Source organism: Leuresthes tenuis, unplaced genomic scaffold, assembly GCF_036924035.1.
Source record: "Leuresthes tenuis unplaced genomic scaffold, fLeuTen1.0.hap1 SCAF_23, whole genome shotgun sequence".
Lineage (NCBI taxonomy): Eukaryota > Metazoa > Chordata > Actinopteri > Atheriniformes > Atherinopsidae > Leuresthes > Leuresthes tenuis.
This window is the reverse complement of record NW_027325377.1, coordinates 27202046-27274134: the sequence shown is the minus strand read 5'-3', so window position 1 is coordinate 27274134 and position 72089 is coordinate 27202046.

Below are 72089 nucleotides of genomic sequence, written 5' to 3'. Positions count from 1 at the left end.
ATGGACCAGAAACGGAACATTACCGTGAAACAGAAACAGAACATTATCGTGGACTAGAAACGGAACATTACCGTGAAACCGAAACAGAACATTATCGTGGACCAGAGATCGAACATTATCGTGGACCAGAGACGGAACATTATCGTGGACCAGAGACAGAACATTACCGTGGACCAGAAATGGAACATTACCGTGAAACCGAACATTATCGTGGACCAGAGACGGAACATTACCGTGAAACCGAACATTATCGTCGACCAGAGACAGAACATTACCGTGGACCAGAAACGGAACATTACCCTGAAACCGAAACAGAACATTATCGTGGACCAGAGAAGGAACATTACCGTGAAACCGAACATTATCGTGGACCAGAGATCGAACATTACCGTGGACCAGAGACAGAACATTACCGCGGACCAGAGACAGAACATTACTGTGGACCAGAGACCGAACTTTACCTTGAAACCGAACATTACCGTGGACCAGAAACAAAACATTACCATGGACCAGAGACAGAACATTACCGTGAAACAGAACATTATCATGGACCAGAAACGGAACATTACCGTGAAACAGAAACAGAACATTATCGTGGACCAGAAACGGAACATTACCGTGAAACTGAAACAGAACATTATCGTGAACCAGAAACGGAATATTATCATGGACCAGAGACAGAACATTACCGTGAAACCGAAACAGAACATTATCTTGGACCAGAAACGGAACATTATCGTGGACCAGAGACAGAACATTATCGTGGACCAGAGACGGAACATTATCGTGGACCAGAGACGGAACATTATCGTGGACCAGAGACAGAACATTACCGTGAAACCTAAACAGAACATTATCGTGGACCAGAAACGGAACATTATCGTGGACCAGAAACAAAACATTATCGTGGACCAGAGACAGAACATTATCGTGGACCAGAGACGGAACATTATCGTGGACCAGAGACAGAACATTATCGTGGACCAGAGACAGAACATTACCGTGAAACCTAAACAGAACATTATCGTGGACCAGAAACTGAACATTATCGTGGACCAGAAACAAAACATTATCGTGGACCAGAAACGGAACATTACCGTGAAACAGAAACACAACATTATCGTGGACCAGAGACGGAACATTACCGTGGACCAGAGACGGAACATTACCGTGAAACCGAAACAGAACATTATCGTGGAACAGAAACGGAACATTACCGTGAAACCGAAACAGAACATTATCGTGGAACAGAGATCGAACATTATCGTGGACCAGAGACGGAACATTATCGTGGACCAGAGACAGAACATTACCGTGGACCAGAAATGGAACATTACCGTGAAACCGAACATTATCGTGGACCAGAGACGGAACATTACCGTGAAACCGAACATTATCGTCGACCAGAGACAGAACATTACCGTGGACCAGAAACGGAACATTACCGTGAAACCGAAACAGAACATTATCGTGGACCAGAGAAGGAACATTACTGTAAAACCGAACATTATCGTGGACCAGAGATCGAACATTACCGTGGACCAGAGACAGAACATTACCGCGGACCATAGACAGAACATTACTGTGGACCAGAGACCGAACTTTACCTTGAAACCGAACATTACCGTGGACCAGAGACAAAACATTACCATGGACCAGAGACAGAACATTACCGTGAAACAGAACATTATCATGGACCAGAAACGGAACATTACCGTGAAACAGAAACAGAACATTATCGTGGACCAGAAACGGAACATTACGGTGAAACTGAAACAGAACATTATCGTGGACCAGAAACGGAATATTATCGTGGACCAGAGACGGAACATTACCGTGAAACCGAATATTATCGTGGACCAGAGATCGAACATTACCGTGGACCAGAGACAGAACATTACCGTGGACCAGAGACAGAACATTACCGTGGACCAGAGAAAGAACATTACCGTGGACCAGAGACTGAACATTACCGTGGACCAGAAATGGAACATTACCGTGAAACCGAACATTATCGTGGACCAGAGACGGAACATTACCGTGAAACCGAACATTATCGTCGACCAGAGACAGAACATTACCGTGGACCAGAAACGGAACATTACCCTGAAACCGAAACAGAACATTATCGTGGACCAGAGAAGGAACATTACCGTGAAACCGAACATTATCGTGGACCAGAGATCGAACATTACCGTGGACCAGAGACAGAACATTACCGCGGACCAGAGACAGAACATTACTGTGGACCAGAGACCGAACTTTACCTTGAAACCGAACATTACCGTGGACCAGAAACAAAACATTACCATGGACCAGAGACAGAACATTACCGTGAAACAGAACATTATCATGGACCAGAAACGGAACATTACCGTGAAACAGAAACAGAACATTATCGTGGACCAGAAACGGAACATTACCGTGAAACTGAAACAGAACATTATCGAGAACCAGAAACGGAATATTATCATGGACCAGAGACAGAACATTACCGTGAAACTGAAACAGAACATTATCTTGGACCAGAAACGGAACATTATCGTGGACCAGAGACAGAACATTATCGTGGACCAGAGACGGAACATTATCGTGGACCAGAGACGGAACATTATCGTGGACCAGAGACAGAACATTACCGTGAAACCTAAACAGAACATTATCGTGGACCAGAAACGGAACATTATCGTGGACCAGAAACAAAACATTATCGTGGACCAGAGACAGAACATTATCGTGGACCAGAGACGGAACATTATCGTGGACCAGAGACAGAACATTATCGTGGACCAGAGACAGAACATTACCGTGAAACCTAAACAGAACATTATCGTGGACCAGAAACTGAACATTATCGTGGACCAGAAACAAAACATTATCGTGGACCAGAAACGGAACATTACCGTGAAACAGAAACACAACATTATCGTGGACCAGAGACGGAACATTACCGTGAAACCGAACATTATCGTGGACCAGAGACGGAACATTACCGTGGACCAGAGACGGAACATAACCGTGAAACCGAAACAGAACATTATCGTGGACCAGAAACGGAACATTACCGTGAAACCGAAACAGAACATTATCGTGGAACAGAGATCGAACATTATCGTGGACCAGAGACGGAACATTATCGTGGACCAGAGACAGAACATTACCGTGGACCAAAAATGGAACATTACCGTGAAACCGAACATTATCGTGGACCAGAGACGGAACATTACCGTGAAACCGAACATTATCGTCGACCAGAGACAGAACATTACCGTGGACCAGAAACGGAACATTACCGTGAAACCGAAACAGAACATTATCGTGGACCAGAGAAGGAACATTACTGTGAAACCGAACATTATCGTGGACCAGAGATCGAACATTACCGTGGACCAGAGACAGAACATTACCGCGGACCATAGACAGAACATTACTGTGGACCAGAGACCGAACTTTACCTTGAAACCGAACATTACCGTGGACCAGAGACAAAACATTACCATGGACCAGAGACAGAACATTACCGTGAAACAGAACATTATCATGGACCAGAAACGGAACATTACCGTGAAACAGAAACAGAACATTATCGTGGACCAGAAATGGAACATTACGGTGAAACTGAAACAGAACATTATCGTGGACCAGAAACGGAATATTATCGTGGACCAGAGACGGAACATTACCGTGAAACCGAATATTATCGTGGACCAGAGATCGAACATTACCGTGGACCAGAGACAGAACATTACCGTGGACCAGAGACAGAACATTACCGTGGACCAGAGAAAGAACATTACCGTGGACCAGAGACTGAACATTACCGTGGACCAGAGACCGAACTTTACCTTGAAACCGAACATTATCTTGGACCAGAAACGGAACATTACCATGAAACAGAAACACAAAATTATCGTGGACCACAAACGGAACATTACCGTGATACAGAAAAAGAACATTATCGTGGACCAGAGACGGAACATTACCGTGAAACCAAACATTATCGTGGACCAGAGATCGAACATTACCGTGGACCAGAGACAGAACATTACCGTGGACCAGAGACGGAACATTACCGTGGACCAGAGACAGAACATTACCATGGACCAGAGACAGAACATTACCGTGAAACAGAACATTATCATGGACCAGAAACGGAAAATTACCGTGAAACAGAAAGACAACATTATCGTGGACCAGAGACGGAACATTACCGTGGACCAGAGACGGAACATTACCGTGAAACCGAAACAGAACATTATCATGGACCAGAAACGGAACATTACCGTGAAACAGAAACACAACATTATCGTGGACCAGAGATCGAACATTATCGTGGACCAGAGACAGAATATTACCGTGAAACCGAACATTATCGTCGACCAGAAATCGAACATTATCGTGGACCAGAGACAGAACATCACCGTGTACCAGAAATGGAACATTATCGTGGACCAGAGACAGAACATTACCGTGGACCAGAAATGGAAAATTTACCGTGAAACCGAACATTACCATGGACCAGATACGGAACATTACTGTGGACCAGAGACGGAACATTACCATGGACCAGAACATTACCGTGGACCAGAACATTATCGTGAAACCGAACATTATCGTGAAACCGAACATTATCGTGGACCAGAGACCAAACATTACCGTGAAACCGAACATTATCGTGAAACCGAACATTATCGTGGACCAGAGACCAAACATTACCGTGAAACCGAACATTACCGTGGACCAGAGACCGAACATTACCGTGAAACCGAACATTACCGTGGACCAGAGACCAAACTTTACCTTGAAACCGAACATTACCGTTTACCAGAGACAGAACATTACCGTGGACCAGAGACGGAACATTATCAGGGACCAGAGACAGAACATTACAGTGAAACCGAAAAAGAACATTATCGTGGACCAGAAACGGAACATTACCGTGAAACAGAAACAGAACATTATCGTGGACCAAAGACGGAACATTATCGTGGACCAGACACAGAACATTACTGTGGACCAGAGACAGAACATTACCGTGAAACCGAACATTATCATGGACCAGAAACGGAGCATTACCGTGAAACCGAACATTATCGTGGACCAGAGACGGAGCATTACCGTGAAACCGAACATTATCGTGGACCAGAGATCGAACATTACCGTGGACCAGAGACAGAACATTACCGTGGACCAGAGACAGAACATTACCGTGGACCAGAGACAGAACATTACCGTGGACCAGAGATCGAACATTACCGTGGACCAGAGACAGAACATTACCGTGGACCAGAGACAGAACATTACCGTGGACCAGAGACAGAACATTACCGTGGACCAGAGACAGAACATTACCGTGGACCAGAGACAGAACATTACCGTGGACCAGAGACAAAACATTACTGTGGACCAGAGACCGAACTTTACCTTGAAACCGAACATTACCGTGGACCAGAGACAGAACATTACCATGGACCAGAGACAGAACATTACCGTGAAAAAGAACATTATCATGGACCAGAAACGGAACATTACCGTGGACCAGAGACGGAACATTACCGTGAAACCGAAACAGAACATTATCGTGGAACAGAGACGGAACATTACCGTGAAACCGAACATTATCGTGGACCAGAGATCGAACATTACCGTGGACCAGAGACAGAACATTACCGTGGACCAGAGATAGAACATTACCGTGGACCAGAGACAGAACATTACCGTGGACCAGAGACAGAACATTACCGTGGACCAGAGACAGAACATTACTGTGGACCAGATACCGAACTTTACCTTGAAACCGAACATTACCGTGGACCAGAGACAGAACATTACCATGGACCAGGGACAGAACATTACCGTGAAACAGAACATTATCATGGACCAGAAACGGAACATTACCGTGAAACACAAACAGAACATTATCGTGGACTAGAAACGGAACATTACCGTGAAACCGAAACAGAACATTATCGTGGACCAGAAACGGAACATTACCGTGGACCCGAGACAGAACATTATCGTGGACCAGAAAGGGAACATTATCGTGGACCAGAGATAGAACATTACCGTGAAACCGAAACAGAACATTATCGTGGACCAGAAACGGAACATTATCGTGGACCAGAGACAGAACATTATCGTGGACCAGAGACGGAACATTATCGTGGACCATAGACAGAACATTACCGTGAAACCTAAACAGAACATTATCGTGGACCAGAAACGGAACATTATCGTGGACCAGAAAAAAAAACATAATCATGGACCAGAAACGGAACATTACCGTGAAACAGAAACACAACATTATCGTGGAGCAGAGACGGAACATTACCGTGAAACCGAACATTATCGTGGACCAGACACGGAACATTACCGTGAAACAGAAACAAAACATTACCGTGGACCAGAGACAGAACATTACCGTGAAACGGAAACAGAACATTACCGTGAAACTGAAACAGAACATTATCGTGGACCAGAAACGGAACATTATCATGGACCAGAGACAGAACATTACAGTGAAACCGAAACAGAACATTATCGTGGACCAGAAACGGAACTTTACCGTGAAACAGAAACAGAACATTATCGTGGACCAAAGACGGAACATTATCGTGGACCAGACACAGAACATTACCGTGGACCAGAGACGGAACATTACCGTGAAACCGAATATTATCGTGGACCAGAGATCGAACATTACCGTGGACCAGAGACAGAACATTACCGTGGACCAGAGACAGAACATTACCGTGGACCAGAGAAAGAACATTACCGTGGACCAGAGACTGAACATTACCGTGGACCAGAGACCGAACTTTACCTTGAAACCGAACATTATCGTTGACCAGAAACGGAACATTACCATGAAACAGAAACACAAAATTATCGTGAACCAGAAACGGAACATTACCGTGATACAGAAAAAGAACATTATCGTGGACCAGAGACGGAACATTACCGTGACACCAAACATTATCGTGGACCAGAGATCGAACATTACCTTGGACCAGAGACAGAACATTACCGTGGACCAGAGACAGAACATTACCATGGACCAGAGACAGAACATTACCGTGAAACAGAACATTATCATGGACCAGAAACGGAACATTACCGTGAAACAGAAACACAACATTATCGTGGACCAGAGACGGAACATTACCGTGGACCAGAGACGGAACATTACCGTGAAACCGAAACAGAACATTATCATGGACCAGAAACGGAACATTACCGTGAAACAGAAACACAACATTATCGTGGACCAGAGACGGAACATTACCGTGAAACCGAACATTATCGTGGACCAGAGATCGAACATTATCGTGGACCAGAGACAGAACATTACCGTGAAACCGAACATTATCGTGTACCAGAGACGGAACATTACCGTGAAACAGAAACAGAACATTATCGTGGACCAGAAATGGAACATTACGGTGAAACTGAAACAGAACATTATCGTGGACCAGAAACGGAATATTATCGTGGACCAGAGACGGAACATTACCGTGAAACCGAATATTATCGTGGACCAGAGATCGAACATTACCGTGGACCAGAGACAGAACATTACCGTGGACCAGAGACAGAACATTACCGTGGACCAGAGAAAGAACATTACCGTGGACCAGAGACTGAACATTACCGTGGACCAGAGACCGAACTTTACCTTGAAACCGAACATTATCTTGGACCAGAAACGGAACATTACCATGAAACAGAAACACAAAATTATCGTGGACCACAAACGGAACATTACCGTGATACAGAAAAAGAACATTACCGTGGACCAGAGATAGAACATTACCGTGGACCAGAGACAGAACATTACCGTGGACCAGAGACAGAACATTACCGTGGACCAGAGACAGAACATTACTGTGGACCAGATACCGAACTTTACCTTGAAACCGAACATTACCGTGGACCAGAGACAGAACATTACCATGGACCAGGGACAGAACATTACCGTGAAACAGAACATTATCATGGACCAGAAACGGAACATTACCGTGAAACACAAACAGAACATTATCGTGGACTAGAAACGGAACATTACCGTGAAACCGAAACAGAACATTATCGTGGACCAGAAACGGAACATTACCGTGGACCCGAGACAGAACATTATCGTGGACCAGAAAGGGAACATTATCGTGGACCAGAGATAGAACATTACCGTGAAACCGAAACAGAACATTATCGTGGACCAGAAACGGAACATTATCGTGGACCAGAGACAGAACATTATCGTGGACCAGAGACGGAACATTATCGTGGACCATAGACAGAACATTACCGTGAAACCTAAACAGAACATTATCGTGGACCAGAAACGGAACATTATCGTGGACCAGAAAAAAAAACATAATCATGGACCAGAAACGGAACATTACCGTGAAACAGAAACACAACATTATCGTGGAGCAGAGACGGAACATTACCGTGAAACCGAACATTATCGTGGACCAGACACGGAACATTACCGTGAAACAGAAACAAAACATTACCGTGGACCAGAGACAGAACATTACCGTGAAACGGAAACAGAACATTACCGTGAAACTGAAACAGAACATTATCGTGGACCAGAAACGGAACATTATCATGGACCAGAGACAGAACATTACAGTGAAACCGAAACAGAACATTATCGTGGACCAGAAACGGAACTTTACCGTGAAACAGAAACAGAACATTATCGTGGACCAAAGACGGAACATTATCGTGGACCAGACACAGAACATTACCGTGGACCAGAGACGGAACATTACCGTGAAACCGAATATTATCGTGGACCAGAGATCGAACATTACCGTGGACCAGAGACAGAACATTACCGTGGACCAGAGACAGAACATTACCGTGGACCAGAGAAAGAACATTACCGTGGACCAGAGACTGAACATTACCGTGGACCAGAGACCGAACTTTACCTTGAAACCGAACATTATCGTTGACCAGAAACGGAACATTACCATGAAACAGAAACACAAAATTATCGTGAACCAGAAACGGAACATTACCGTGATACAGAAAAAGAACATTATCGTGGACCAGAGACGGAACATTACCGTGACACCAAACATTATCGTGGACCAGAGATCGAACATTACCTTGGACCAGAGACAGAACATTACCGTGGACCAGAGACAGAACATTACCATGGACCAGAGACAGAACATTACCGTGAAACAGAACATTATCATGGACCAGAAACGGAACATTACCGTGAAACAGAAACACAACATTATCGTGGACCAGAGACGGAACATTACCGTGGACCAGAGACGGAACATTACCGTGAAACCGAAACAGAACATTATCATGGACCAGAAACGGAACATTACCGTGAAACAGAAACACAACATTATCGTGGACCAGAGACGGAACATTACCGTGAAACCGAACATTATCGTGGACCAGAGATCGAACATTATCGTGGACCAGAGACAGAACATTACCGTGAAACCGAACATTATCGTGTACCAGAGACGGAACATTACCGTGAAACCGAACATTATCGTCGACCAGAAATCGAACATTATCGTGGACCAGAGACAGAACATTACCGTGGACCAGAAATGGAACATTATCGTGGACCAGAGACAGAACATTACAGTGAAACCGAAACAGAACATTATCGTGGACCAGAAACGGAACATTACCGTGAAACAGAAACAGAACATTATCGTGGACCAAAGACGGAACATTATCGTGGACCAGACACAGAACATTACTGTGGACCAGAGACAGAACATTACCGTGAAACCGAACATTATCATGGACCAGAAACGGAACATTACTGTGGACCAGAGACGGAACATTACCATGGACCAGAACATTACCGTGGACCAGAACATTATCGTGAAACCGAACATTATCGTGAAACCGAACATTATCGTGGACCAGAGACCAAACATTACCGTGAAACCGAACATTACCGTGGATCAGAGACCGAACATTACCGTGAAACCGAACATTATCATGGACCAGAAACGGAACATTACCGTGAAACAGAAACACAACATTATCGTGGACCAGAGACGGAACATTACCGTGAAACCGAACATTATCGTGGACCAGAGATCGAACATTATCGTGGACCAGAGACAGAATATTACCGTGAAACCGAACATTATCATGTACCAGAGACGGAACATTACCGTGAAACCGAACATTATCGTCGACCAAAAATCGAACATTATCGTGGACCAGAGACAGAACATCACCGTGTACCAGAAATGGAACATTATCGTGGACCAGAGACAGAACATTACCGTGGACCAGAAATGGAAAATCTACAGTGAAACCGAACATTACCATGGACCAGATACGGAACATTACTGTGGACCAGAGACGGAACATTACCATGGACCAGAACATTACCGTGGACCAGAACATTATCGTGAAACCGAACATTATCGTGAAACCGAACATTATCGTGGACCAGAGACCAAACATTACCGTGAAACCGAACATTACCGTGGACCAGAGACCGAACATTACCGTGAAACCGAACATTACCGTGGACCAGAGACCAAACTTTACCTTGAAACCGAACATTACCGTTTACCAGAGACAGAACATTACCGTGGACCAGAGACGGAACATTATCAGGGACCAGAGACAGAACATTACAGTGAAACCGAAACAGAACATTATCGTGGACCAGAAACGGAACATTACCGTGAAACAGAAACAGAACATTATCGTGGACCAAAGACGGAACATTACCGTGGACCAGACACAGAACATTACTGTGTACCAGAGACAGAACATTACCGTGAAACCGAACATTATCATGGACCAGAAACGGAACATTACCGTGAAACAGAAACACAAAATTATCGTGGACCAGAGACGGAGCATTACCGTGAAACCGAACATTATCGTGGACCAGAGATCGAACATTACCGTGGACCAGAGACAGAACATTACCGTGGACCAGAGACAGAACATTACTGTGGACCAGAGATCGAACATTACCGTGGACCAGAGACAGAACATTACCGTGGACCAGAGACAGAACATTACCGTGGACCAGAGACAGAACATTACCGTGGACCAGAGACAGAACATTACCGTGGACCAGAGACAGAACATTACCGTGGACCAGAGACAAAACATTACCATGGACCAGAGACAGAACATTACCGTGAAAAAGAACATTATCATGGACCAGAGACCGAACTTTACCTTGAAACCGAACATTACCGTGGACCAGAGACAGAACATTACCATGGACCAGAGACAGAACATTACCGTGAAAAAGAACATTATCATGGACCAGAAACGGAACATTACCGTGGACCAGAGACGGAACATTACCGTGAAACCGAAACAGAACATTATCGTGGAACAGAGACGGAACATTACCGTGAAACCGAACATTATCGTGGACCAGAGATCGAACATTACCGTGGACCAGAGACAGAACATTACCGTGGACCAGAGATAGAACATTACCGTGGACCAGAGACAGAACATTACCGTGGACCAGAGACAGAACATTACCGTGGACCAGAGACAGAACATTACTGTGGACCAGAGACCGAACTTTACCTTGAAACCGAACATTACCGTGGACCAGAGACAGAACATTACCATGGACCAGGGACAGAACATTACCGTGAAACAGAACATTATCATGGACCAGAAACGGAACATTACCGTGAAACACAAACAGAACATTATCGTGGACTAGAAACGGAACATTACCGTGAAACCGAAACAGAACATTATCGTGGACCAGAAACGGAACATTACCGTGGACCCGAGACAGAACATTATCGTGGACCAGAAAGGGAACATTATCGTGGACCAGAGATAGAACATTACCGTGAAACCGAAACAGAACATTATCGTGGACCAGAAATGGAACATTATCGTGGACCAGAGACAGAACATTATCGTGGACCAGAGACGGAACATTATCGTGGACCAGAGACGGAACATTATCGTGGACCAGAGACAGAACATTACCGTGAAACCTAAACAGAACATTATCGTGGACCAGAAACGGAATATTATCGTGGACCAGAAAAAAAAACATTATCATGGACCAGAAACGGAACATTACCGTGAAACAGAAACACAACATTATCGTGGAGCAGAGACGGAACATTACCGTGAAACCGAACATTATCGTGGACCAGAGACGGAATATTACCGTGAAACAGAAACAAAACATTACCGTGGACCAGAGACAGAACATTACCGTGAAACGGAAACAGAACATTACCGTGAAACTGAAACAGAACATTATCGTGGACCAGAAACGGAACATTATCATGGACCAGAGACAGAACATTACAGTGAAACCGAAACAGAACATTATCGTGGACCAAAGACGGAACATTATCGTGGACCAGACACAGAACATTACCGTGGACCAGAGACGGAACATTACCGTGAAACCGAACATTATCGTGGACCAGAGACGGAACATTACCGTGAAACAGAAACAAAACATTATCATGGACCAGAAACGGAACATTACCGTGAAACAGAAACACAAAATTATCGTGGACCAGAAACGGAACATTACCGTGATACAGAAACAGAACATTATCGTGGACCAGAGACGGAACATTACCGTGAAACCGAATATTATCGTGGACCAGAGATCGAACATTACCGTGGACCAGAGACAGAACATTACCGTGGACCAGAGACAGAACATTACCGTGGACCAGAGAAAGAACATTACCGTGGACCAGAGACTGAACATTACCGTGGACCAGAGACCGAACTTTACCTTGAAACCGAACATTATCGTTGACCAGAAACGGAACATTACCATGAAACAGAAACACAAAATTATCGTGAACCAGAAACGGAACATTACCGTGATACAGAAAAAGAACATTATCGTGGACCAGAGACGGAACATTACCGTGACACCAAACATTATCGTGGACCAGAGATCGAACATTACCGTGGACCAGAGACAAAACATTACCGTGGACCAGAGACAGAACATTACCATGGACCAGAGACAGAACATTACCGTGAAACAGAACATTATCATGGACCAGAAACGGAACATTACCGTGAAACAGAAACACAACATTATCGTGGACCAGAGACGGAACATTACCGTGGACCAGAGACGGAACATTACCGTGAAACCGAAACAGAACATTATCATGGACCAGAAACGGAACATTACCGTGAAACAGAAACACAACATTATCGTGGACCAGAGACGGAACATTACCGTGAAACCGAACATTATCGTGGACCAGAGACGGAACATTACCGTGAAACAGAACATTATCGTCGACCAGAAATTGAACATTATCGTGGACCAGAGACAGAACATTACCGTGGACCAGAAATGGAACATTGTCGCATTACTGTGAAACCTAAACAGAAAATTATCGTGGACCAGAAACGGAACATTATCGTGGACCAGAAACAAAACATTACCGTGAAACCGAACATTATCGTGGACCAGAGACAGAAAATTACCGTGAACCAGAGACAGAACATTACCGTGAAAAAGAAACACAACATTACCGTGGACCAGAGACAGAACATTACCGTGAAACGGAAACAGAACATTACAGTGAAACCGAAACAGAACATTATCGTGGACCAGAAACGGAACATTATCATGGACCAGAGACAGAACATTATCGTGGACCAAAGACGGAACATTATCGTGGACCAGAGACGGAACATTACCGTGAAACCGAACATTATCGTGGACCGGACACAGAACATTACCGTGGACCAGAGACAGAACATTACCATGAAACCGAAACAGAACATTATCGTGGACCAGAAACGGAACATTACCGTGAAACCGAACATTATCGTGGACCAGAGATCGAACATTATCGTGAAACCGGACATTATCGTGGACCAGACACAGAACATTACCGTGGACCAGAGACGGAACATTACCGTGAAACCGAAACAGAACATTATCGTGGACCAGAAACGGAACATTACCGTGAAACAGAAACAGAACATTATCGTGGACCAGAAACGGAACATTATCGTGGACCAGAGACAGAACATTATCGTGGACCAGAGACGGAACATTATCGTGGACCAGAGACGGAACATTATCTTGGACCAGAGACAGAACATTACCGTGAAACCTAAACAGAACATTATTGTGGACCAGAAACGGAACATTATCGTGGACCAGAAACACAACATTATCGTGGACCAAAGACGGAACATTATCGTGGACCAGAGACGGAACATTACCGTGAAACCGAACATTATCGTGGACCGGACACAGAACATTACCGTGGACCAGAGTCAGAACATTACCATGAAACCGAAACAGAACATTATCGTGGACCAGAAACGGAACATTACCGTGAAACCGAACATTATCGTGGACCAGAGATCGAACATTATCGTGAAACCGGACATTATCGTGGACCAGACACAGAACATTACCGTGGACCAGAGACAGAAAATTACCGTGAAACCGAAACAGAACATTATCGTGGACCAGAAACGGAACATTACTGTGGACCAGAGACAGAACATTACCGTGGACCAGAGACAGAACATTACCGTGGACCAGAGACAGAACATTACTGTGGACCAGAGACCGAACTTTACCTTGAAACCGAACGTTACCGTGGACCAGAGACTGGACATTACCATGGAGCAGAAACAGAACATTACCATGAAACAGAACATTACCGTGGACCAGAAACGGAACATTACCGTGAAACAGAAACAGAACATAATCGTGGACCAGAAACGGAACATTATCGTGGACCAGAGACCGAAAATTATCGTGGACCAGAGACGGAACATTATCGTGGACCAGAGACGGAACATTACCGTGAAACAGAAACAAAACATTATCGTGGACCAGAAACGGAACATTACCGTGAAACAGAAACACAAAATTATCGTGGACCAGAAACGGAACATTACCGTGATACAGAAACAGAACATTATCGTGGACCAGAGACGGAACATTACCGTGAAACCGAATATTATCGTGGACCAGAGATCGAACATTACCGTGGACCAGAGACAGAACATTACCGTGGACCAGAGAAAGAACATTACCGTGGACCAGAGACTGAACATTACCGTGGACAAGAGACCGAACTTTACCTTGAAACCGAACATTATCGTTGACCAGAAACGGAACATTACCATGAAACAGAAACACAAAATTATCGTGAACCAGAAACGGAACATTACCGTGATACAGAAAAAGAACATTATCGTGGACCAGAAACGGAACATTACCGTGAAACCGAACATTATCGTGGACCAGAGATCGAACATTATCGTGAAACCGGACATTATCGTGGACCAGACACAGAACATTACCGTGGACCAGAGACAGAACATTACCGTGAAACCGAAACAGAACATTATCGTGGACCAGAAACGGAACATTACCGTGGACCAGAGACAGAACATTACCGTGGACCAGAGACAGAACATTACCGTGGACCAGAGACAGAACATTACTGTGGACCAGAGACCGAACTTTACCTTGAAACCGAACGTTACCGTGGACCAGAGACTGGACATTACCATGGAGCAGAAACAGAACATTACCATGAAACAGAACATTACCGTGGACCAGAAACGGAACATTACCGTGAAACAGAAACAGAACATTATCGTGGACCAGAAACGGAACATTATCGTGGACCAGAGACAGAAAATTATCGTGGACCAGAGAAGGAACATTATCGTGGACCAGAGACGGAACATTACCCTGAAACAGAAACAAAACATTATCGTGGACCAGAAACGGAACATTACCGTGAAACAGAAACACAAAATTATCGTGGACCAGAGACGGAACATTATCGTGGACCAGAGACGGAACATTATCGTGGACCAGAGACAGAACATTACCGTGAAACCTAAACAGAACATTATCGTGGACCAGAAACGGAATATTATCGTGGACCAGAAAAAAAAACATTATCATGGACCAGAAACGGAACATTACCGTGAAACAGAAACACAACATTATCGTGGAGCAGAGACGGAACATTACCGTGAAACCGAACATTATCGTGGACCAGAGACGGAATATTACCGTGAAACAGAAACAAAACATTACCGTGGACCAGAGACAGAACATTACCGTGAAACGGAAACAGAACATTACCGTGAAACTGAAACAGAACATTATCGTGGACCAGAAACGGAACATTATCATGGACCAGAGACAGAACATTACAGTGAAACCGAAACAGAACATTATCGTGGACCAAAGACGGAACATTATCGTGGACCAGACACAGAACATTACCGTGGACCAGAGACGGAACATTACCGTGAAACCGAACATTATCGTGGACCAGAGACGGAACATTACCGTGAAACAGAAACAAAACATTATCATGGACCAGAAACGGAACATTACCGTGAAACAGAAACACAAAATTATCGTGGACCAGAAACGGAACATTACCGTGATACAGAAACAGAACATTATCGTGGACCAGAGACGGAACATTACCGTGAAACCGAATATTATCGTGGACCAGAGATCGAACATTACCGTGGACCAGAGACAGAACATTACCGTGGACCAGAGACAGAACATTACCGTGGACCAGAGAAAGAACATTACCGTGGACCAGAGACTGAACATTACCGTGGACCAGAAACCGAACTTTACCTTGAAACCGAACATTATCGTTGACCAGAAACGGAACATTACCATGAAACAGAAACACAAAATTATCGTGAACCAGAAACGGAACATTACCGTGATACAGAAAAAGAACATTATCGTGGACCAGAGACGGAACATTACCGTGACACCAAACATTATCGTGGACCAGAGATCGAACATTACCGTGGACCAGAGACAAAACATTACCGTGGACCAGAGACAGAACATTACCATGGACCAGAGACAGAACATTACCGTGAAACAGAACATTATCATGGACCAGAAACGGAACATTACCGTGAAACAGAAACACAACATTATCGTGGACCAGAGACGGAACATTACCGTGGACCAGAGACGGAACATTACCGTGAAACCGAAACAGAACATTATCATGGACCAGAAACGGAACATTACCGTGAAACAGAAACACAACATTATCGTGGACCAGAGACGGAACATTACCGTGAAACCGAACATTATCGTGGACCAGAGACGGAACATTACCGTGAAACAGAACATTATCGTCGACCAGAAATTGAACATTATCGTGGACCAGAGACAGAACATTACCGTGGACCAGAAATGGAACATTATCGCATTACTGTGAAACCTAAACAGAAAATTATCGTGGACCAGAAACGGAACATTATCGTGGACCAGAAACAAAACATTACCGTGAAACCGAACATTATCGTGGACCAGAGACAGAAAATTACCGTGAACCAGAGACAGAACATTACCGTGAAAAAGAAACACAACATTACCGTGGACCAGAGACAGAACATTACCGTGAAACGGAAACAGAACATTACAGTGAAACCGAAACAGAACATTATCGTGGACCAGAAACGGAACATTATCATGGACCAGAGACAGAACATTATCGTGGACCAAAGACGGAACATTATCGTGGACCAGAGACGGAACATTACCGTGAAACCGAACATTATCGTGGACCGGACACAGAACATTACCGTGGACCAGAGACAGAACATTACCATGAAACCGAAACAGAACATTATCGTGGACCAGAAACGGAACATTACCGTGAAACCGAACATTATCGTGGACCAGAGATCGAACATTATCGTGAAACCGGACATTATCGTGGACCAGACACAGAACATTACCGTGGACCAGAGACGGAACATTACCGTGAAACCGAAACAGAACATTATCGTGGACCACAAACGGAACATTACCGTGAAACAGAAACAGAACATTATCGTGGACCAGAAACGGAACATTATCGTGGACCAGAGACAGAACATTATCGTGGACCAGAGACGGAACATTATCGTGGACCAGAGACGGAACATTATCTTGGACCAGAGACAGAACATTACCGTGAAACCTAAACAGAACATTATTGTGGACCAGAAACGGAACATTATCGTGGACCAGAAACACAACATTATCGTGGACCAAAGACGGAACATTATCGTGGACCAGAGACGGAACATTACCGTGAAACCGAACATTATCGTGGACCGGACACAGAACATTACCGTGGACCAGAGTCAGAACATTACCATGAAACCGAAACAGAACATTATCGTGGACCAGAAACGGAACATTACCGTGAAACCGAACATTATCGTGGACCAGAGATCGAACATTATCGTGAAACCGGACATTATCGTGGACCAGACACAGAACATTACCGTGGACCAGAGACAGAAAATTACCGTGAAACCGAAACAGAACATTATCGTGGACCAGAAACGGAACATTACTGTGGACCAGAGACAGAACATTACCGTGGACCAGAGACAGAACATTACCGTGGACCAGAGACAGAACATTACTGTGGACCAGAGACCGAACTTTACCTTGAAACCGAACGTTACCGTGGACCAGAGACTGGACATTACCATGGAGCAGAAACAGAACATTACCATGAAACAGAACATTACCGTGGACCAGAAACGGAACATTACCGTGAAACAGAAACAGAACATAATCGTGGACCAGAAACGGAACATTATCGTGGACCAGAGACCGAAAATTATCGTGGACCAGAGACGGAACATTATCGTGGACCAGAGACGGAACATTACCGTGAAACAGAAACAAAACATTATCGTGGACCAGAAACGGAACATTACCGTGAAACAGAAACACAAAATTATCGTGGACCAGAAACGGAACATTACCGTGATACAGAAACAGAACATTATCGTGGACCAGAGACGGAACATTACCGTGAAACCGAATATTATCGTGGACCAGAGATCGAACATTACCGTGGACCAGAGACAGAACATTACCGTGGACCAGAGAAAGAACATTACCGTGGACCAGAGACTGAACATTACCGTGGACCAGAGACCGAACTTTACCTTGAAACCGAACATTATCGTTGACCAGAAACGGAACATTACCATGAAACAGAAACACAAAATTATCGTGAACCAGAAACGGAACATTACCGTGATACAGAAAAAGAACATTATCGTGGACCAGAAACGGAACATTACCGTGAAACCGAACATTATCGTGGACCAGAGATCGAACATTATCGTGAAACCGGACATTATCGTGGACCAGACACAGAACATTACCGTGGACCAGAGACAGAACATTACCGTGAAACCGAAACAGAACATTATCGTGGACCAGAAACGGAACATTACCGTGGACCAGAGACAGAACATTACCGTGGACCAGAGACAGAACATTACCGTGGACCAGAGACAGAACATTACTGTGGACCAGAGACCGAACTTTACCTTGAAACCGAACGTTACCGTGGACCAGAGACTGGACATTACCATGGAGCAGAAACAGAACATTACCATGAAACAGAACATTACCGTGGACCAGAAACGGAACATTACCGTGAAACAGAAACAGAACATTATCGTGGACCAGAAACGGAACATTATCGTGGACCAGAGACAGAAAATTATCGTGGACCAGAGAAGGAACATTATCGTGGACCAGAGACGGAACATTACCGTGAAACAGAAACAAAACATTATCGTGGACCAGAAACGGAACATTACCGTGAAACAGAAACACAAAATTATCCTGGACCAGAAACGGAACATTACCGTGATACAGAAACAGAACATTATCGTGGACCAGAAACGGAACATTACCGTGAAACCGAATATTATCGTGGACCAGAGATCGAACATTACCGTGGACCAGAGACAGAACATTACCGTGGACCAGAGAAAGAACATTACCGTGGACCAGAGACTGAACATTACCGTGGACCAGAGACCGAACTTTACCTTGAAACCGAACATTATCGTTGACCAGAAACGGAACATTACCATGAAACAGAAACACAAAATTATCGTGAACCAGAAACGGAACATTACCGTGATACAGAAAAAGAACATTATCGTGGACCAGAGATCGAACATTACCGTGGACCAGAGACAGAACATTACCGTGGACCAGAGACAGAACATTACCGTGGACCAGAGACAGAACATTACCGTGGACCAGAGACAGAACATTACCATGGACCAGAGACAGAACATTACCGTGAAACAGAACATTATCATGGACCAGAAACGGAACATTGCCGTGAAACAGAAACACAACATTATCGTGGACCAGAGACGGAACATTACCGTGGACCAGAGACGGAACATTACCGTGAAACCGAAACAGAACATTATCATGGACCAGAAACGGAACATTACCGTGAAACAGAAACACAACATTATCGTGGACCAGAGATCGAACATTATCGTGGAACAGAGACAGAACATTACCGTGAAACCGAACATTATCGTGTACCAGAGACGGAACATTACCGTGAAACCGAACATTATCGTCGACCAGAAATCGAACATTATCGTGGACCAGAGACAGAACATTACCGTGGACCAGAAATGGAACATTATCGTGGACCAGAGACAGAACATTACCGTGAAACCTAAACAGAAAATTATCGTGGACCAGAAACGGAACATTATCGTGGACCAGAAACAAAACATTACCGTGAAACCGAACATTATCGTGGACCAGAGACAGAAAATTACCGTGAACCAGAGACAGAACATTACCGTGAAAAAGAAACACAACATTACCGTGGACCAGAGACAGAACATTACCGTGAAACGGAAACAGAACATTACAGTGAAACCGAAACAGAACATTATCGTGGACCAGAAACGGAACATTATCATGGACCAGAGACAGAACATTATCGTGGACCAAAGACGGAACATTATCGTGGACCAGAGACGGAACATTACCGTGAAACCGAACATTATCGTGGACCGGACACAGAACATTACCGTGGACCAGAGACAGAACATTACCATGAAACCGAAACAGAACATTATCGTGGACCAGAAACGGAACATTACCGTGAAACCGAACATTATCGTGGACCAGAGATCGAACATTATCGTGAAACCGGACATTATCGTGGACCAGACACAGAACATTACCGTGGACCAGAGACAGAACATTACCGTGGACCAGAGACAGAACATTACCGTGGACCAGAGACAGAACATTACCGTGGACCAGAGACAGAACATTACTGTGGACCAGAGACGGAACATTATCGTGGACCAGAGACGGAACATTATCATGGACCAGAGACAGAACATTACCGTGAAACCTAAACAGAACATTATCGTGGACCAGAAACGGAACATTATCGTGGACCAGAAACACAACATTATCGTGGACCAAAGACGGAACATTATCGTGGACCAGAGACGGAACATTACCGTGAAACCGAACATTATCGTGGACCGGACACAGAACATTACCGTGGACCAGAGACAGAACATTACCATGAAACCGAAACAGAACATTATCGTGGACCAGAAACGGAACATTACCGTGAAACCGAACATTATCGTGGACCAGAGATCGAACATTATCGTGAAACCGGACATTATCGTGGACCAGACACAGAACATTACCGTGGACCAGAGACAGAACATTACCGTGAAACCGAAACAGAACATTATCGTGGACCAGAAACGGAACATTACCGTGGACCAGAGACAGAACATTACCGTGGACCAGAGACAGAACATTACCGTGGACCAGAGACAGAACATTACTGTGGACCAGAGACCGAACTTTACCTTGAAACCGAACGTTACCGTGGACCAGAGACTGGACATTACCATGGACCAGAGACAGAACATTACCATGAAACAGAACATTACCGTGTACCAGAAACGAAAAATTACCGTGAAACAGAAACAGAACATTATCGTGGACCAGAAACGGAACATTATCGTGGACCAGAGACAGAAAATTATCGTGGACCAGAGACGGAACATTATCGTGGACCAGAGACGGAACATTATCATGGACCAGAGACAGAACATTACCGTGAAACCTAAACAGAACATTATCGTGGACCAGAAACGGAACATTATCGTGGACCAGAAACACAACATTATCGTGGACCAGAAACGGAACATTACCGTGAAACCGAAACAGAACATTATCGTGGACCAGAAACGGAACATTATCGTGGACCAGAGACGGAACATTATCGTGGACCAGAGACGGAACATTATCGTGGACCAGAGACGGAACATTATCGTGGACCAGAGACGGAACATTATCGTGGACCAGAGACAGAACATTACCGTGAAACCTAAACAGAACATTATCGTGGACCAGAGACAGAACATTACCGTGAAACCTAAACAGAACATTATCGTGGACCAGAAACGGAACATTATCGTGGACCAGAAACACAACATTATCGTGGACCAAAGACGGAACATTATCGTGGACCAGAGACGGAACATTACCGTGAAACCGAACATTATCGTGGACCGGACACAGAACATTACCGTGGACCAGAGACAGAACATTACCATGAAACCGAAACAGAACATTATCGTGGACCAGAAACGGAACATTACCGTGAAACCGAACATTATCATGGACCAGAGATCGAACATTATCGTGAAACCGGACATTATCGTGGACCAGACACAGAACATTACCGTGGACCAGAGACAGAACATTACCGTGAAACCGAAACAGAACATTATCGTGGACCAGAAACGGAACATTACCGTGGACCAGAGACAGAACATTACCGTGGACCAGAGACAGAACATTACCGTGGACCAGAGACAGAACATTACTGTGGACCAGAGACCGAACATTATCGTGGACCAGAGACAGAACATTACCATGAAACAGAACATTACCGTGTACCAGAAACGGAACATTACCGTGAAACAGAAACAGAACATTATCGTGGACCAGAAACGGAACATTATCGTGGACCAGAGACAGAAAATTATCGTGGACCAGAGACGGAACATTATCGTGGAACAGAGACGGAACATTATCATGGACCAGAGACAGAACATTACCGTGAAACCTAAACAGAACATTGTCGTGGACCAGAAACGGAACATTATCGTGGACCAGAAACACAACATTATCGTGGACCAGAAACGGAACATTACCGTGAAACCGAAACAGAACATTATCGTGGACCAGAAACGGAACATTATCGTGGACCAGAGACGGAACATTATCGTGGACCAGAGACGGAACATTATCGTGGACCAGAGACGGAACATTATCGTGGACCAGATACAGAACATTACCGTGAAACCTAATCAGAACATTATCGTGGACCAGAAACGGAACATTATCGTGGACCAGAAACAAAACATTACCGTGAAACCGAACATTATCGTGGACCAGAGATCGAACATTAACGTGGACCAGAGACAGAACATTACCATGGACCAGAGATAGAACATTACCGTGGACCAGAGACAGAACATTACCGTGGACCAGAGACAGAACATTACCGTGGACCAGAGACAGAACATTACTGTGGACCAGAGACCGAACTTTACCTTGAAACCGAACATTACCGTGGACCAGAGACAGAACATTACCATGGACCAGGGACAGAACATTACCGTGAAACAGAACATTATCATGGACCAGAAACGGAACATTACCGTGAAACAGAAACAGAACATTATCGTGGACTAGAAACGGAACATTACTGTGAAACCGAAACAGAACATTATCGTGGACCAGAGATCGAACATTACCGTGGACCAGAGACAGAACATTACCGTGGACCAGAGACAGAACATTACCGTGGACCAGAGACAGAACATTACCGTGGACCAGAGACAGAACATTACTGTGGACCAGAGACCGAACTTTACCTTGAAACCGAACATTACCGTGGACCAGAGACCGAACATTACCATGGACCAGAGACAGAACATTACCGTGAAAAAGAACATTATCATGGACCAGAAACGGAACATTACCGTGAAACAGAAACACAACATTTTCGTGGACCAGAGACGGAACATTACCGTGGACCAGAGACAGAACATTACCGTGAAACCGAAACAGAACATTATCGTGGACCAGAGACGGAACATTACCGTGAAACCGAACATTATCGTGGACCAGAGATCGAACATTACCGTGGACCAGAGACAGAACATTATCGTGGACCAGAGATAGAACATTACCGTGGACCAGAGACAGAACATTATCGTGGACCAGAGACGGAACATTATCGTGGACCAGAGACAGAACATTACCGTGAAACCTAAACAGAACATTATCATGGACCAGAAACGGAACATTACCGTGAAACAGAAACACAACATTATCGTGGACCAGAGACGGAACATTACCGTGAAACCGAACATTATCGTGGACCAGAGATCGAACATTATCGTGGACCAGAGACAGAACATTACCGTGAAACCGAACATTATCGTGTACCAGAGACGGAACATTACCGTGAAACCGAACATTATCGTCGACCAGAAATCGAACATTATCGTGGACCAGAGACAGAACATTACCGTGGACCAGAAATGGAACATTATCGCATTACCGTGAAACCTAAACAGAAAATTATTGTGGACCAGAAACGGAACATTATCGTGGACCAGAAACAAAACATTACCGTGAAACCGCACATTATCGTGGACCAGAGACAGAAAATTACCGTGAACCAGAGACAGAACATTACCGTGAAAAAGAAACACAACATTACCGTGGACCAGAGACAGAACATTACCGTGAAACGGAAACAGAACATTACAGTGAAACCGAAACAGAACATTATCGTGGACCAGAAACGGAACATTATCATGGACCAGAGACAGAACATTATCGTGGACCAAAGACGGAACATTATCGTGGACCAGAGACGGAAAACATTACCGTGAAACCGAACATTATCGTGGACCGGACACAGAACATTACCGTGGACCAGAGACAGAACATTACCATGAAACCGAAACAGAACATTATCGTGGACCAGAAACGGAACATTACCGTGAAACCGAACATTATCGTGGACCAGAGATCGAACATTATCGTGAAACCGGACATTATCGTGGACCAGACACAGAACATTACCGTGGACCAGAGACAGAACATTACCGTGAAACCGAAACAGAACATTACCGTGGACCAGAGACAGAACATTACCGTGGACCAGAGACAGAACATTACCGTGGACCAGAGACAGAACATTACTGTGGACCAGAGACCGAACTTTACCTTGAAACCGAACGTTACCGTGGACCAGAGACTGGACATTACCATGGACCAGAGACAGAACATTACCATGAAACAGAACATTACCGTGGACCAGAAACGGAACATTACCGTGAAACAGAAACAGAACATTATCGTGGACCAGAAACGGAACATTATCGTGGACCAGAGACAGAACATTATCGTGGACCAGAGACGGAACATTATCGTGGACCAGAGACGGAACATTATCTTGGACCAGAGACAGAACATTACCGTGAAACCTAAACAGAACATTATCGTGGACCAGAAACGGAACATTATCGTGGACCAGAAACACAACATTATCGTGGACCAAAGACGGAACATTATCGTGGACCAGAGACGGAACATTACCGTGAAACCGAACATTATCGTGGACCGGACACAGAACATTACCGTGGACCAGAGACAGAACATTACCATGAAACCGAAACAGAACATTATCGTGGACCAGAAACGGAACATTACCGTGAAACCGAACATTATCGTGGACCAGAGATCGAACATTATCGTGAAACCGGACATTATCGTGGACCAGACACAGAACATTACCGTGAAACCGAAACAGAACATTATCGTGGACCAGAAACGGAACATTACCGTGGACCAGAGACAGAACATTACCGTGTACCAGAGACAGAACATTACCGTGGACCAGAGACAGAACATTACTGTGGACCAGAGACCGAACTTTACCTTGAAACCCAACGTTACCGTGGACCAGAGACTGGACATTACCATGGAGCAGAAACAGAACATTACCATGAAACAGAACATTACCGTGGACCGGAAACGGAACATTACCGTGAAACAGAAACAGAACATTATTGTGGACCAGAAACGGAACATTATCGTGGACCAGAGACAGAAAATTATCGTGGACCAGAGACGGAACATTATCGTGATACAGAAACAGAACATTATCGTGGACCAGAGACGGAACATTACCGTGAAACCGAATATTATCGTGGACCAGAGATCGAACATTACCGTGGACCAGAGACAGAACATTACCGTGGACCAGAGAAAGAACATTACCGTGGACCAGAGACTGAACATTACCGTGGACCAGAGACCGAACTTTACCTTGAAACCGAACATTATCGTTGACCAGAAACGGAACATTACCATGAAACAGAAACACAAAATTATCGTGAACCAGAAACGGAACATTACCGTGATACAGAAAAAGAACATTATCGTGGACCAGAAACGGAACATTACCGTGAAACCGAACATTATCCTGGACCAGAGATCGAACATTATCGTGAAACCGGACATTATCGTGGACCAGACACAGAACATTACCGTGGACCAGAGACAGAACATTACCGTGAAACCGAAACAGAACATCATCGTGGACCAGAAACGGAACAATACCGTGGACCAGAGACAGAACATTACCGTGGACCAGAGACAGAACATTACCGTGGACCAGAGACAGAACATTACTGTGGACCAGAGACCGAACTTTACCTTGAAACCGAACGTTACCGTGGACCAGAGACTGGACATTACCATGGAGCAGAAACAGAACATTACCATGAAACAGAACATTACCGTGGACCAGAAACAGAACATTACCGTGAAACAGAAACAGAACATTATCGTGGACCAGAAACGGAACATTATCGTGGACCAGAGACAGAAAATTATCGTGGACCAGAGACGGAACATTATCGTGGACCAGAGACGGAACATTACCGTGAAACAGAAACAAAACATTATCGTGGACCAGAAACGGAACATTACCGTGAAACAGAAACACAAAATTATCGTGGACCAGAAACGGAACATTACCGTGATACAGAAACAGAACATTATCGTGGACCAGAAACGGAACATTACCGTGAAACCGAATATTATCGTGGACCAGAGATCGAACATTACCGTGGACCAGAGACAGAACATTACCGTGGACCAGAGAAAGAACATTACCGTGGACCAGAGACTGAACATTACCGTGGACCAGAGACCGAACTTTACCTTGAAACCGAACATTATCGTTGACCAGAAACGGAACATTACCATGAAACAGAAACACAAAATTATCGTGAACCAGAAACGGAACATTACCGTGATACAGAAAAAGAACATTATCGTGGACCAGAGATCGAACATTACCGTGGACCAGAGACAGAACATTACCGTGGACCAGAGACAGAACATTACCGTGGACCAGAGACAGAACATTACCGTGGACCAGAGACAGAACATTACCATGGACCAGAGACAGAACATTACCGTGAAACAGAACATTATCATGGACCAGAAACGGAACATTACCGTGAAACAGAAACACAACATTATCGTGGACCAGAGACGGAACATTACCATGGACCAGAGACGGAACATTACCGTGAAACCGAAACAGAACATTATCATGGACCAGAAACGGAACATTACCGTGAAACAGAAACACAACATTATCGTGGACCAGAGATCGAACATTATCGTGGACCAGAGACAGAACATTACCGTGAAACCGAACATTATCGTGTACCAGAGACGGAACATTACCGTGAAACCGAACATTATCGTCGACCAGAAATCGAACATTATCGTGGACCAGAGACAGAACATTACCGTGGACCAGAAATGGAACATTATCGTGGACCAGAGACAGAACATTACCGTGAAACCTAAACAGAAAATTATCGTGGACCAGAAACGGAACATTATCGTGGACCAGAAACAAAACATTACCGTGAAACCGAACATTATCGTGGACCAGAGACAGAAAATTACCGTGAACCAGAGACAGAACATTACCGTGAAAAAGAAACACAACATTACCGTGGACCAGAGACAGAACATTACCGTGAAACGGAAACAGAACATTACAGTGAAACCGAAACAGAACATTATCGTGGACCAGAAACGGAACATTATCATGGACCAGAGACAGAACATTATCGTGGACCAAAGACGGAACATTATCGTGGACCAGAGATCGAACATTATCGTGAAACCGGACATTATCGTGGACCAGACACAGAACATTACCGTGGACCAGAGACAGAACATTACCGTGAAACCTAAACAGAACATTATCGTGGACCAGAAACGGAACATTACCGTGGACCAGAGACAGAACATTACCGTGGACCAGAGACAGAACATTACCGTGGACCAGAGACAGAACATTACTGTGGACCAGAGACCGAACTTTACCTTGAAACCGAACGTTACCGTGGACCAGAGACTGGACATTACCATGGACCAGAGACAGAACATTACCATGAAACAGAACATTACCGTGGACCAGAAACGGAACATTACCGTGAAACAGAAACAGAACATTATCGTGGACCAGAAACGGAACATTATCGTGGACCAGAGACAGAACATTATCGTGGACCAGAGACGGAACATTATCGTGGACCAGAGACGGAACATTATCGTGGACCAGAGACAGAACATTACCGTGAAACCTAAACAGAACATTATCGTGGACCAGAAACGGAACATTATCGTGGACCAGAAACACATCATTATCGTGGACCAAAGACGGAACATTATCGTGGACCAGAGACGGAACATTACCGTGAAACCGAACATTATCGTGGACCGGAAACAGAACATTACCGTGGACCAGACACAGAAAATTACCATGAAACCGAAACAGAACATTATCGTGGACCAGAAACGGAACATTACCGTGAAACCGAACATTATCGTGGACCAGAGATCGAACATTATCGTGAAACCGGACATTATCGTGGACCAGACACAGAACATTACCGTGGACCAGAGACAGAACATTACCGTGAAACCTAAACAGAACATTATCGTGGACCAGAAACGGAACATTATCGTGGACCAGAAACACAACATTATCGTGGACCAGAAACGGAACATTACCGTGAAACCGAAACAGAACATTATCGTGGACCAGAAACGGAACATTATCGTGGACCAGAGACGGAACATTATCGTGGACCAGAGACGGAACATTATCGTGGACCAGAGACGGAACATTATCGTGGACCAGAGACAGAACATTACCGTGAAACCTAATCAGAAAATTATCGTGGACCAGAAACGGAACATTATCGTGGACCAGAAACAAAACATTACCGTGAAACCGAACATTATCGTGGACCAGAGACAGAAAATTACCGTGAACCAGAGACAGAACATTACCGTGAAAAAGAAACACAACATTACCGTGGACCAGAGACAGAACATTACCGTGAAACGGAAACAGAACATTACAGTGAAACCGAAACAGAACATTATCGTGGACCAGAAACGGAACATTATCATGGACCAGAGACAGAACATTATCGTGGACCAAAGACGGAACATTATCGTGGACCAGAGATCGAACATTATCGTGAAACCGGACATTATCGTGGACCAGACACAGAACATTACCGTGGACCAGAGACAGAACATTACCGTGAAACCTAAACAGAACATTATCGTGGACCAGAAACGGAACATTACCGTGGACCAGAGACAGAACATTACCGTGGACCAGAGACAGAACATTACCGTGGACCAGAGACAGAACATTACTGTGGACCAGAGACCGAACTTTACCTTGAAACCGAACGTTACCGTGGACCAGAGACTGGACATTACCATGGACCAGAGACAGAACATTACCATGAAACAGAACATTACCGTGGACCAGAAACGGAACATTACCGTGAAACAGAAACAGAACATTATCGTGGACCAGAAACGGAACATTATCGTGGACCAGAGACAGAACATTATCGTGGACCAGAGACGGAACATTATCGTGGACCAGAGACGGAACATTATCGTGGACCAGAGACAGAACATTACCGTGAAACCTAAACAGAACATTATCGTGGACCAGAAACGGAACATTATCGTGGACCAGAAACACAACATTATCGTGGACCAAAGACGGAACATTATCGTGGACCAGAGACGGAACATTACCGTGAAACCGAACATTATCGTGGACCGGAAACAGAACATTACCGTGGACCAGACACAGAAAATTACCATGAAACCGAAACAGAACATTATCGTGGACCAGAAACGGAACATTACCGTGAAACCGAACATTATCGTGGACCAGAGATCGAACATTATCGTGAAACCGGACATTATCGTGGACCAGACACAGAACATTACCGTGGACCAGAGACAGAACATTACCGTGAAACCTAAACAGAACATTATCGTGGACCAGAAACGGAACATTATCGTGGACCAGAAACACAACATTATCGTGGACCAGAAACGGAACATTACCGTGAAACCGAAACAGAACATTATCGTGGACCAGAAACGGAACATTATCGTGGACCAGAGACGGAACATTATCGTGGACCAGAGACGGAACATTATCGTGGACCAGAGACGGAACATTATCGTGGACCAGAGACAGAACATTACCGTGAAACCTAATCAGAACATTATCGTGGACCAGAAACGGAACATTATCGTGGACCAGAAACAAAACATTACCGTGAAACCGAACATTATCGTGGACCAGAGATCGAACATTAACGTGGACAAGAGACAGAACATTACCATGGACCAGAGATAGAACATTACCGTGGACCAGAGACAGAACATTACCGTGGACCAGAGACAGAACATTACTGTGGACCAGAGACCGAACTTTACCTTGAAACCGAACATTACCGTGGACCAGAGACAGAACATTACCATGGACCAGGGACAGAACATTACCGTGAAACAGAACATTATCATGGACCAGAAACGGAACATTACCGTGAAACAGAAACAGAACATTATCGTGGACTAGAAACGGAACATTACTGTGAAACCGAAACAGAACATTATCGTGGACCAGAGATCGAACATTACCGTGGACCAGAGACAGAACATTACCGTGGACCAGAGACAGAACATTACCGTGGACCAGAGACAGAACATTACCGTGGACCAGAGACAGAACATTACCGTGGACCAGAGACCGAACATTACCATGGACCAGAGACAGAACATTACCGTGAAAAAGAACATTATCATGGACCAGAAACGGAACATGACCGTGAAACAGAAACACAACATTTTTGTGGACCAGAGACGGAACATTACCGTGGACCAGAGACGGAACATTACCGTGAAACCGAAACAGAACATTATCGTGGACCAGAGACGGAACATTACCGTGAAACCGAACATTATCGTGGACCAGAGATCGAACATTACCGTGGACCAGAGACAGAACATTACCGTGGACCAGAGATAGAACATTACCGTGGACCAGAGACAGAACATTACCGTGGACCAGAGATAGAACATTACCATGGACCAGAGACAGAACATTACCGTGAAAAAGAACATTATCATGGACCAGAAACGGAACATTACCGTGAAACAGAAACACAACATTTTTGTGGACCAGAGACGGAACATTACCGTGGACCAGAGACGGAACATTACCGTGAAACCGAAACAGAACATTATCGTGGACCAGAGACGGAACATTACCGTGAAACCGAACATTATCGTGGACCAGAGATCGAACATTACCGTGGACCAGAGACAGAACATTACCGTGGACCAGACATAGAACATTACCGTGGACCAGGGACAGAACATTACCGTGGACCAGAGACAGAACATTACCGTGGACCAGAGACAGAACATTACTGTGGACCAGAGACCGAACTTTACCTTGAAACCGAACATTACCGTGGACCAGAGACAGAACATTACCATGGACCAGGGACAGAACATTACCGTGAAACAGAACATTATCATGGACCAGAAACGGAACATTACCGTGAAACAGAAACAGAACATTATCGTGGACCAGAGACCGAACTTTACCTTGAAACCGAACATTATCGTTGACCAGAAACGGAACATTACCATGAAACAGAAACACAAAATTATCGTGAACCAGAAACGGAACATTACCGTGATACAGAAAAAGAACATTATCGTGGACCAGAGATCGAACATTACCGTGGACCAGAGACAGAACATTACCGTGGACCAGAGACAGAACATTACCGTGGACCAGAGACAGAACATTACCGTGGACCAGAGACAGAACATTACCATGGACCAGAGACAGAACATTACCGTGAAACAGAACATTATCATGGACCAGAAACGGAACATTACCGTGAAACAGAAACACAACATTATCGTGGACCAGAGACGGAACATTACCATGGACCAGAGACGGAACATTACCGTGAAACCGAAACAGAACATTATCATGGACCAGAAACGGAACATTACCGTGAAACAGAAACACAACATTATCGTGGACCAGAGATCGAACATTATCGTGGACCAGAGACAGAACATTACCGTGAAACCGAACATTATCGTGTACCAGAGACGGAACATTACCGTGAAACCGAACATTATCGTCGACCAGAAATCGAACATTATCGTGGACCAGAGACAGAACATTACCGTGGACCAGAAATGGAACATTATCGTGGACCAGAGACAGAACATTACCGTGAAACCTAAACAGAAAATTATCGTGGACCAGAAACGGAACATTATCGTGGACCAGAAACAAAACATTACCGTGAAACCGAACATTATCGTGGACCAGAGACAGAAAATTACCGTGAACCAGAGACAGAACATTACCGTGAAAAAGAAACACAACATTACCGTGGACCAGAGACAGAACATTACCGTGAAACGGAAACAGAACATTACAGTGAAACCGAAACAGAACATTATCGTGGACCAGAAACGGAACATTATCATGGATCAGAGACAGAACATTATCGTGGACCAAAGACGGAACATTATCGTGGACCAGAGATCGAACATTATCGTGAAACCGGACATTATCGTGGACCAGACACAGAACATTACCGTGGACCAGAGACAGAACATTACCGTGAAACCTAAACAGAACATTATCGTGGACCAGAAACGGAACATTACCGTGGACCAGAGACAGAACATTACCGTGGACCAGAGACAGAACATTACCGTGAAACCTAAACAGAACATTATCGTGGACCAGAAACGGAACATTATCGTGGACCAGAGACAGAACATTATCGTGGACCAGAGACGGAACATTATCGTGGACCAGAGACGGAACATTATCGTGGACCAGAGACAGAACATTACCGTGAAACCTAAACAGAACATTATCGTGGACCAGAAACGGAACATTATCGTGGACCAGAAACACAACATTATCGTGGACCAAAGACGGAACATTATCGTGGACCAGAGACGGAACATTACCGTGAAACCGAACATTATCGTGGACCGGAAACAGAACATTACCGTGGACCAGACACAGAAAATTACCATGAAACCGAAACAGAACATTATCGTGGACCAGAAACGGAACATTACCGTGAAACCGAACATTATCGTGGACCAGAGATCGAACATTATCGTGAAACCGGACATTATCGTGGACCAGACACAGAACATTACCGTGGACCAGAGACAGAACATTACCGTGAAACCTAAACAGAACATTATCGTGGACCAGAAACGGAACATTATCGTGGACCAGAAACACAACATTATCGTGGACCAGAAACGGAACATTACCGTGAAACCGAAACAGAACATTATCGTGGACCAGAAACGGAACATTATCGTGGACCAGAGACGGAACATTATCGTGGACCAGAGACGGAACATTATCGTGGACCAGAGACAGAACATTACCGTGAAACCTAATCAGAACATTATCGTGGACCAGAAACGGAACATTATCGTGGACCAGAAACAAAACATTACCGTGAAACCGAACATTATCGTGGACCAGAGATCGAACATTAACGTGGACCAGAGACAGAACATTACCATGGACCAGAGATAGAACATTACCGTGGACCAGAGACAGAACATTACCGTGGACCAGAGACAGAACATTACTGTGGACCAGAGACCGAACTTTACCTTGAAACCGAACATTACCGTGGACCAGAGACAGAACATTACCATGGACCAGGGACAGAACATTACCGTGAAACAGAACATTATCATGGACCAGAAACGGAACATTACCGTGAAACAGAAACAGAACATTATCGTGGACTAGAAACGGAACATTACTGTGAAACCGAAACAGAACATTATCGTGGACCAGAGATCGAACATTACCGTGGACCAGAGACAGAACATTACCGTGGACCAGAGACAGAACATTACCGTGGACCAGAGACAGAACATTACCGTGGACCAGAGACAGAACATTACTGTGGACCAGAGACCGAACTTTACCTTGAAACCGAACATTACCGTGGACCAGAGACCGAACATTACCATGGACCAGAGACAGAACATTACCGTGAAAAAGAACATTATCATGGACCAGAAACGGAACATTACCGTGAAACAGAAACACAACATTTTCGTGGACCAGAGACGGAACATTACCGTGGACCAGAGACGGAACATTACCGTGAAACCGAAACAGAACATTATCGTGGACCAGAGACGGAACATTACCGTGAAACCGAACATTATCGTGGACCAGAGATCGAACATTACCGTGGACCAGAGACAGAACATTACCGTGGACCAGAGATAGAACATTACCGTGGACCAGAGACAGAACATTATCGTGGACCAGAGACGGAACATTATCGTGGACCAGAGACAGAACATTACCGTGAAACCTAAACAGAACATTATTGTGGACCAGAGACGGAACATTATCGTGGACCAGAGACAGAACATTACCGTGAAACCTAAACAGAACAATATTGTGGACCAGAGACCGAACATTATCGTGGACCAGAGACAGAACATTACCGTGAAACCTAAACAGAACATTATTGTGGACCAGAGACCGAACATTACCATGGACCAGAGACAGAACATTACCGTGAAAAAGAACATTATCATTAACCAGAAACGGAACATGACCGTGAAACAGATACACAACATTTTTGTGGACCAGAGACGGAACATTACCGTGGACCAGAGACGGAACATTACCGTGAAACCGAAACAGAACATTATCGTGGACCAGAGACGGAACATTACCGTGAAACCGAACATTATCGTGGACCAGAGATCGAACATTACCGTGGACCAGAGACAGAACATTACCGTGGACCAGAGATAGAACATTACCGTGGACCAGAGACAGAACATTACCGTGGACCAGAGACAGAACATTACCATGGACCAGAGACAGAACATTACCGTGAAAAAGAACATTATCATGGACCAGAAACGGAACATTACCGTGAAACAGAAACACAACATTTTTGTGGACCAGAGACGGAACATTACCGTGGACCAGAGACGGAACATTACCGTGAAACCGAAACAGAACATTATCGTGGACCAGAGACGGAACATTACCGTGAAACCGAACATTACCGTGGACCAGAGACAGAACATTACCGTGGACCAGACATAGAACATTACCGTGGACCAGAGACAGAACATTACCGTGGACCAGAGACAGAACATTACCGTGGACCAGAGACAGAACATTACTGTGGACCAGAGACCGAACTTTACCTTGAAACCGAACATTACCGTGGACCAGAGACAGAACATTACCATGGACCAGGGACAGAACATTACCGTGAAACAGAACATTATCATGGACCAGAAACGGAACATTACCGTGAAACAGAAACAGAACATTATCGTGGACTAGAAATGGAACATTACCGTGAAACCGAAAAAGAACATTATCGTGGACCAGAAACGGAACATTACCGTGGACCAGAGACAGAACATTACCGTGAAACCGAAACAGAACATTATCGTGGACCAGAAACGGAACATTACCGTGGACCAGAGACAGAACATTACCGTGGACCAGAGACAGAACATTACCGTGGACCAGAGACAGAACATTACTGTGGACCAGAGACCGAACATTACCTTGAAACCGAACGCTACCGTGGACCAGAAACAGAACATTACCGTGGACCAGAAACAGAACATTAGCGTGGACCAGAGACAGAACATTACCGTGAAACAGAAACACAACATTATCGTGGACCAGAAACGGAACATTACCGTGAAACAGAAACAGAACATTAGCGTGGACCAGAGACAGAACATTACCGTGAATCAGAGACAGAACATTACCGTGAAAAAGAAACACAACATTACCGTGGACCAGAGACAGAACATTACCGTGAAACGGAAACAGAACATTACCGTGAAACCGAAACAGAACATTATCGTGGACCAGAAACGGAACATTATCATGGACCAGAGACGGAACATTATCATGGACCAGAGACAGAACATTATCGTGGACCAAAGACGGAACATTATCGTGGACCAGAGACGGAACATTACCGTGAAACCGAACATTATCATGGACCGGACACAGAACATTACCGTGGACCAGAGACAGAACATTACCATGAAACCGAAACAGAACATTATCGTGGACCAGAAACGGAACATTACCGTGAAACCGAACATTATCGTGGACCAGAGATCGAACATTATCGTGAAACCGAACATTATCGTGGACCAGACACAGAACATTACCGTGGACCAGAGACAGAACATTACCGTGAAACCGAAACAGAACATTATCGTGGACCAGAAACGGAACATTACCGTGGACCAGAGACAGAACATTACTGTGGACCAGAGACGGAACATTATCGTGGACCAGAGACGGAACATTATCGTGGACCAGAGACAGAACATTATCGTGGACCAGAGACAGAACATTACCGTGAAACCTAAAAAGAACATTATCGTGGACCAGAAACGGAACATTATCGTGGACCAGAGACAGAACATTATCGTGGACCAGAGACGGAACATTATCGTGGACCAGAGACGGAACATTATCGTGGACCAGAGACAGAACATTACCGTGAAACCTAAACAGAACATTATCGTGGACCAGAAATGGAACATTATCGTGGACCAGAAACAAAACATTACCGTGAAACCGAACATTATCGTGGACCAGAGACAGAACATTACCGTGGACCAGAGATAGAACATTACCGTGGACCAGAGACAGAACATTACCGTGGACCAGAGACAGAACATTACCGTGGACCAGAGACAGAACATTACTGTGGACCAGAGACCGAACTTTACCTTGAAACCGAACATTACCGTGGACCAGAGACAGAACATTACCATGGACCAGGGACAGAACATTACCGTGAAAACAGAACATTATCATGGACCAGAAACGGAACATTACCGTGAAACAGAAACAGAACATTATCGTGGACTAGAAACGGAACATTACTGTGAAACCGAAACAGAACATTATCGTGTACCAGAGATCGAACATTACCGTGGACCAGAGACAGAACATTACCGTGGACCAGAGACAGAACATTACCGTGGACCAGAGACAGAACATTACCGTGGACCAGAGACAGAACATTACCGTGGACCAGAGACAGAACATTACTGTGGACCAGAGACCGAACTTTACCTTGAAACCGAACATTACCCTGGACCAGAGACCGAACATTACCATGGACCAGAGACAGAACATTACCGTGAAAAAGAACATTATCATGGACCAGAAACGGAACATTACCGTGAAACAGAAACACAACATTTTCGTGGACCAGAGACGGAACATTACCGTGGACCAGAGACGGAACATTACCGTGAAACCGAAACAGAACATTATCGTGGACCAGACACGGAACATTACCGTGAAACCGAACATTATCGTGGACCAGAGATCGAACATTACCGTGGACCAGAGACAGAACATTACCGTGGACCAGAGATAGAACATTACCGTGGACCAGAGACGGAACATTATCGTGGACCAGAGACGGAACATTATCGTGGACCAGAGACAGAACATTACCGTGAAACATAAACAGAACATTATCGTGGACCAGAAACGGAACATTATCGTGGACCAGAAACAAAACATTACCGTGAAACCGAACATTATCGTGGACCAGAGATCGAACATTACCGTGGACCAGAGACAGAACATTACCATGGACCAGAGATAGAACATTACCGTGGACCAGAGACAGAACATTACCGTGGACCAGAGACAGAACATTACTGTGGACCAGAGACCGAACTTTACCTTGAAACCGAACATTACCGTGGACCAGAGACAGAACATTACCATGGACCAGGGACAGAACATTACCGTGAAACAGAACATTATCATGGACAAGAAACGGAACATTACCGTGAAACAGAAACAGAACATTATCGTGGACTAGAAACGGAACATTACCGTGAAACCGAAACAGAACATTATCATGGACCAGAGATCGAACATTACCGTGGACCAGAGACAGAACATTACCGTGGACCAGAGACAGAACATTACCGTGGACCAGAGACCGAACATTACCGTGGACCAGAGACAGAACATTACCGTGGACCAGAGACAGAACATTACTGTGGACCAGAGACCGAACTTTACCTTGAAACCGAACATTACCATGGACCAGAGACCGAACATTACCATGGACCAGAGACAGAACATTACCGTGAAAAAGAATATTATCATGGACCAGAAACAGAACATTACCGTGAAACAGAAACACAACATTTTTGTGGACCAGAGACGGAACATTACCGTGGACCAGAGACGGAACATTACCGTGAAACCGAAACAGAACATTATCGTGGACCAGAGACGGAACATTACCGTGAAACCGAACATTATCGTGGACCAGAGATCGAACATTACCGTGGACCAGAGACAGAACATTACCGTGGACCAGAGATAGAACATTACCGTGGACCAGAGACAGAACATTACCGTGGACCAGAGACAGAACATTACCGTGGACCAGAGACAGAACATTACTGTGGACCAGAGACCGAACTTTACCTTGAAACCGAACATTACCGTGGACCAGAAACGGAACATTACCATGAAACCGAAAAAGAACATTATCGTGGACCAGAAACGGAACATTACCGTGGACCAGAGACAGAACATTACCATGACACCGAAACAGAACATTATCGTGGACCAGAAACGGAACATTACCGTGGACCAGAGACAGAACATTACCGTGGACCAGAGACAGAACATTACCGTGGACCAGAGACAGAACATTACTGTGGACCAGAGACCGAACTTTACCTTGAAACCGAACGTTACCGTGGACCAGAGACTGGACATTACCATGGACCAGAGACAGAACATTACCATGAAACAGAAAATTACCGTGGACCAGAAACGGAACATTACCTTGGACCAGAGACAGAACATTATCGTGGACCAGAGACGGAACATTATCGTGGACCAGAGACGGAACATTATCGTGGACCAGAGACAGAACATTATCGTGGACCAGAGACAGAACATTATCGTGGACCAGAGACGGAACATTATCGTGGACCAGAAACGGAACATTATCGTGGACCAGAGACAGAAAATTATCGTGGACCAGAGACAGAACATTACCGTGGACCAGGGACAGAACATTACCGTGAAAGAGAACATTATCATGGACCAGAAACGGAACATTACCGTGAAACAGAAACAGAACATTATCGTGGACTAGAAATGGAACATTACCGTGAAACCGAAAAAGAACATTATCGTGGACCAGAAACGGAACATTACCGTGCACCAGAGACAGAACATTACCATGACACCGAAACAGAACATTATCGTGGACCAGAAACGGAACAATACCGTGGACCAGAGACAGAACATTACCGTGGACCAGAGACAGAACATTACCGTGGACCAGAGACAGAACATTACTGTGGACCAGAGACCGAACTTTACCTTGAAACCGAACGCTACCGTGGACCAGAAACGGAACATTAGCGTGGACCAGAGACAGAACATTACCGTGAAACAGAAACACAACATTATCGTGGACCAGAAACGGAACATTACCGTGAAACAGAAACAGAACATTAGCGTGGACCAGAGACAGAACATTACCGTGAATCAGAGACAGAACATTACCGTGAAAAAGAAACACAACATTACCGTGGACCAGAGACAGAACATTACCGTGAAACGGAAACAGAACATTACCGTGAAACCGAAACAGAACATTATCGTGGACCAGAAACGGAACATTATCATGGACCAGAGACAGAACATTATCGTGGACCAAAGACGGAACATTATCGTGGACCAGAGACGGAACATTACCGTGAAACCGAACATTATCATGGACCGGACACAGAACATTACCGTGGACCAGAGACAGAACATTTCCATGAAACCGAAACAGAACATTATCGTGGACCAGAAACGGAACATTACCGTGAAACCGAACATTATCGTGGACCAGAGATCGAACATTACCGTGAAACCGAAACAGAACATTATCGTGGACCAGAAACGGAACATTACCGTGAAACCGAACATTATCGTGGACCAGAGATCGAACATTACCGTGAAACCGAAACAGAACATTATCGTGGACCAGAAACGGAACATTACCGTGGACCAGAGACAGAACATTACCGTGGACCAGAGACAGAACATTACCGTGGACCAGAGACAGAACATTACTGTGGACCAGAGACCGAACTTTACCTTGAAACCGAACGTTACCGTGGACCAGAGACTGGACATTACCATGGACCAGAGACAGAACATTACCATGAAACAGAACATTACCATGAAACCGAAACAGAACATTATCGTGGACCAGAAACGGAACATTACCGTGAAACCGAACATTACCGTGGACCAGAGATCGAACATTACCGTGAAACCGAAACAGAACATTATCGTGGACCAGAAACGGAACATTACCGTGGACCAGAGACAGAACATTATCGTGGACCAGAAACGGAACATTACCGTGGACCAGAGACAGAACATTACCGTGGACCAGAGACAGAACATTACCGTGGACCAGAGACAGAACATTACTGTGGACCAGAGACCGAACTTTACCTTGAAACCGAACGTTACCGTGGACCAGAGACTGGACATTACCATGGACCAGAGACAGAACATTACCATGAAACAGAAAATTACCATGGACCAGAAACGGAACATTACCGTGGACCAGAGACAGAACATTATCGTGGACCAGAGACGGAACATTATCGTGGACCAGAGACGGAACATTATCGTGGACCAGAGACACAACATTATCGTGGACCAGAGACAGAACATTATCGTGGACCAGAGACGGAACATTATCGTGGACCAGAAACGGAACATTATCGTGGACCAGAGACAGAACATTATCGTGGACCAGAGACAAAACATTACCGTGGACCAGAGACAGAACATTACCGTGGACCAGAGACAGAACATTACCGTGGACCAGAGACAGAACATTACTGTGGACCAGAGACGGAACATTATCGTGGACCAGAGACGGAACATTATCGTGGACCAGAGACAGAACATTATCGTGGACCAGAGACAGAACATTACCGTGAAACCTAAAAAGAACATTATCGTGGACCAGAAACACAACATTATCGTGGACCAGAAACACAACATTATCGTGGACCAGAAACACAACATTATCGTGGACCAGAAACGGAACATTACCGTGAAACCGAAACAGAACATTATCGTGGACCAGAAACGGAACATTATCGTGGACCAGAGACAGAACATTATCGTGGACCAGAGACGGAACATTATCGTGGACCAGAGACGGAACATTATCGTGGACCAGAGACAGAACATTACCATGAAACCTAAACAGAACATTATCGTGGACCAGAAATGGAACATTATCGTGGACCAGAAACAAAACATTACCGTTAAACCGAACATTATCGTGGACCAGAGACAGAACATTACCGTGGACCAGAGATAGAACATTACCGTTGACCAGAGACAGAACATTACCGTGGACCAGAGACAGAACATTACTGTGGACCAGAGACCGAACTTTACCTTGAAACCGAACATTACCGTGGACCAGAGACAGAACATTACCATGGACCAGGGACAGAACATTACCGTGAAACAGAACATTATCATGGACCAGAAACGGAACATTACCGTGAAACAGAAACAGAACATTATCGTGGACTAGAAACGGAACATTACTGTGAAACCGAAACAGAACATTATCGTGGACCAGAGATCGAACATTACCGTGGACCAGAGACAGAACATTACCGTGGACCAGAGACAGAACATTACTGTGGACCAGAGACCGAACTTTACCTTGAAACCGAACATTACCGTGGACCAGAGACCGAACATTACCATGGACCAGAGACAGAACATTACCGTGAAAAAGAACATTATTATGGACCAGAAACGGAACATTACCGTGAAACAGAAACACAACATTTTCGTGGACCAGAGACGGAACATTACCGTGGACCAGAGACGGAACATTACCGTGAAACCGAAACAGAACATTATCGTGGACCAGAGACGGAACATTACCGTGAAACCGAACATTATCGTGGACCAGAGATCGAACATTACCGTGGACCAGAGACAGAACATTACCGTGGACCAGAGATAGAACATTACCGTGGACCAGAGACGGAACATTATCGTGGACCAGAGACGGAACATTATCGTGGACCAGAGACAGAACATTACCGTGAAACATAAACAGAACATTATCGTGGACCAGAAACGGAACATTATCGTGGACCAGAAACAAAACATTACCGTGAAACCGAACATTATCGTGGACCAGAGATCGAACATTACCGTGGACCAGAGACAGAACATTACCATGGACCAGAGATAGAACATTACCGTGGACCAGAGACAGAACATTACCGTGGACCAGAGACAGAACATTACCGTGGACCAGAGACAGAACATTACTGTGGACCAGAGACCGAACTTTACCTTGAAACCGAACATTACCGTGTACCAGAGACAGAACATTACCATGGACCAGAGACAGAACATTATCGTGGACCAGAAACGGAACATTACCGTGGACCAGAGACAGAACATTACCGTGGACCAGAGACAGAACATTACCGTGGACCAGAGACAGAACATTACTGTGGACCAGAGACGGAACATTATCGTGGACCAGAGACGGAACATTATCTTTGACCAGAGACAGAACATTATCGTGGACCAGAGACAGAACATTACCGTGAAACCTAAAAAGAACATTATCGTGGACCAGAAACGGAACATTATCGTGGACCAGAAACACAACATTATCGTGGACCAGAAACGGAACATTACCGTGAAACCGAAACAGAACATTATCGTGGACCAGAAACGGAACATTATCGTGGACCAGAGACAGAACATTATCGTGGACCAGAGACGGAACATTATCGTGGACCAGAGACGGAACATTATCTTGGACCAGAGACAGAACATTACCGTGAAACCTAAACAGAACATTATCGTGGACCAGAAATGGAACATTATCGTGGACCAGAAACAAAACATTACCGTGAAACCGAACATTATCGTGGACCAGAGACAGAACATTACCGTGGACCAGAGATAGAACATTACCGTGGACCAGAGACAGAACATTACCGTGGACCAGAGACAGAACATTACCGTGGACCAGAGACAGAACATTACTGTGGACCAGAGACCGAACTACTCCTTGAAACCGAACATTACCGTGGACCAGAGACAGAACATTACCATGGACCAGGGACAGAACATTACCATGAAAACAGAACATTATCATGGACCAGAAACGGAACATTACCGTGAAACAGAAACAGAACATTATCGTGGACTAGAAACGGAACATTACTGTGAAACCGAAACAGAACATTATCGTGGACCAGAGATCGAACATTACCGTGGACCAGAGACAGAACATTACCGTGGACCAGAGACAGAACATTACCGTGGACCAGAGACAGAACATTACCGTGGACCAGAGACAGAACATTACCGTGGACCAGAGACAGAACATTACCGTGGACCAGAGACCGAACTTTACCTTGAAACCGAACATTACCGTGGACCAGAGACAGAACATTACTGTGGACCAGAGACGGAACATTATCGTGGACCAGAGACGGAACATTATCGTGGACCAGAGACAGAACATTATCGTGGACCAGAGACAGAACATTACCGTGAAACATAAAAAGAACATTATCGTGGACCAGAAACGGAACATTATCGTGGACCAGAAACACAACATTATCGTGGACCAGAAACGGAACATTACCGTGAAACCGAAACAGAACATTATCGTGGACCAGAAACGGAACATTATCGTGGACCAGAGACAGAACATTATCGTGGACCAGAGACGGAACATTATCGTGGACCAGAGACGGAACATTATCGTGGACCAGAGACAGAACATTACCATGAAACCTAAACAGAACATTATCGTGGACCAGAAATGGAACATTATCGTGGACCAGAAACAAAACATTACCGTTAAACCGAACATTATCGTGGACCAGAGACAGAACATTACCGTGGACCAGAGATAGAACATTACCGTTGACCAGAGACAGAACATTACCGTGGACCAGAGACAGAACATTACTGTGGACCAGAGACCGAACTTTACCTTGAAACCGAACATTACCGTGGACCAGAGACAGAACATTACCATGGACCAGGGACAGAACATTACCGTGAAACAGAACATTATCATGGACCAGAAACGGAACATTACCGTGAAACAGAAACAGAACATTATCGTGGACTAGAAACGGAACATTACTGTGAAACCGAAACAGAACATTATCGTGGACCAGAGATCGAACATTACCGTGGACCAGAGACAGAACATTACCGTGGACCAGAGACAGAACATTACCGTGGACCAGAGACAGAACATTACCGTGGACCAGAGACAGAACATTACCGTGGACCAGAGACAGAACATTACTGTGGACCAGAGACCGAACTTTACCTTGAAACCGAACATTACCCTGGAACAGAGACCGAACATTACCATGGACCAGAGACAGAACATTACCGTGAAAAAGAACATTATTATGGACCAGAAACGGAACATTACCGTGAAACAGAAACACAACATTTTCGTGGACCAGAGACGGAACATTACCGTGGACCAGAGACGGAACATTACCGTGAAACCGAAACAGAACATTATCGTGGACCAGAGACGGAACATTACCGTGAAACCGAACATTATCGTGGACCAGGGATCGAACATTACCGTGGACCAGAGACAGAACATTACCGTGGACCAGAGATAGAACATTACCGTGGACCAGAGACGGAACATTATCGTGGACCAGAGACGGAACATTATCGTGGACCAGAGACAGAACATTACCGTGAAACATAAACAGAACATTATCGTGGACCAGAAACGGAACATTATCGTGGACCAGAAACAAAACATTACCGTGAAACCGAACATTATCGTGGACCAGAGATCGAACATTACCGTGGACCAGAGACAGAACATTACCATGGACCAGAGATAGAACATTACCGTGGACCAGAGACAGAACATTACCGTGGACCAGAGACAGAACATTACCGTGGACCAGAGACAGAACATTACTGTGGACCAGAGACCGAACTTTACCTTGAAACCGAACATTACCGTGGACCAGAGACAGAACATTACCATGGACCAGGGACAGAACATTATCGTGAAACAGAACATTATCATGGACCAGAAACGGAACATTACCGTGAAACAGAAACAGAACATTATCGTGGACTAGAAACGGAACATTACCGTGAAACCGAAACAGAACATTATCATGGACCAGAGATCGAACATTACCGTGGACCAGAGAGAGAACATTACCGTGGACCAGAGACAGAACATTACCGTGGACCAGAGACCGAACATTACCGTGGACCAGAGACAGAACATTACCGTGGACCAGAGACAGAACATTACTGTGGACCAGAGACCGAACTTTACCTTGAAACCGAACATTACCGTGGACCAGAGACCGAACATTACCATGGACCAGAGACAGAACATTACCGTGAAAAAGAATATTATCATGGACCAGAAACAGAACATTACCGTGAAACAGAAACACAACACTTTTGTGGACCAGAGACGGAACATTACCGTGGACCAGAGACGGAACATTACCGTGAAACCGAAACAGAACATTATCGTGGACCAGAGACGGAACATTACCGTGAAACCGAAAATTATCGTGGACCAGAGATCGAACATTACCGTGGACCAGAGACAGAACATTACCGTGGACCAGAGATAGAACATTACCGTGGACCAGAGACAGAACATTACCGTGGACCAGAGACAGAACATTACCTTGGACCAGAGACAGAACATTACTGTGGACCAGAGACCGAACTTTACCTTGAAACCGAACATTACCGTGGACCAGAGACAGAACATTACCATGGACCAGGGACAGAACATTACCGTGAAACAGAACATTATCATGGACCAGAAACGGAACATTACCGTGAAACAGAAACAGAACATTATCGTGGACTAGAAATGGAACATTACCGTGAAACCGAAAAAGAACATTATCGTGGACCAGAAACGGAACATTACCGTGGACCAGAGACAGAACATTACCGTGGACCAGAGACAGAACATTACCGTGGACCAGAGACAGAACATTACCGTGGACCAGAGACAGAACATTACTGTGGACCAGAGACCGAACTTTACCTTGAAACCGAACGCTACCGTGGACCAGAAACGGAACATTACCGTGGACCAGAAACAGAACATTAGCGTGGACCAGAGACAGAACATTACCCTGAAACAGAAACACAACATTATCGTGGACCAGAAACGGAACATTACCGTGAAACAGAAACAGAACATTAGCGTGGACCAGAGACAGAACATTACCGTGAATCAGAGACAGAACATTACCGTGAAAAAGAAACACAACATTACCGTGGACCAGAGACAGAACATTACCGTGAAACGGAACCAGAACATTACCGTGAAACCGAAACAGAACATTATCGTGGACCAGAAACGGAACATTATCATGGACCAGAGACAGAACATTATCGTGGACCAAAGACGGAACATTATCGTGGACCAGAGACGGAACATTACCGTGAAACCGAACATTATCATGGACCGGACACAGAACATTACCGTGGACCAGAGACAGAACATTACCATGAAACCGACACAGAACATTATCGTGGACCAGAAACGGAACATTACCGTGAAACCGAACATTATCGTGGACCAGAGATCGAACATTATCATGAAACCGAACATTATCGTGGACCAGACACAGAACATTACCGTGGACCAGAGACAGAACATTACCATGGACCAGAGATAGAACATTACCATGGACCAGAGATAGAACATTACCGTGGACCAGAGACAGAACATTACCGTGGACCAGAGACAGAACATTACCGTGGACCAGAGACCGAACATTACCGTGGACCAGAGACAGAACATTACCGTGGACCAGAGACAGAACATTACTGTGGACCAGAGACCGAACTTTACCTTGAAACCGAACATTACCGTGGACCAGAGACCGAACATTACCATGGACCAGAGACAGAACATTACCGTGAAAAAGAATATTATCATGGACCAGAAAAAGAACATTACCGTGAAACAGAAACACAACATTTTTGTGGACCAGAGACGGAACATTACCGTGGACCAGAGACAGAACATTACTGTGGACCAGAGACCGAACTTTACCTTGAAACCGAACATTACCGTGGACCAGAGACAGAACATTACCATGGACCAGGGACAGAACATTATCGTGGACCAAAGACGGAACATTATCGTGGACCAGAGACGGAACATTACCGTGAAACCGAACATTATCATGGACCGGACACAGAACATTACCGTGGACCAGAGACAGAACATTACCATGAAACCGAAACAGAACATTATCGTGGACCAGAAATTGAACATTACCGTGAAACCGAACATTATCGTGGACCAGAGATCGAACATTATCGTGAAACCGAACATTATCGTGGACCAGACACAGAACATTACCGTGGACCAGAGACAGAACATTACCGTGAAACCGAAACAGAACATTATCGTGGACCAGAAACGGAACATTACCGTGGACCAGAGACAGAACATTATCGTGGACCAGAAACGGAACATTACCGTGGACCAGAGACAGAACATTACCGTGGACCAGAGACAGAACATTACCGTGGACCAGAGACAGAACATTACTGTGGACCAGAGACGGAACATTATCGTGGACCAGAGACGGAACATTATCTTTGACCAGAGACAGAACATTATCGTGGACCAGAGACAGAACATTACCGTGAAACCTAAAAAGAACATTATCGTGGACCAGAAACGGAACATTATCGTGGACCAGAAACACAACATTATCGTGGACCAGAAACGGAACATTACCGTGAAACCGAAACAGAACATTATCGTGGACCAGAAACGGAACATTATCGTGGACCAGAGACAGAACATTATCGTGGACCAGAGACGGAACATTATCGTGGACCAGAGACGGAACATTATCGTGGACCAGAGACAGAACATTACCGTGAAACCTAAACAGAACATTATCGTGGACCAGAAATGGAACATTATCGTGGACCAGAAACAAAACATTACCGTGAAACCGAACATTATCGTGGACCAGAGACAGAACATTACCGTGGACCAGAGATAGAACATTACCGTGGACCAGAGACAGAACATTACCGTGGACCAGAGACAGAACATTACCGTGGACCAGAGACAGAACATTACTGTGGACCAGAGACCGAACTACTCCTTGAAACCGAACATTACCGTGGACCAGAGACAGAACATTACCATGGACCAGGGACAGAACATTACCATGAAAACAGAACATTATCATGGACCAGAAACGGAACATTACCGTGAAACAGAAACAGAACATTATCGTGGACTAGAAACGGAACATTACTGTGAAACCGAAACAGAACATTATCGTGGACCAGAGATCGAACATTACCGTGGACCAGAGACAGAACATTACCGTGGACCAGAGACAGAACATTACCGTGGACCAGAGACAGAACATTACCGTGGACCAGAGACAGAACATTACCGTGGACCAGAGACAGAACATTACTGTGGACCAGAGACCGAACTTTACCTTGAAACCGAACATTACCGTGGACCAGAGACCGAACATTACCATGGACCAGAGACAGAACATTACCGTGAAAAAGAACATTATCATGGACCAGAAACGGAACATTACCGTGAAACAGAAACACAACATTTTCGTGGACCAGAGACGGAACATTACCGTGGACCAGAGACGGAACATTACCGTGAAACCGAAACAGAACATTATCGTGGACCAGACACGGAACATTACCGTGAAACCGAACATTATCGTGGACCAGAGATCGAACATTACCGTGGACCAGAGACAGAACATTACCGTGGACCAGAGATAGAACATTACCGTGGACCAGAGACGGAACATTATCGTGGACCAGAGACGGAACATTATCGTGGACCAGAGACAGAACATTACCGTGAAACATAAACAGAACATTATCGTGGACCAGAAACGGAACATTATCGTGGACCAGAAACAAAACATTACCGTGAAACCGAACATTATCGTGGACCAGAGATCGAACATTACCGTGGACCAGAGACAGAACATTACCATGGACCAGAGATAGAACATTACCGTGGACCAGAGACAGAACATTACCGTGGACCAGAGACAGAACATTACCGTGGACCAGAGACAGAACATTACTGTGGACCAGAGACCGAACTTTACCTTGAAACCGAACATTACCGTGGACCAGAGACAGAACATTACCATGGACCAGGGACAGAACATTACCGTGAAACAGAACATTATCATGGACCAGAAACGGAACATTACCGTGAAACCGAAACAGAACATTATCATGGACCAGAGATCGAACATTACCGTGGACCAGAGACAGAACATTACCGTGGACCAGAGACAGAACATTACCGTGGACCAGAGACCGAACATTACCGTGGACCAGAGACAGAACATTACCGTGGACCAGAGACAGAACATTACTGTGGACCAGAGACCGAACTTTACCTTGAAACCGAACATTACCGTGGACCAGAGACCGAACATTACCATGGACCAGAGACAGAACATTACCGTGAAAAAGAATATTATCATGGACCAGAAACAGAACATTACCGTGAAACAGAAACACAACATTTTTGTGGACCAGAGACGGAACATTACCGTGGACCAGAGACGGAACATTACCGTGAAACCGAAACAGAACATTATCGTGGACCAGAGACGGAACATTACCGTGAAACCGAACATTATCGTGGACCAGAGATCGAACATTACCGTGGACCAGAGACAGAACATTACCGTGGACCAGATATAGAACATTACCGTGGACCAGAGACAGAACATTACCGTGGACCAGAGACAGAACATTACCGTGGACCAGAGACAGAACATTACTGTGGACCAGAGACCGAACTTTACCTTGAAACCGAACATTACCGTGGACCAGAGACAGAACATTACCATGGACCAGGGACAGAACATTACCGTGAAACAGAACATTATCATGGACCAGAAACGGAACATTACCGTGAAACAGAAACAGAACATTATCGTTGACCAGAAACGGAACATTACCGTGGACCAGAGACAGAACATTACCATGACACCGAAACAGAACATTATCGTGGACCAGAAACGGAACATTACCGTGGACCAGAGACAGAACATTACCGTGGACCAGAGACAGAACATTACCGTTGACCAGAGACAGAACATTACCGTGGACCAGAGACAGAACATTACTGTGGACCAGAGACCGAACTTTACCTTGAAACCGAACGCTACCGTGGACCAGAAATGGAACATTACCGTGGACCAGAAACAGAACATTAGCGTGGACCAGAGACAGAACATTACCGTGAAACAGAAACACAACATTATCGTGGACCAGAAACGGAACATTACCGTGAAACAGAAACAGAACATTAGCGTGGACCAGAGACAGAACATTACCGTGAATCAGAGACAGAACATTACCGTGAAAAAGAAACACAACATTACCGTGGACCAGAGACAGAACATTACCGTGAAACGGAAACAGAACATTACCGTGAAACCGAAACAGAACATTATCGTGGACCAGAAACGGAACATTATCATGGACCAGAGACAGAACATTATCGTGGACCAAAGACGGAACATTATCGTGGACCAGAGACGGAACTTTACCGTGAAACCGAACATTATCATGGACCGGACACAGAACATTACCGTGGACCAGAGACAGAACATTACCATGAAACCGAAACAGAACATTATCGTGGACCAGAAACGGAACATTACCGTGAAACCGAACATTATCGTGGACCAGAGATCGAACATTATCGTGAAACCGAACATTATCGTGGACCAGACACAGAACATTACCGTGGACCAGAGACAGAACATTACCGTGAAACCGAAACAGAACATTATCGTGGACCAGAAACGGAACATTACCGTGGACCAGAGACAGAACATTACTGTGGACCAGAAACGTAACATTACCGTGGACCAGAGACAGAACATTACCGTGGACCAGAGACAGAACATTACCGTGGACCAGAGACAGAACATTACTGTGGACCAGAGACCGAACTTTATCTTGAAACCGAACGTTACCGTGGACCAGAGACTGGACATTACCATGGACCAGAGACAGAACACTACCATGAAACAGAAAATTACCGTGGACCAGAAACGGAACATTACCGTGGACCAGAGACAGAACATTATCGTGGACCAGAGACGGAACATTATCGTGGACCAGAGACGGAACATTATCGTGGACCAGAGACAGAACATTATCGTGGACCAGAGACAGAACATTATCGTGGACCAGAGACGGAACATTATCGTGGACCAGAAACGGAACATTATCGTGGACCAGAGACAGAACATTATCGTGGACCAGAGACAGAACATTACCGTGGACCAGAGACAGAACATTACCGTGGACCAGAGACAGAACATTACTGTGGACCAGAGACGGAACATTATCGTGGACCAGAGACGGAACATTATCGTGGACCAGAGACAGAACATTATCGTGGACCAGAGACAGAACATTACCGTGAAACCTAAAAAGAACATTATCGTGGACCAGAAACACAACATTATCGTGGACCAGAAACGGAACATTACCGTGAAACCGAAACGGAACATTATCGTGGACCAGAGACAGAACATTATCGTGGACCAGAGACGGAACATTATCGTGGACCAGAGACGGAACATTATCGTGGACCAGAGACAGAACATTACCATGAAACCTAAACAGAACATTATCGTGGACCAGAAATGGAACATTATCGTGGACCAGAAACAAAACATTACCGTTAAACCGAACATTATCGTGGACCAGAGACAGAACATTACCGTGGACCAGAGATAGAACATTACCGTAGACCAGAGACAGAACATTACCGTGGACCAGAGACAGAACATTACTGTGGACCAGAGACCGAACTTTACCTTGAAACCGAACATTACCGTGGACCAGAGACAGAACATTACCATGGACCAGGGACAGAACATTACCGTGAAACAGAACATTATCATGGACCAGAAACGGAACATTACCGTGAAACAGAAACAGAACATTATCGTGGACTAGAAACGGAACATTACTGTGAAACCGAAACAGAACATTATCGTGGACCAGAGATCGAACATTACCGTGGACCAGAGACAGAACATTACCGTGGACCAGAGACAGAACATTACCGTGGACCAGAGACAGAACATTACCGTGGACCAGAGACACAACATTACTGTGGACCAGAGACCGAACTTTACCTTGAAACCGAACATTACCGTGGACCAGAGACCGAACATTACCATGGACCAGAGACAGAACATTACCGTGAAAAAGAACATTATTATGGACCAGAAACGGAAAATTACCGTGAAACAGAAACACAACATTTTCGTGGACCAGAGACGGAACATTACCGTGGACCAGAGACGGAACATTACCGTGAAACCGAAACAGAACATTATCGTGGACCAGAGACGGAACATTACCGTGGACCAGAGACGGAACATTACCGTGAAACCGAAACAGAACATTATCGTGGACCAGAGACGGAACATTACCATGAAACCGAACATTATCGTGGACCAGAGATCGAACATTACCGTGTACCAGAGACAGAACATTACCGTGGACCAGAGATAGAACATTACCGTGGACCAGAGACGGAACATTATCGTGGACCAGAGACGGAACATTATCGTGGACCAGAGACAGAACATTACCGTGGACCAGAGATAGAACATTACCGTAGACCAGAGACAGAACATTACCGTGGACCAGAGACAGAACATTACTGTGGACCAGAGACCGAACTTTACCTTGAAACCGAACATTACCGTGGACCAGAGACAGAACATTACCATGGACCAGGGACAGAACATTACCGTGAAACAGAACATTATCATGGACCAGAAACGGAACATTACCGTGAAACAGAAACAGAACATTATCGTGGACTAGAAACGGAACATTACTGTGAAACCGAAACAGAACATTATCGTGGACCAGAGATCGAACATTACCGTGGACCAGAGACAGAACATTACCGTGGACCAGAGACAGAACATTACCGTGGACCAGAGACAGAACATTACCGTGGACCAGAGACAGAACATTACCGTGGACCAGAGACACAACATTACTGTGGACCAGAGACCGAACTTTACCTTGAAACCGAACATTACCGTGGACCAGAGACCGAACATTACCATGGACCAGAGACAGAACATTACCGTGAAAAAGAACATTATTATGGACCAGAAACGGAAAATTACCGTGAAACAGAAACACAACATTTTCGTGGACCAGAGACGGAACATTACCGTGGACCAGAGACGGAACATTACCGTGAAACCGAAACAGAACATTATCGTGGACCAGAGACGGAACATTACCGTGGACCAGAGACGGAACATTACCGTGAAACCGAAACAGAACATTATCGTGGACCAGAGACAGAACATTACCGTGGACCAGAGATAGAACATTGCCGTGGACCAGAGACGGAACATTATCGTGGACCAGAGACGGAACATTATCGTGGACCAGAGACAGAACATTACCGTGAAACATAAACAGAACATTATCGTGGACCAGAAACGGAACATTATCGTGGACCAGAAACAAAACATTACCGTGAAACCGAACATTATCGTGGACCAGAGATCGAACATTACCGTGGACCAGAGACAGAACATTACCATGGACCAGAGATAGAACATTACCGTGGACCAGAGACAGAACATTACCGTGGACCAGAGACAGAACATTACCGTGGACCAGAGACAGAACATTACTGTGGACCAGAGACCGAACTTTACCTTGAAACCGAACATTACCGTGGACCAGAGACAGAACATTACCATGGACCAGGGACAGAACATTATCGTGAAACAGAACATTATCATGGACCAGAAACGGAACATTACCGTGAAACAGAAACACAACATTTTCGTGGACCAGAGACGGAACATTACCGTGGACCAGAGACGGAACATTACCGTGAAACCGAAACAGAACATTATCGTGGACCAGAGACGGAACATTACCGTGGACCAGAGACGGAACATTACCGTGAAACCGAAACAGAACATTATCGTGGACCAGAGACAGAACATTACCGTGGACCAGAGATAGAACATTGCCGTGGACCAGAGACGGAACATTATCGTGGACCAGAGACGGAACATTATCGTGGACCAGAGACAGAACATTACCGTGAAACATAAACAGAACATTATCGTGGACCAGAAACGGAACATTATCGTGGACCAGAAACAAAACATTACCGTGAAACCGAACATTATCGTGGACCAGAGATCGAACATTACCGTGGACCAGAGACAGAACATTACCATGGACCAGAGATAGAACATTACCGTGGACCAGAGACAGAACATTACCGTGGACCAGAGACAGAACATTACCGTGGACCAGAGACAGAACATTACTGTGGACCAGAGACCGAACTTTACCTTGAAACCGAACATTACCGTGGACCAGAGACAGAACATTACCATGGACCAGGGACAGAACATTATCGTGAAACAGAACATTATCATGGACCAGAAACGGAACATTACCGTGAAACAGAAACAGAACATTATCGTGGACTAGAAACGGAACATTACCGTGAAACCGAAACAGAACATTATCATGGACCAGAGATCGAACATTACCGTGGACCAGAGAGAGAACATTACCATGGACCAGAGACAGAACATTACCGTGAAAAAGAACATTATTATGGACCAGAAACGGAAAATTACCGTGAAACAGAAACACAACATTTTCGTGGACCAGAGACGGAACATTACCGTGGACCAGAGACGGAACATTACCGTGAAACCGAAACAGAACATTATCGTGGACCAGAGACGGAACATTACCGTGGACCAGAGACGGAACATTACCGTGAAACCGAAACAGAACATTATCGTGGACCAGAGACGGAACATTACCATGAAACCGAACATTATCGTGGACCAGAGATCGAACATTACCGTGTACCAGAGACAGAACATTACCGTGGACCAGAGATAGAACATTACCGTGGACCAGAGACGGAACATTATCGTGGACCAGAGACGGAACATTATCGTGGACCAGAGACAGAACATTACCGTGGACCAGAGATAGAACATTACCGTAGACCAGAGACAGAACATTACCGTGGACCAGAGACAGAACATTACTGTGGACCAGAGACCGAACTTTACCTTGAAACCGAACATTACCGTGGACCAGAGACAGAACATTACCATGGACCAGGGACAGAACATTACCGTGAAACAGAACATTATCATGGACCAGAAACGGAACATTACCGTGAAACAGAAACAGAACATTATCTTGGACTAGAAACGGAACATTACTGTGAAACCGAAACAGAACATTATCGTGGACCAGAGATCGAACATTACCGTGGACCAGAGACAGAACATTACCGTGGACCAGAGACAGAACATTACCGTGGACCAGAGACAGAACATTACCGTGGACCAGAGACAGAACATTACCGTGGACCAGAGACACAACATTACTGTGGACCAGAGACCGAACTTTACCTTGAAACCGAACATTACCGTGGACCAGAGACCGAACATTACCATGGACCAGAGACAGAACATTACCGTGAAAAAGAACATTATTATGGACCAGAAACGGAAAATTACCGTGAAACAGAAACACAACATTTTCGTGGACCAGAGACGGAACATTACCGTGGACCAGAGACGGAACATTACCGTGAAACCGAAACAGAACATTATCGTGGACCAGAGACGGAACATTACCGTGGACCAGAGACGGAACATTACCGTGAAACCGAAACAGAACATTATCGTGGACCAGAGACGGAACATTACCATGAAACCGAACATTATCGTGGACCAGAGATCGAACATTACCGTGTACCAGAGACAGAACATTACCGTGGACCAGAGATAGAACATTACCGTGGACCAGAGACGGAACATTATCGTGGACCAGAGACGGAACATTATCGTGGACCAGAGACAGAACATTACCGTGAAACATAAACAGAACATTATCGTGGACCAGAAACGGAACATTATCGTGGACCAGAAACAAAACATTACCGTGAAACCGAACATTATCGTGGACCAGAGATCGAACATTACCGTGGACCAGAGACAGAACATTACCATGGACCAGAGATAGAACATTACCGTGGACCAGAGACAGAACATTACCGTGGACCAGAGACAGAACATTACCGTGGACCAGAGACAGAACATTACTGTGGACCAGAGACCGAACTTTACCTTGAAACCGAACATTACCGTGGACCAGAGACAGAACATTACCATGGACCAGGGACAGAACATTATCGTGAAACAGAACATTATCATGGACCAGAAACGGAACATTACCGTGAAACAGAAACAGAACATTATCGTGGACTAGAAACGGAACATTACCGTGAAACCGAAACAGAACATTATCATGGACCAGAGATCGAACATTACCGTGGACCAGAGAGAGAACATTACCGTGGACCAGAGACAGAACATTACCGTGGACCAGAGACCGAACATTACCGTGGACCAGAGACAGAACATTACCGTGGACCAGAGACAGAACATTACTGTGGACCAGAGACCGAACTTTACCTTGAAACCGAACATTACCGTGGACCAGAGACCGAACATTACCATGGACCAGAGACAGAACATTACCGTGAAAAAGAATATTATCATGGACCAGAAACAGAACATTACCGTGAAACAGAAACACAACATTTTTGTGGACCAGAGACGGAACATTACCGTGGACCAGAGACGGAACATTACCGTGAAACCGAAACAGAACATTATCGTGGACCAGAGACGGAACATTACCGTGAAACCGAACATTATCGTGGACCAGAGATCGAACATTACCGTGGACCAGAGACAGAACATTACCGTGGACCAGAGATAGAATTTTACCGTGGACCAGAGACAGAACATTATCGTGGACCAGAGACAGAACATTACCGTGGACCAGAGACAGAACATTACTGTGGACCAGAGACCGAACTTTACCTTGAAACCGAACATTACCGTGGACCAGAGACAGAACATTACCATGGACCAGGGACAGAACATTACAGTGAAACAGAACATTATCATGGACCAGAAACGGAACATTACCGTGAAACAGAAACAGAACATTATCGTGGACTAGAAATGGAACATTACCGTGAAACCGAAAAAGAACATTATCGTGGACCAGAAACGGAACATTACCGTGGACCAGAGACAGAACATTACCATGAAACCGAAACAGAACATTATCGTGGACCAGAAACGGAACATTACCGTGGACCAGAGACAGAACATTACCGTGGACCAGAGACACAACATTACCGTGGACCAGAGACAGAACATTACCGTGGACCAGAGACAGAACATTACTGTGGACCAGAGACCGAACTTTACCTTGAAACCGAACGCTACCGTGGACCAGAAACGGAACATTACCGTGGACCAGAAACAGAACATTACCGTGGACCAGAGACGGAACATTACCGTGAAACAGAAACACAACATTATCGTGGACCAGAAACGAAACATTACCGTGAAACAGAAACAGAACATTAGCGTGGACCAGAGACAGAACATTACCGTGAATCAAAGACAGAACATTACCGTGAAAAAGAAACAGAACATTACCGTGGACCAGAGACAGAACATTACCGTGAAACGGAAACAGAACATTACCGTGAAACCGAAACAGAACATTATCGTGGACCAGAAACGGAACACTATCATGGACCAGAGACAGAACATTATCGTGGACCAAAGACGGAACATTATCGTGGACCAGAGACGGAACATTACCGTGAAACCGAACATTATCATGGACCGGACACAGAACATTACCGTGGACCAGAGACAGAACATTACCATGAAACCGAAACAGAACATTATCGTGGACCAGAAACTGAACATTACCGTGAAACCGAACATTATCGTGGACCAGAGATCGAACATTATCATGAAACCGAACATTATCGTGGACCAGACACAGAACATTACCGTGGACCAGAGACAGAACATTACCGTGAAACCGAAACAGAACATTATCGTGGACCAGAAACGGAACATTACCGTGGACCAGAGACAGAACATTATCGTGGACCAGAAACGGAACATTACCGTGGACCAGAGACAGAACATTACCGTGGACCAGAGACAGAACATTACCGTGGACCAGAGACAGAACATTACTGTGGACCAGAGACCGAACTTTACCTTGAAACCGAACGTTACCGTGGACCAGAGACAGGACATTACCATGGACCAGAGACAGAACATTACCATGAAACAGAAAATTACCGTGGACCAGAAACGGAACATTACCGTGGAACAGAGACAGAACATTATCGTGGACCAGAGACGGAACATTATCGTGGACCAGAGACGGAACATTATCGTGGACCAGAGACAGAACATTATCGTGGACCAGAGACAGAACATTACCGTGAAACCTAAAAAGAACATTATCGTGGACCAGAAACGGAACATTATCGTGGACCAGAAACACAACATTATCGTGGACCAGAAACGGAACATTACCGTGAAACCGAAACAGAACATTATCGTGGACCAGAAACGGAACATTATCGTGGACCAGAGACAGAACATTATCGTGGACCAGAGACGGAACATTATCGTGGACCAGAGACGGAACATTATCGTGGACCAGAGACAGAACATTACCGTGAAACCTAAACAGAACATTATCGTGGACCAGAAACGGAACATTATCGTGGACCAGAAACAAAACATTACCGTGAAACCGAACATTATCGTGGACCAGAGACAGAACATTACCGTGGACCAGAAACGGAACATTACCGTGGACCAGAGACAGAACATTACCTTGGACCAGAGACAGAACATTACTGTGGACCAGAGACCGAACTTTACCTTGAAACCGAACGCTACCGTGGACCAGAAACGGAACATTACCGTGGACCAGAAACAGAACATTAGCGTGGACCAGAGACAGAACATTACCGTGAAACAGAAACACAACATTATCGTGGACCAGAAACGGAACATTACCGTGAAACAGAAACAGAACATTAGCGTGGACCAGAGACAGAACATTACCGTGAATCAGAGACAGAACATTACCGTGAAAAAGAAACACAACATTACCGTGGACCAGAGACAGAACATTACCGTGAAACGGAAACAGAGCATTACCGTGAAACCGAAACAGAACATTATCGTGGACCAGAAACGGAACATTATCATGGACCAGAGACAGAACATTATCGTGGACCAAAGACGGAACATTATCGTGGACCAGAGACGGAACATTACCGTGAAACCGAACATTATCATGGACCGGACACAGAACATTACCGTGGACCAGAGACAGAACATTACCATGAAACCGAAACAGAACATTATCGTGGACCAGAAACTGAACATTACCGTGAAACCGAACATTATCGTGGACCAGAGATCGAACATTATCATGAAACCGAACATTATCGTGGACCAGACACAGAACATTACCGTGGACCAGAGACAGAACATTACCGTGAAACCGAAACAGAACATTATCGTGGACCAGAAACGGAACATTACCGTGGACCAGAGACAGAACATTATCGTGGACCAGAAACGGAACATTACCGTGGACCAGAGACAGAACATTACCGTGGACCAGAGACAGAACATTACCGTGGACCAGAGACAGAACATTACTGTGGACCAGAGACCGAACTTTACCTTGAAACCGAACGTTACCGTGGACCAGAGACTGGACATTACCATGGACCAGAGACAGAACATTACCATGAAACAGAAAATTACCGTGGACCAGAAACGGAACATTACCCTGGACCAGAGACAGAACATTATCGTGGACCAGAGACGGAACATTATCGTGGACCAGAGACGGAACATTATCGTGGACCAGAGACAGAACATTATCGTGGACCAGAGACAGAACATTACCGTGAAACCTAAAAAGAACATTATCGTGGACCAGAAACGGAACATTATCGTGGACCAGAAACACAACATTATCGTGGACCAGAAACGGAACATTACCGTGAAACCGAAACAGAACATTATCGTGGACCAGAAACGGAACATTATCGTGGACCAGAGACAGAACATTATCGTGGACCAGAGACGGAACATTATCGTGGACCAGAGACGGAACATTATCGTGGACCAGAGACAGAACATTACCGTGAAACCTAAACAGAACATTATCGTGGACCAGAAACGGAACATTATCGTGGACCAGAAACAAAACATTACCGTGAAACCGAACATTATCGTGGACCAGAGACAGAACATTACCGTGGACCAGAAACGGAACATTACCGTGGACCAGAGACAGAACATTACCTTGGACCAGAGACAGAACATTACTGTGGACCAGAGACCGAACTTTACCTTGAAACCGAACGCTACCGTGGACCAGAAACGGAACATTACCGTGGACCAGAAACAGAACATTAGCGTGGACCAGAGACAGAACATTACCGTGAAACAGAAACACAACATTATCGTGGACCAGAAACGAAACATTACCGTGAAACAGAAACAGAACATTAGCGTGGACCAGAGACAGAACATTACCGTGAATCAGAGACAGAACATTACCGTGAAAAAGAAACACAACATTACCGTGGACCAGAGACAGAACATTACCGTGAAACGGAAACAGAGCATTACCGTGAAACCGAAACAGAACATTATCGTGGACCAGAAACGGAACATTATCATGGACCAGAGACAGAACATTATCGTGGACCAAAGACGGAACATTATCGTGGACCAGAGACGGAACATTACCGTGAAACCGAACATTATCATGGACCGGACACAGAACATTACCGTGGACCAGAGACAGAACATTACCATGAAACCGAAACAGAACATTATCGTGGACCAGAAACGGAACATTACCGTGAAACCGAACATTATCGTGGACCAGAGATCGAACATTATCGTGAAACCGAACATTATCGTGGACCAGACAAAGAACATTACCGTGGACCAGAGACAGAACATTACCGTGAAACCGAAACAGAACATTATCGTGGACCAGAAACGGAACATTACCGTGGACCAGAGACAGAACATTACCGTGGACCAGAGACAGAACATTACCGTGGACCAGAGACAGAACATTACTGTGGACCAGAGACCGAACTTTACCTTGAAACCGAACGTTACCGTGGACCAGAGACTGGACATTACCATGGACCAGAGACAGAACATTACCATGAAACAGAAAATTACCGTGGACCAGAAACGGAACATTACCGTGGACCAGAGACAGAACATTATCGTGGACCAGAGACGGAACATTATCGTGGACCAGAGACGGAACATTATCGTGGACCAGAGACAGAACATTATCGTGGACCAGAGACAGAACATTATCGTGGACCAGAGACGGAACATTATCGTGGACCAGAAACGGAACATTATCGTGTAGCAGAGACAGAACATTATCGTGGACCAGAGACAGAATATTACCGTGGACCAGAGACAGAACATTACCGTGGACCAGAGACAGAACATTACTGTGGACCAGAGACGGAACATTATCGTGGACCAGAGACGGAACATTATCGTGGACCAGAGACAGAACATTATCGTGGAGCAGAGACAGAACATTACCGTGAAACCTAAAAAGAACATTATCGTGGACCAGAAACGGAACATTATCGTGGACCAGAAACACAACATTATCGTGGACCAGAAACGGAACATTACCGTGAAACTGAAACAGAACATTATCGTGGACCAGAAACGGAACATTATCGTGGACCAGAGACAGAACATTATCGTGGACCAGAGACAGAACATTATCGTGGACCAGAGACAGAACATTACCGTGAAACCTAAAAAGAACATTATCGTGGACCAGAAACGGAACAATATCGTGGACCAGAAACACAACATTATCGTGGACCAGAAACGGAACATTACCGTGAAACCGAAACAGAACATTATCGTGGACCAGAAACGGAACATTATCGTGGACCAGAGACAGAACATTATCGTGAAACCTAAACAGAACATTATCGTGGACCAGAAATGGAACATTATCGTGGACCAGAAACAAAACATTACCGTGAAACCGAACATTATCGTGGACCAGAGACAGAACATTACCGTGGACCAGAGATAGAACATTACCGTTGACCAGAGACAGAACATTACCGTGGACCAGAGACAGAACATTACTGTGGACCAGAGACCGAACTTTACCTTGAAACCGAACATTACCGTGGACCAGAGACAGAACATTACCATGGACCAGGGACAGAACATTACCGTGAAACAGAACATTATCATGGACCAGAAACGGAACATTACCGTGAAACAGAAACAGAACATTATCGTGGACTAGAAACGGAACATTACTGTGAAACCGAAACAGAACATTATCGTGGACCAGAGATCGAACATTACCGTGGACCAAAGACAGAACATTACCGTGGACCAGAGACAGAACATTACCGTGGACCAGAGACAGAACATTACCGTGGACCAGAGACAGAACATTACCGTGGACCAGAGACAGAACATTACCATGGACCAGAGACAGAACATTACCGTGAAAAAGAACATTATTATGGACCAGAAACGGAACATTACCGTGAAACAGAAACACAACATTTTCGTGGACCAGAGACGGAACATTACCGTGGACCAGAGACGGAACATTACCGTGAAACCGAAACAGAACATTATCGTGGACCAGAGACGGAACATTACCGTGAAACCGAACATTATCGTGGACCAGAGATCGAACATTACCGTGGACCAGAGACAGAACATTACCGTGGACCAGAGATAGAACATTACCGTGGACCAGAGACGGAACATTATCGTCGACCAGAGACGGAACATTATCGTGGACCAGAGACAGAACATTACCGTGAAACATAAACAGAACATTATCGTGGACCAGAAACGGAACATTATCCTGGACCAGAAACAAAACATTACCGTGAAACCGAACATTATCGTGGACCAGAGATCGAACATTACCGTGGACCAGAGACAGAACATTACCATGGACCAGAGATAGAACATTACCGTGGACCAGAGACAGAACATTACCGTGGACCAGAGACAGAACATTACCGTGGACCAGAGACAGAACATTACCCTGGACCAGAGACAGAACATTACCGTGGACCAGAGACCGAACATTACCGTGGACCAGAGACAGAACATTACCATGGACCAGAGACAGAACATTACTGTGGACCAGAGACCGAACTTTACCTTGAAACCGAACATTACCGTGGACCAGAGACCGAACATTACCATGGACCAGAGACAGAACATTACCGTGAAAAAGAATATTATCATGGACCAGAAAAAGAACATTACCGTGAAACAGAAACACAACATTTTTGTGGACCAGAGACGGAACATTACCGTGGACCAGAGACGGAACATTACCGTGGACCAGAGACAGAACATTACCGTGGACCAGAGACAGAACATTACTGTGGACCAGAGACCGAACTTTACCTTGAAACCGAACGTTACCGTGGACCAGAGACTGGACATTACCATGGACCAGAGACAGAACATTACCATGAAACAGAAAATTACCGTGGACCAGAAACGGAACATTACCGTGGACCAGAGACAGAACATTATCGTGGACCAGAGACGGAACATTACCGTGGACCAGAGACAGAACATTATCGTGGACCAGAGACGGAACATTACCGTGGACCAGAGACGGAACATTATCGTGGACCAGAGACAGAACATTATCGTGGACCAGAGACAGAACATTACCGTGAAACCTAAAAAGAACATTATCGTGGACCAGAAACGGAACATTATCGTGGACCAGAAACACAACATTATCGTGGACCAGAAACGGAACATTACCGTGAAACCGAAACAGAACATTATCGTGGACCAGAAACGGAACATTATCGTGGACCAGAGACAGAACATTATCGTGGACCAGAGACGGAACATTATCGTGGACCAGAGACGGAACATTATCGTGGACCAAAGACAGAACATTACCGTGAAACCTAAACAGAACATTATCGTGGACCAGAAACGGAACATTATCGTGGACCAGAAACAAAACATTACCGTGAAACCGAACATTATCGTGGACCAGAGACAGAACATTACCGTGGACCAGAAACGGAACATTACCGTGGACCAGAGACAGAACATTACCTTGGACCAGAGACAGAACATTACTGTGGACCAGAGACCGAACTTTACCTTGAAACCGAACGCTACCGTGGACCAGAAACGGAACATTACCGTGGACCAGAAACAGAACATTAGCGTGGACCAGAGACAGAACATTACCGTGAAACAGAAACACAACATTATCGTGGACCAGAAACGGAACATTACCGTGAAACAGAAACAGAACATTAGCGTGGACCAGAGACAGAACATTACCGTGAATCAGAGACAGAACATTACCGTGAAAAAGAAACACAACATTACCGTGGACCAGAGACAGAAAATTACCGTGAAAAGGAAACAGAGCATTACCGTGAAACCGAAACAGAACATTATCGTGGACCAGAAACGGAACATTATCATGGACCAGAGACAGAACATTATCGTGGACCAAAGACGGAACATTATCGTGGACCAGAGACGGAACATTACCGTGAAACCGAACATTATCATGGACCGGACACAGAACATTACCGTGGACCAGAGACAGAACATTACCATGAAACCGAAACAGAACATTATCGTGGACCAGAAACGGAACATTACCGTGAAACCGAACATTATCGTGGACCAGAGACAGAACATTACCATGAAACCGAAACAGAACATTATCGTGGACCAGAAACGGAACATTACCGTGAAACCGAACATTATCGTGGACCAGAGATCGAACATTATCGTGAAACCGAACATTATCGTGGACCAGACACAGAACATTACCGTGGACCAGAGACAGAACATTACCGTGAAACCGAAACAGAACATTATCGTGGACCAGAGACGGAACATTACCGTGGACCAGAGACAGAACATTACCGTGGACCAGAGACAGAACATTACCGTGGACCAGAGACAGAACATTACTGTGGACCAGAGACCGAACTTTACCTTGAAACCGAACGTTACCGTGGACCAGAGACTGGACATTACCATGGACCAGAGACAGAACATTACCATGAAACAGAAAATTACCGTGGACCAGAAACGGAACATTACCGTGGACCAGAGACAGAACATTATCGTGGACCAGAGACGGAACATTATCGTGGACCAGAGACGGAACATTATCGTGGACCAGAGACAGAACATTATCGTGGACCAGAGACAGAACATTATCGTGGACCAGAGACGGAACATTATCGTGGACCAGAAACGGAACATTATCGTGTAGCAGAGACAGAACATTATCGTGGACCAGAGACAGAATATTACCGTGGACCAGAGACAGAACATTACCGTGGACCAGAGACAGAACATTACCGTGGACCAGAGACAGAACATTACTGTGGACCAGAGACGGAACATTATCGTGGACCAGAGACGGAACATTATCGTGGACCAGAGACAGAACATTATCGTGGACCAGAGACAGAACATTACCGTGAAACCTAAAAAGAACATTATCGTGGACCAGAAACGGAACATTATCGTGGACCAGAAACACAACATTATCGTGGACCAGAAACGGAACATTACCGTGAAACCGAAACAGAACATTATCGTGGACCAGAAACGGAACATTATCGTGGACCAGAGACAGAACATTATCGTGGACCAGAGACAGAACATTATCGTGGACCAGAGACGGAACATTATCGTGGACCAGAGACAGAACATTACCGTGAAACCTAAACAGAACATTATCGTGGACCAGAAATGGAACATTATCGTGGACCAGAAACAAAACATTACCGTGAAACCGAACATTATCGTGGACCAGAGACAGAACATTACCGTGGACCAGAGATAGAACATTACCGTTGACCAGAGACAGAACATTACCGTGGACCAGAGACAGAACATTACTGTGGACCAGAGACCGAACTTTACCTTGAAACCGAACATTACCGTGGACCAGAGACAGAACATTACCATGGACCAGGGACAGAACATTACCGTGAAACAGAACATTATCATGGACCAGAAACGGAACATTACCGTGAAACAGAAACAGAACATTATCGTGGACTAGAAACGGAACATTACTGTGAAACCGAAACAGAACATTATCGTGGACCAGAGATCGAACATTACCGTGGACCAAAGACAGAACATTACCGTGGACCAGAGACAGAACATTACCGTGGACCAGAGACAGAACATTACCGTGGACCAGAGACAGAACATTACCGTGGACCAGAGACAGAACATTACTGTGGACCAGAGACCGAACTTTACCTTGAAACCGAACATTACCGTGGACCAGAGACCGAACATTACCATGGACCAGAGACAGAACATTACCGTGAAAAAGAACATTATTATGGACCAGAAACGGAACATTACCGTGAAACAGAAACACAACATTTTCGTGGACCAGAGACGGAACATTACCATGGACCAGAGACGGAACATTACCGTGAAACCGAAACAGAACATTATCATGGACCAGAGACGGAACATTACCGTGAAACCGAACATTATCGTGGACCAGAGATCGAACATTACCGTGGACCAGAGACAGAACATTACCGTGGACCAGAGATAGAACATTACCGTGGACCAGAGACGGAACATTATCGTGGACCAGAGACGGAACATTATCGTGGACCAGAGACAGAACATTACCGTGAAACATAAACAGAACATTATCGTGGACCAGAAACGGAACATTATCGTGGACCAGAAACAAAACATTACCGTGAAACCGAACATTATCGTGGACCAGAGATCGAACATTACCGTGGACCAGACACAGAACATTACCATGGACCAGAGATAGAACATTACCGTGGACCAGAGACAGAACATTACCGTGGACCAGAGACAGAACATTACCGTGGACCAGAGACAGAACATTACCGTGGACCAGAGACAGAACATTACCGTGGACCAGAGACCGAACATTACCGTGGACCAGAGACAGAACATTACCGTGGACCAGAGACAGAACATTACTGTGGACCAGAGACCGAACTTTACCTTGAAACCGAACATTACCGTGGACCAGAGACCGAACATTACCATGGACCAGAGACAGAACATTACCGTGAAAAAGAATATTATCATGGACCAGAAACAGAACATTACCGTGAAACAGAAACACAACATTTTTGTGGACCAGAGACGGAACATTACCGTGGACCAGAGACGGAACATTACCTTGAAACCGAAACAGAACATTATCGTGGACCAGAGACGGAACATTACCGTGAAACCGAACATTATCGTGGACCAGAGATCGAACATTACCGTGGACCAGAGACAGAACATTACCGTGGACCAGAGATAGAACATTACCATGGACCAGGGACAGAACATTACCGTGAAACAGAACATTATCATGGACCAGAAACGGAACATTACCGTGAAACAGAAACAGAACATTATCGTGGACTAGAAATGGAACATTACCGTGAAACCGAAAAAGAACATTATCGTGGACCAGAAACGGAACATTACCGTGGACCAGAGACAGAACATTACCATGAAACCGAAACAGAACATTATCGTGGACCAGAAACGGAACATTACCGTGGACCAGAGACAGAACATTACCGTGGACCAGAGACAGAACATTACCGTGGACCAGAGACAGAACATTACCGTGGACCAGAGACAGAACATTACTGTGGACCAGAGACCGAACTTTACCTTGAAACCGAACGCTACCGTGGACCAGAAACGGAACATTACCGTGGACCAGAAACAGAACATTAGCGTGGACCAGAGACAGAACATTACCGCGAAACAGAAACACAACATTATCGTGGACCAGAAACGGAACATTACCGTGAAACAGAAACAGAACATTAGCGTGGACCAGAGACAGAACATTACCGTGAATCAGAGACGGAACATTACCGTGAAAAAGAAACACAACATTACCGTGGACCAGAGACAGAACATTACCGTGAAACGGAAACAGAACATTATCGTGGACCAGAAACGGAACATTATCATGGACCAGAGACAGAACATTATCGTGGACCAAAGACGGAACATTATCGTGGACCAGAGACGGAACATTACCGTGAAACCGAACATTATCATGGACCGGACACAGAACATTACCGTGGACCAGAGACAGAACATTACCATGAAACCGAAACAGAACATTATCGTGGACCAGAAACGGAACATTACCGTAAAACCGAACATTATCGTGGACCAGAGATCGAACATTATCATGAAACCGAACATTATCGTGGACCAGACACAGAACATTACCGTGGACCAGAGACAGAACATTACCGTGAAACATAAACAGAACATTATCGTGGACCAGAAACGGAACATTATCGTGGACCAGAAACAAAACATTACCGTGAAACCGAACATTATCGTGGACCAGAGATCGAACATTACCGTGGACCAGAGACAGAACATTACCATGGACCAGAGATAGAACATTACCGTGGACCAGAGACAGAACATTACCGTGGACCAGAGACAGAACATTACCGTGGACCAGAGACAGAACATTACCGTGGACCAGAGACAGAACATTACCGTGGACCAGAGACCGAACATTACCGTGGACCAGAGACAGAACATTACCGTGGACCAGAGACAGAACATTACTGTGGACCAGAGACCGAACTTTACCTTGAAACCGAACATTACCGTGGACCAGAGACCGAACATTACCATGGACCAGAGACAGAACATTACCGTGAAAAAGAATATTATCATGGACCAGAAACAGAACATTACCGTGAAACAGAAACACAACATTTTTGTGGACCAGAGACGGAACATTACCGTGGACCAGAGACGGAACATTACCTTGAAACCGAAACAGAACATTATCGTGGACCAGAGACGGAACATTACCGTGAAACCGAACATTATCGTGGACCAGAGATCGAACATTACCGTGGACCAGAGACAGAACATTACCGTGGACCAGAGATAGAACATTACCATGGACCAGGGACAGAACATTACCGTGAAACAGAACATTATCATGGACCAGAAACGGAACATTACCGTGAAACAGAAACAGAACATTATCGTGAACTAGAAATGGAACATTACCGTGAAACCGAAAAAGAACATTATCGTGGACCAGAAACGGAACATTACCGTGGACCAGAGACAGAACATTACCATGAAACCGAAACAGAACATTATCGTGGACCAGAAACGGAACATTACCGTGGACCAGAGACAGAACATTACCGTGGACCAGAGACAGAACATTACCGTGGACCAGAGACAGAACATTACTGTGGACCAGAGACCGAACTTTACCTTGAAACCGAACGCTACCGTGGACCAGAAACGGAACATTACCGTGGACCAGAAACAGAACATTAGCGTGGACCAGAGACAGAACATTACCGTGAAACAGAAACACAACATTATCGTGGACCAGAGACGGAACATTACCGTGAAACAGAAACAGAACATTAGCGTGGACCAGAGACAGAACATTACCGTGAATCAGAGACAGAACATTACCGTGAAAAAGAAACACAACATTACCGTGGACCAGAGACAGAACATTACCGTGAAACGGAAACAGAATATTACCGTGAAACCGAAACAGAACATTATTGTGGACCAGAAACGGAACATTATCATGGACCAGAGACAGAACATTATCGTGGACCAAAGACGGAACATTATCGTGGACCAGAGACGGAACATTACCGTGAAACCGAACATTATCATGGACCGGACACAGAACATTACCGTGGACCAGAGACAGAACATTACCATGAAACCGAAACAGAACATTATCGTGGACCAGAAACGGAACATTACCGTAAAACCGAACATTATCGTGGACCAGAGATCGAACATTATCATGAAACCGAACATTATCGTGGACCAGACACAGAACATTACCGTGGACCAGAGACAGAACATTACCGTGAAACCGAAACAGAACATTATCGTGGACCAGAAACGGAACATTACCGTGGACCAGAGACAGAACATTATCGTGGACCAGAAACGGAACATTACCGTGGACCAGAGACAGAACATTACCGTGGACCAGAGACAGAACATTACCGTGGACCAGAGACAGAACATTACTGTGGACCAGAGACCGAACTTTACCTTGAAACCGAACGTTACCGTGGACCAGAGACTGGACATTACCATGGACCAGAGACAGAACATTACCATGAAACAGAAAATTACCGTGGACCAGAAACGGAACATTACCGTGGACCAGAGACAGAACATTATCGTGGACCAGAGACGGAACATTATCGTGGACCAGAGACGGAACATTATCGTGGACCAGAGACAGAACATTATTGTGGACCAGAGACAGAACATTACCGTGAAACCTAAAAAGAACATTATCGTGGACCAGAAACGGAACATTATCGTGGACCAGAAACACAACATTATCGTGGACCAGAAACGGAACATTACCGTGAAAATGAAACAGAACATTATCGTGGACCAGAAACGGAACATTATCGTGGACCAGAGACAGAACATTATCGTGGACCAGAGACGGAACATTATCGTGGACCAGAGACGGAACATTATCGTGGACCAGAGACAGAACATTACCGTGAAACCTAAACAGAACATTATCGTGGACCAGAAACGGAACATTATCGTGGACCAGAAACAAAACATTACCGTGAAACCGAACATTATCGTGGACCAGAGACAAAACATTACCGTGGACCAGAGACAGAACATTACCGTGGACCAGAGACAGAACATTACTGTGGACCAGAGACCGAACTTTACCTTGAAACCGAACATTACCGTGGACCAGAGACAGAACATTACCATGGACCAGGGACAGAACATTATCGTGAAACAGAACATTATCATGGACCAGAAACGGAACATTACCGTGAAACAGAAACAGAACATTATCGTGGACTAGAAACGGAACATTACCGTGAAACCGAAACAGAACATTATCATGGACCAGAGATCGAATATTACCGTGGACCAGAGACAGAACATTACCGTGGACCAGAGACAGAACATTACCGTGGACCAGAGACCGAACATTACCGTGGACCAGAGACAGAACATTACCGTGGACCAGAGACAGAACATTACTGTGGACCAGAGACCGAACTTTACCTTGAAACCGAACATTACCGTGGACCAGAGACCGAACATTACCATGGACCAGAGACAGAACATTACCGTGAAAAAGAATATTATCATGGACCAGAAACAGAACATTACCGTGAAACAGAAACACAACATTTTTGTGGACCAGAGACGGAACATTACCGTGGACCAGAGACGGAACATTACCGTGAAACCGAAACAGAACATTATCGTGAACCAGAGACGGAACATTATCGTGGACCAGAGACGGAACATTATCGTGGACCAGAGACAGAACATTATCGTGGACCAGAGACGGAACATTACCGTGAAACCGAACATTATC